The sequence below is a fragment of the Girardinichthys multiradiatus genome, chromosome 2, assembly GCF_021462225.1.
Source record: "Girardinichthys multiradiatus isolate DD_20200921_A chromosome 2, DD_fGirMul_XY1, whole genome shotgun sequence".
Classification (NCBI taxonomy): Eukaryota; Metazoa; Chordata; class Actinopteri; order Cyprinodontiformes; family Goodeidae; genus Girardinichthys; species Girardinichthys multiradiatus.
In genome coordinates, this window is record NC_061795.1 from 30430877 (window position 1) to 30485842 (window position 54966).

The window sequence follows — 54966 nt, forward strand, 5'->3', positions numbered from 1 at the left end:
CCCATTTGCTTGTTTCCCTTAATATTAGTTATTCTTTCCCAGCCTTGCTCTTTACTATTGTTCCATATCCAGATTTGGTTACTATATATTGTTTGTGTGCAAGTTTTAGTTAGTTAGTTCCTCGTGTCCCTGCTTTGTCCAGTTAATGTTCCTTCTAGATTTAGTTTTGTGTTTTATGTTAGGGATTATATTTATGTAGGTTTCCTTAGGTCTGTTTCCCATTAGTTTAGCTTCCCCCCATGCCCCTGGTTAGTTCGTTTACATTTCTAGTTTCATGTCTCCATGTTCCCAGCCTCCTGCTCTATTAGTCACCATAGCAACCTCCATTACCTCAGTTTCCTTCACCTGGCCAGCACACCTGTAAGCATTCATGTGATTACCTACTCCTCTCATTCCTATTGTCTTATCATTCACATTCACCTTTATTTAAGCTTACTGGTTCTCCTCGTTCCCCGTCGCCACATACTGCTGTTTACTATTTGTTCCTGCCTGCTCCTAGATCAGTCTTGTAATGTTTTAGTTTTGTTCCTTAGTTTCCTGGATTCAAGAGTTTCATTCGTTTGTATGTTGTTTTGCATTCATCTTTAAATTATTGCTTCATACACTGTTTGGATCCCGAGCGTCTTCCTGAATCCTGGTCCGACTCTTCAAACACACCTTATGAGAGTTTTGTGTTTTGCTTTATTTTGGTTTTTATATTCTGCTCCCTTGTCCCACGTGTATTCTATAAGCCATCTCTAAGATTTCCTCACTTCATTCAGTTACTTGCCATCGCTCACAGCTGCACCCAGTTTCTAATCAACCACTTGCTCCTTGTTCAGTAATCAGCTGCAGTCTAAAAATCTCTAAGTCAGCTCTTGGTCAGATCATCCTGTTAATCTCACCAGCCTCTATCCCTGTGTTGCTCTTGTGATGTATTATTTTGTATTCCCCCTTGGACCTTAGTTTTTTTTTTTTTTTTAAGGCTTTTTGAATTTTTTCTTCCTTAAAAAATGTGTTTTGTTCACAGCGATAATTGCTATTATTGCTGTGAAATGTGATCTTACATAAGATTGAGTCTGGGAGCTGAATACAAATACACATCATGCCTTTCAGATTCTTGTTTGTAAAATGCATAAAAAATGTTGCTTAAATTTTTGTACTATTTGCAATAATGCAACAAATTATGTTGGTCTATCACATAAAATCCTAAAAAAGACACAAACTATATTGATTGAACATGACAAAGTGGGAAAAATGTTTCTGTGTATGAATATTTCTGCAAAACACTGTAAAAGTATAGAAAAAATTTGTTTGGATAAAAACAAAATCCTAAAATTTGTACTTAAAATTGAATCAGATTTTTATTTTCGTATACCTTAAGCAGTAAAGAGATTACTGTGATTCCTTGGTAATAAAACATTTATGCGTAATGTGATGTTAACATAGCTCTGCAGTCCCTGAAATGAAGTATAGCTGTTTTGATTTAAAATTTCAGGAGTTGAAAATGAAAAATTATATTCAATAGTAACTTTTTTCTTTTTAATTAAATTACAATTAAATTACAAGGGTTTTCAAAAGATTTGCCTATCTCTAAAAGAATGATAGAACTTAATTTCACTATATCTTAACAAAATAATGTGCTGCACTGCTCTCTGGTGGTTATATTACAAAGCACACATTGCTGTATAAATTGACAAATGATTATTTATCATCTAATTCTCATTCACATTTTACACAGATTGTATAGTTAGATGTGCCTTTTTATGATTAGAAAATACCTTAGTTTACTTTTTTGTTACTGGTGCTCCCACTAACACCTCAAGACTAAGGTCAAAGGTCAGTCAGTGTATGAGTCACCAGGGATTTGTTCATGACCTCTTTGGGCCTTTCATTTACTGCTATAGGATCCCAGAGGTTTAAGTCCAAACAGCCGCAGATGACTCTTCAAAGGAAACATTGCTGGGAGGTTTTGGTGCTGCACATGTCTTCTTCTGCACAAAAAATGAGCTCACAAACCACGCACACCTAGTGAAAAAAATAAAAGTACAAGGTGGCAAACAATAGCAAGGTAAAATGTAAAACTAGACAGCACTACAAAATCTGAGAAATGCTTGATAAAAGAGCAGAAGCCCTCCAAACGAGCTAATCATATTTTTATAAAACAATATTCTACAGTTTGCAAATGTTAGCAGAATCTTTTATCAAAGTGATGATGTCTTTCACAAAGAAATGTGTAAACAGAAGTCAATGGCCATATCACAAGTATTGCAATGATAATTTTACCATAGAGCATCACTGCCCTCCTGTGGCTAAAGAGGCTTCTTTCTATAATTGTTTAGCTCCAACATGATGAGCCTGTTGCAAAATAGCAACTCCCTCTGACCCTAACCCAGGGTGTGGAGCATTTTGACACTCAGATGTAATGTGAAAAACAGATAAAGGGAACATATAGAGACAAATCAAAAACATTCCTTTTGCTACAGCTGTTTTGCAGTGTTTATTTTTTAACGCTGCTACAGGCTAGAGTTACCCTGGGCTATCTAACTGAATTCATTAGGAGTCAAAATATTTGACAGAATTCAAACAATCTAGACACAGAAACTGCAGAAAGCGTCATTGCTAATCGTTTATTTTTCCATCTCGAAAACTGATCTGGCCCCAGAAAGGTGGAGATGTCATCTGGTGTGCAGCTGACTGAATATGTAACATGTTAGGGCACAGACACACATTAGTCTCTTAAAAGTAATCTTTTACTACAACTGTGTTTACTGGAACAGTAGGAAAGAAGGATGAATGTGTATTCCCCCATCAGGAGGCTTTGGAAATGATGCAGAGATGCATTTATTTTACTTTAGTGACAGTACACAAGTGGGTTGATTTTTCTGTGACCCCAAAAACACGTAAAAACATGCATGGATCACAGGTGCATTCCAGCTGCTCTGTACTGCTTCACATTGGTTCATTAGAAATATTTAGGAAATTTTGAAAAGCAGAGAAAAGTTTTTATCCTGTTTGCCATAAAGGCTTATATAAAGTTTTTGCAGTTTTGTACTACAAAGCAAACTTCTCAATACGAACATATAATTTCCACAAATTGGACCATTTATTGCAGCAGTAAAATCTGAGGTGAACAGAAAGACACACAAGCAAAGACTGACAGGATAATTCCCATAAGTGTGACATTCCTCAGACCGTCATCAGTAAAGCCACACTACTTCTTTAGATTATTCATTGCATAATAAATTCCTCTCGGATTGAGACTTTCAACTTCTGTGTTTTTCTGTAACAAGTTGCCTCTTAAAATGTGGAAAACTTTGTTTTTGGCCTTGTTTTGTTCATTAAGTCAACACTGCTGAATGACAATGTGCATAAAGTTAAGTGGGTGGAGAAGGTTATGAAGTAATTTACTAAGATTTACTAAAATTTCTATGAACAAGGAGGGAGTTTGCTTTGCTAGAAAGACATCCTATGTGACTGAAATGTTATCCACTCTATCTTGATGAAAACAGCCATAACAGTCATGTAGCCAAAATGCAATTAAACTGCAACTAAACTGTAAATTTCCCAAGAGCCAAACCTACAGCAATGATTCATCCAAGTATAAATTGTACAGCTTTTTGACATGTGATGTCATTATTTTGCCTAACTTTACTTCCTGAAACCTTTCATGCAATGCACCCTGATGACATAGTGTGTTTACAACGATAGTACTGCATGTCAGCCATTCATCACGTGCCACGTGTTTGAATAGAACTCTTTTGCAGAAAGCAAAGAAAAAGTAAAAATGTTCAAGGTAACAAGCTGCCATTCATTATTTTGCTTGAATACTAAACAAAGCAAAATAAACATTTTCTTTTCACAAATTACCACAGATTAGCAAAGTGTATCAGTTCTGAGAGTTCAAATAGAAAGAAGATTCACCATTAACTAATCTGCCATTATTCTGAGTATAAACAAGTTTTAGTTTTTGTTTTAGGAAGCTATGTCCTTAGTAAGAAAATGTTCAGCGGAAAAGATGGTGACTGATTATCTGAAAAGACATCAACGTAAAATGCTTCTGGCAAAAACCAAAGTAAAAAGCAAGAGAAGGTAGAAAGAAAACACAAGCACCACAGTTGCTGAAAGGAACTGATGAGATAGGGATCAGACAATGGGCGAATGAGTCCTCTGGCTTGACCTCTGTTGATCCAGAGATGAGTCAGAGCAGCACCAAGGAGCAGAGGTCAATTCATCAAGAGAAATATGTTTGGGTGTCTTGACATTTACTTGACTGCTGACCGGCTGATCCCTTCCACACTTCTAATCTGTAATTGATTGAGATCTACTAAAGCAAGGTTTAACTGCAACCCCTGGAAGCCATCATCCAGTCGAAGGCTTACCTCTCCGTCAGCCTAAAACAAGCTAATAAATTATTTACAGTTCATACAGTAAAGTATGTTGCTCCAAATTGCAAAACAGAACTTCATTTTGTTTACAAACCACCATAAGTTTTCTTATTTCCTTTATTTGCACTTCAGTGATACCAAGTCTTTTTTCTTTTGTCAATAACATTTTTGCCATTGTATTGTCAAGCGCCATTGGGTTTGTTACACATTTAACATGCAGTCCTTTACTGATTTAACCCAAAATAAAAGGCGGAACTTCGTGTACATGAATTATTATAAATTTTAATTTAGTGAGAGTGCTACAATGTAGAAAAGTAGCATAAAAACTTGATCTGTATATATATATATATATATATATATATATATATATATATATATATATATATATATATATATATATATATATATATATATGTGTGTGTGTATATACAGGGTTTGGAGAATGAAACTGAAACACCTGTCATTTTAGTGTGGGAGTCTTCATAGCTAAATTGGACCAGCCTGGTAGCCAGTCTTCATTGATTGCACATTGCACCAGTAAGAGCAGAGTGGGAAGGTTCAATTAGCAGGGTAAGAGCACAGTTTTGCTCAAAATATTGAAATGCACACAACATTATAGGCGACATACCAGAGTTCAAAAGAAGACAAATTGTTGGTGCACGTCTTGCTGGCGCATCTGTGACCAAGACAGCAAGTCTTTGGGATGTATCAAGAGCCACGGTATCCAGGTTAATGTCAGCATACCACCAAGAAGGACGAACCACATCCAACAGGATTAACTGTGGACGCAAGAGGAAGCTGTCTGAAAGGGATGTTCGGGTGCTAACCCGGATTGTATCCAAAAAACATAAAACCACGGCTGCCCAACCCCTGTATATATGTATATATACAGTACAGACCAAAAGTTTGGACACACCTTCTCATTCAAAGAGTTTTCTTTATTTTCATGACTATGAATATTGTAGCTTCACATTGAAGGTATCAAAACTATGAATTAACACATGTGGAATTAGCTTCAAGAGGTAGTCACCTGAAATGGTTTTCACTTCACAGGTGTGCCCTGTCAGGTTTAATAAGTGGGATTTCAAGCCTTATAAATGGGGTTGGGACCATCAGTTGTGTTGTGCAGGAGGTGGATACAGTACACAGCTGATAGTCCTACTAAATAGACTGTTAGAAATTGTATAATGGCAAGAAAAAAGCAGCTAAGTAAAGAAAAACAAGTGGCCATCGTTACTTTAAGAAATGAAGGTCAGTCAGTCCGAACAATTGGGAAAACTTTGAAAGTGTCCCCAAGTGCAGTCGCAAAAACCATCAAGCGCTACAAAGAAACTGGCTCACATGAGGACCGCCCCAGGAAAGGAAGACCAAGAGTCACCTCTGCTGCGGACGATAAGCTCATCTGAGTCACCAGCCTCAGAAATCGCAGGTTAACAGCAGCTCAGATTAGAGAACAGGTCAATGCCACACAGAGTTCTAGCAGCAGACACATCTCTAGAACAACTGTTAAGAGGAGACTGTGTGAATCAGGCCTTCATGGTAAAATAGCTGCTAGGAAACCACTGCTGAGGACAGGCAACAAGCAGAAGAGACTTGTTTGGGCTAAAGAACACAAGGAATGGACATTAGATCAGTGGAAATCTGTGCTTTGGTCTGATGAGTCCAAATTTGAGATCTTTGGTTCCAACCACCGTGTCTGTGCGGCGCAGAAGAGGTGAACCGATGGACTCTACATGCCTGGTTCCCACCGTGAAGCATGGAGGAGGAGGTGTGATGGTGTGGGGGTGCTTTGCTGGTGACACCTTTGGGGATTTATTCAAAATTGAAGGCATACTGAACCAGCATGGCTACCACAGCATCTTGTAGCAGCATGCTATTCCATCCGGTTTGCGTTTAGTTGGACCATCATTTATTTTTCAACAGGACAATGACCCCAAACACACCTCCAGGCTGTGTAAGGGCTATTTGACCAAGAAGGAGAGTGATGGGGTGCTGCGCCAGATGACCTGGCCTCCACAGTCACCGGACCTGAACCCAATCGAGATGGTTTGGGGTGAGCTGGACCACAGAGTGAAGGCAAAAGTCCCAACAAGTGCTAAGCATCTCTGGGAACTCCTTCAAGACTGTTGGAAAACCATTTCAGGTGACTACTTCTTGAAGCTCATCAACAGAATGCCAAGAGTGTGTGGAGCAGTAATCAAAGCAAAAGGTGCCTACTTTGAAGAACCTAGAATATAAGACATATTTTCAGTTGTTTCACACTTTTTTGTTCAGTATATAATTCCACATGTGTTAATTCATAGTTTTGATTCCTTCAGTGTGAAGCTACAATATTCATAGTCATGAAAATAAAGAAAACTCTTTGAATGAGAAGGTGTGTCCAAACATTTGGTCTGTACTCTATATATATATATATAGAGAGAGAGAGATAGAGATATATATCTATATATATAGATATCTATATAAATCTATCTATCTATCTATCTATCTATCTATCTATCTATCTATCTATCTATCTATCTATCTATCTATCTATCTATCTATCTATCTATCTATCTATCTATCTATCTATCTATCTATCTATCTATCTATCTATCTATCTATCTATCTATCTATCTATCTATCTATCTATCTATCTATCTATCTATCTATCTATCTATCTATCTATCTATCTATCTAGATAGATAGATAGATAGATATATATATATACAGATTGGTGCGGCTGCCGCAGTAATGGGGGCGCTGTGCCGGTCCGTTGTGGTGAAGAAAGAGCTGAGCCCAAAAGCGAAGCTCTGGATTTACCGGTCGGTCTACGTTCCTACCCTCACCTATGGCCATGAACTTTGGGTCATGACCGAAAGAACGAGATCCTGGATACAACCGGCTGAAATGAGCTTCCTCCGTAGGGTGGCCGGGCACTCCCTTAGAGATAGAGGGAGGAGCTCGGCCATCCAGGAGGAGCTCAGAGTAGAGATGCTGCTCCTCCACATCGAGAGGAGCCAGTTGAGGTGGCTCGGGCATCTATACCAGATGCCTCCTGGACACCTTCCTCGGGAAGTGTTCCAGGCACGTCCCACAGGGAGGAGGCCCAGGGGAAGGCCCAGGACACGCTGGAGGGACTATGTCTCTTGGGTGGCCTGGGAGCGTCTTGGGCTGCCCCCAAAGGAGCTGGAGGAGATGTCTGGGAAGAGTTACGCCTGGGTGTCACTACTGAGTATGCCGCCCCCGCGACCCGGTCCTGGATAAGGCAGAAGACAATGAGAATATATATATATATATATATATTATAGTTTTACGCAGGTGTGAAAAAATGCTGTAAACAAAACAAAGAATGCTTTCAGAAATATAAATTATGATTTGATTTTTATCAATGCTGTTTATTCATTTACAAGTGTCAGACTGACACTTGTATGACAGGAAGGTCACACGTCTGTGTTGCTTTCTGTTTCATGCATCTGCAACCCCTGGCAGCTTTTATAGTTAGTCATTCAAGCCTCCATAATTACTGGACTTACAGTTCCATAAAAACCAGCAAAGATCCGTTTTGGCTCTGTAAGGAGAGCAGGAGGTAAACAGTGGGTTTTGTCACTGTCAGTAAAAATCAACACTCAGTGTCAACCAACAAACACTTTTCCTGAAACAAAACACAGTGGTTTTGAGTCACCTACTTTGATTTACCAGTAAATACTCATCAGGACAGTCTCACAAAACCTGATTGTACACTGAAAAAAAGACTGTGTGGTAGGGTGAACATTTTTATATACCCTTGACCTCTAATTGGATAATGTAGCAAGAGGACAAAACAGATGTGTTGTTTTCTATTTGTTCTCTGAGGCCTCTTGCGGGATTATGATTCCATTTTAGCTGGACTTTCCAGTAAATGTTTCCTCACATCCTGACAGCAATCAATAAGCCAGAACAATAAAAGAAACAAAACAATGCAGTCAATGTTATAGATGTACTGTGACAAAACCTGAAAAATTAATGCGGCATGACTACCTTTGCAAGGCATGGTGTGCCATGTTTTAGGCTAACAACACTTTGGAAATTAGGTAGTTAGCTCTAAAATACTATTTTAGGTCTCTCAAACAGCTTATTCTTGTTGTATCTTTGAGAAAGACTGGCAAGTTAAAGACAAAAATTACAATAAGAGTTTTGCTTACGTGTCTGTTAAATGTTTAGCAAACAGAAGAAGATTCCTCTGCAAATGTTGAGCTATTTTTTAGAAATTGAATGGACTTAATTTGAGATTAAAAGCAGCCAATGTCTAAATAATAAAAAAGAAATGATGGAGACTACTTTGAAGATTACAAGAAAGTCTGGCTCATTGGAAACATGATATACAGAAATGACTGAAGACGTTTTTATATCAAAGCATCAGTCCCTTTCTAGAACTATAAAATACATATACAGTACCGCATTCATAGAGATCCATAGCAAATTCAATTTAAAGAGTAATTATATTAAACATTTATAATATAATATTCAACAATGAATATGTAATGTTACAGTTTTCTTTATTTGCCAGCAATATTTAACAAGCTAAGCCTTGTCACACTTTGATGCTCTTGCAGCTACAGGTCCTTCTCAAAATATTAGCATATTGTGATAAAGTTCATTATTTTCCATAATGTCATGATGAAAATTTAACATTCATATATTTTAGATTCATTGCACACTAACTGAAATATTTCAGGTCTTTTATTGTCTTAATACGGATGATTTTGGCATACAGCTCATGAAAACCCAAAATTCCTATCTCACAAAATTAGCATATTTCATCCGACCAATAAAAGAAAAGTGTTTTTAATACAAAAAACGTCAACCTTCAAATAATCATGTACAGTTATGCACTCAATACTTGGTCGGGAATCCTTTTGCAGAAATGACTGCTTCAATGCGGCGTGGCATGGAGGCAATCAGCCTGTGGCACTGCTGAGGTCTTATGGAGGCCCAGGATGCTTCGATAGCGGCCTTTAGCTCATCCAGAGTGTTGGGTCTTGAGTCTCTCAACGTTCTCTTCACAATATCCCACAGATTCTCTATGGGGTTCAGGTCAGGAGAGTTGACAGGCCAATTGAGCACAGTGATACCATGGTCAGTAAACCATTTACCAGTGCTTTTGGCACTGTGAGCAGGTGCCAGGTCGTGCTGAAAAATGAAATTTTCATCTCCATAAAGCTTTTCAGCAGATGGAAGCATGAAGTGCTCCAGAATCTCCTGATAGCTAGCTGCATTGACCCTGCCCTTGATAAAAACACAGTGGACCAACACCAGCAGCTGACACAGCACCCCAGACCATCACTGACTGTGGGTACTTGACACTGGACCTCTGGCATTTTGGCATTTCCTTCTCCCCAGTCTGCCTCCACGGTGGCTCTGGATGTTTCTACTCCAGACTCAGTCCACTGCTTCCGCAGGTCCCCCAAGGTCTGGAATCGGCCCTTCTCCACAATCTTCCTCAGGGTCCGGTCACCTCTTCTCGTTGTGCAGCGTTTTCTGCCACACTTTTTCCTTCCCACAGACTTCCCACTGAGGTGCCTTGATACAGCACTCTGGGAACAGCCTATTCGTTCAGAAATTTCTTTCTGTGTTTTACCCTCTTGCTTGAGGGTGTCAGTAGTGGCCTTCTGGACAGCAGTCAGGTCGGCAGTCTTACCCATGATTGGGGTTTTGAGTGATGAACCAGGCTGGGAGTTTTAAAGGCCTCAGGAATTTTTTGCAGGTGTTTAGAGTTAACTCGTTGATTCAGATGATTAGGTTCATAGCTCGTTTAGAGACCCTTTTAAAGATATGCTAATTTTGTGAGATAGGAATTTTGGGTTTTTATGAACTGTATGCCAAAATCATCCGTATTAAGACAATAAAAGACCTGAAATATTTCAGTTAGTGTGCAATGAATCTAAAATATATGAATGTTAAATTTTCATCATGACATTATGGAAAATAATGAACTTTATCACAATATGCTAATATTTTGAGAAGGACCTGTACATGCATCACTTTGAAGTATCATGTATTTATTCCAGCTGGGGAAATATATGTTAATCATAATCCTGTTTTTTCAAGCTTGTTGTTCCTTCCTCTACATTCTTGTGTATACGCGAGCATTGTAGGTTTTCACAGATGCAGCCTGAGCCCGCTTGTGTTTTAGAAGCATCTGTAGAACGTCTCATTCCTATCTAAATAACCACTAGAAGCTATAAATTGGAGTTAGTAAGAAATGTAAACTTAGTGACATCTACAAATAGATGAACAGGAGGCTCTGACACAAGCAACTGATAATGTCTGTTAAAGCAGTAAGAGTGATATAGTGTAGGTTCACAGGTTAACTGATTAGTTTGAGCTCTTCCAGAAGGAGCAGCCGCTTTGGGATAAGCAGTTGGCCAATATCTGCCAACAAATTCTTGATTACCCTCCCTCATTCTTGGTTAGTTTTGTTAATGATAGGCACATTCTACCTATCACGGTGAGTTAAACTGAAGTGGTGAAACTTGTCAGGATTCAGGGGTCAGCTGAAACTCTCTGCTACTTTGATAACAGAAGAGCTTTGAGGAGTGCATGTATTTGTACAGGGCAAAAATGAAAGGTACACACTCAAATGCAATCAACTGAGATGTGATCGACCAAGAAAAATATTTAAGCCCAAAGATACACTCAAAAACAACACTCATTGTGTGACTCATAGTCCTAATTCACAGAGGAGAATCTAAGACATTTCTGTGGAATTGGTTTCAATTAAACTAATTCAGCTTTCAATTTTATCTGGTGGATATTTGCTTGTCAAATTGAAAAACAATTAATGTGTCAATTATTGGGTTTGTGTTTTGGCCTTCTCCTTGCTCCTTTATTGTATTCTTTAGGTCTTGCCTTGTTCATTTAATTTCCCTGTGCTTATTATTGTTAGTAAGTTGTTGCCTTTTTAGTTTATTCATTTGTGTCATGGTTATTATAGTTTTATTCCTTGTTTATTTAGAATTATATCTGTTAGATATCTGTTAGCAGTGTTTCTTCCCCCTGGGTTTTCTTGTATCTCCGTTCAGCTCTATATGTGTTAATTAGTTTCTCTGCCTCAGCTTCCTGGCCTTCCTTCTGCCACAGCTGCTTCAATCCTCCTCTGATTCCTCGTCTGGTTTGTTTATTTCTCCACCCCTGCCACTGCATTTAGACTCTCTGATTCTCATTGTTCCCCACTGGATTCTTCCTTTACTACGCCTGTTTTTCCTCATTGTTCAGTCCAGTTATCTGTTCATGCTCCATGCTCTGTTCTTTTTGTGCCTTTTAGTATATTTAAATCCTTTCTACTCACCATGCTGCTTCCACTGTCCTGGCTGTGCTTTGGTCCAGCTCCTATTTCAAAAGTCATGACATTGTCATAAAGCTTGATCCCAGAGGATTTTACGAATGAAAGCAACACTTCAGCATCAGTTTTCTCTTGATGGAAGGTTTCAGAAATGTTTAAACAAAGTTCTGTTAAAATGTTGTAAGCAGTTAAGACCTTGCCTGAGGTGGATAACTATTGTGGCATGTTTGTTAAGTATAAATCCAGATCAGCTGGTACTGGAGGTTGTAGCTAAGTGCTTTTCTGAGAGGGGCCAAGGTCAAAGCAGACTTAAATATAACTCAAATCTAAAAAAGTATAGCAAATAATTTAAAACTTTATATTAAAAACCTTTAAAGGTTCATAAAGCAAATGAACCTTAAGAGCTGTCTACTGCTTTACCTTTTTTATTGGACATTTACTTTGACTCAAAAGTCTGGTATGAGGATTTGTGACTAATTGTATTATTAATTTGACAAATAAGTATCCACAAGACAGAAAATAAAAACCAAAAAGGCTTAACTGAAAACAAATGCATTAAAAATGTTTATTTTCTTCTGTGATTTAGGGGTATGTGTCTCAAACCCTTAAAGATTCATTATCAAGATACATTAAAGATGGTGTATACAAAAACTGTCATAAAGACAGAAGCTGGTGATAATTTACTGTTAATAAAATGCAGGTTGGAGGCAGTGCACTGCCAATTGTCTTTTACTGTGAAATACCTAAATATGTAAATTATTTCTTCCCAGAGTAATATCTGATATTAAAATAATGTAGTGTAAAAAGCAAAGCTATTATTGCAGTTTTAGTGAGCAGTATATAACTGATTTTTATCCTGCTTTCAGTTTTCATCAGTTGGAAATGCTTTACATGTTTCATTGTCAGTATGTGTTTCATGCAGAAGATCACTGATGTACCACAACATGCAGGCCCTATTTTCAAGTAAATAGTCATGAGTTTATAAATAACTGCTCACAGCAAAAAAGATGATGGCTTGAATGTTAAAAAAAATAGTATTTGCATAAACCAAACCGGTTTCAGATTGGAGTTTCATAGGCCAGTACAAGAGTGCCTTTTTCTTGTCTATTTTCATAACAGTGGTTTACTCCAGCCTCCGGGACCAACTAATCTGGATCTCATAAAAGGTTGAAAGCAGTTAACATCCTTCCTCTGGTTGATTCTGAAGGCTTAAGTTGACATGGAATCCAGGAGGGGCAATGGTTAAATTTTATTTCTATGGAAGTGGAAAATATTACAGTGGTTTAATGAACACAATTTTATTTATTTATTTTTTCACCACTTGATCGTCTTTACTGCTTTACATGCTCCGCCAGGTTCTGGCATCAACCTCCTTTTACCGTGTAAAATATCATCATCTTCTTTGTAAATAATTGTGAAACCAACCATGATGATGGTTTAAAGGTTCATAAGATAGTGTTTGCAACAACCACTATAATGTTTTTGAGACTGAGGTGGTTTTAAGACAACTGAAGTTTGCTTTAGTCTTGGCCCCCCTCGGATTAGCTGTAAACTTCAGCCTCTCTGCGATCAATCTAACAACAATCTGGTTTTATAAAAAAACTCTAAAAGGGATAATCTATGGAAAGTATTGTCTAAAGCATAAACTTCAAATGAGCTTTTAACAGAACCTCACAAAAGTCTGAACATTTCCTTTAATTCTGCTCGTGTTAACACATGATACACATGGTATCTCTCTCTTTCTGTGTCTCTCTCTCACACACACACACACACACACACACACACACACACACACACACAAATGAATACCTTTTGTGTTTAATAAAAGTTTTTATCTAGTAAAACCCAGCATTTTGTTTGAATTGTTTCCCCAGATAGATCCCTCCTCCTCTGCTTTTCCACATCTCCATCATTGTGTTTTGCTATTAAAGGCTATGTTTGTGTGTGTGACATTTCAGTGGGATTATAAATTGTTAGGAAACATAGTGCAGTTGAGTGCAAGTTGGAGGCTGATGTTTAGTCTGCTTTATACCTCTTTTCTATGATTGTAACATCTATGTCTGTTTTGTCTGCCAGCAGTAATCACAGTGTGTTCAAGACAAGTGGAGGAAAGGCCTGTTTTTTCCATCTTAAACTTTTCAACTTAAACAGTGCAAGAGATGGGCAATGATAATACAATGTAAGATAAATGAGTACGTTAATGTGACAGCAGTGATATCTAAAACATGAATGCCTGTAAGCAAAAAACACATGCACTAACAAGTACACAAACTCCTGCACTTACCTGTAGCTTATTTGATGGTTAGCATTATGAATGCAACCAGATGGTAACATCCACATATCCTCTTCACCATCTGTGACAGCACTGAAGTGATCAGGCCTGGATTTCTAATTATTAACCACAGGAATCAAAAATATGATCTGAAGGCTGAATGAATGGAAGAAAAGAAAGCCAAACTAGTGTCTATTAACTTCTTAGCCGAACATTAAACTGAGCTTGGGAAACACTGGGCTCTCTGGTTTTATAAGTGGCAAAAAGAGAATGTGTTTAGCACACTCTGCTGCTGCTGACAGTCAACTGAGACAGACACAAGATGGCTGATAACATTAGGTGGCAAAATAAGTTTTACAGACATTTTCTTATTTTTCTACAAGCATGTAAAATGTTCTTACAATTTTAAGTTTTTATGGGTAAAGGTATGCAGTGTGGATTTTTCACTATGTTGGCACAACAAATTAGGACGTTGACCATAACACAATTGGCTTTAGAGTCAAAACAGCCCAATGCCTGTCATTCTCTCTGTTCAATCATCTGTGGCTCATCAGCTACCACTCCATCTCTCTGCGTTGTTACGGTGTCATGCACAGAGAAACGTGTGATCTGACTGCGAAGCTGCAGTGTTTGGAAAAAGGCAGAACATTTATCCACATTGAGGTTTTCTTATCTACATCCTCTAGTGCAATCAATGATCACATAAAAACAGCAATGCCTGAATTTTTCATGTTGTTTGGTGTCTGAGAAGAGTGTGTATGAATGCATATGTCCTAACTGGTCATATGACAGCCACCTGTGTAAACGCTTGGAGTATTTCATGGCTCTGAAACACTGGACCCTCAGAGTGCTGCTCTTGTTGCCGTGGGAGACCTGAGACGTGACCTCGCTTTCGCAGGGGAGAGCACAGCAGGTGGTCAGCAACAGACACAAAATACGCTAACACTCAGTTACTTCCGAGCACTAATATATTTATGCATGCTCAGTCATTTTCCTATATCCTGCTTTAAATCTTTATATTTCTTTGTTTCTCTCAAGCATACTGCAGTTCAATGCAGCTAGCTAGCCTGTATATGTATGGACATGTAAGCGTATCTTGGGGGCAGGAAGAGTTTGCGTTTCTCTCTCTGCGGGTCAAACAGGAGGTGAGAAAGGCCTCTGTTAAACAGGTTGAATATTGACACAGCAATACCATGAACAGAAATATTTTCTGTGTTCACCGAGCAGAAAAGGAAGGCTGCTAGACATTTGGACATGGCTTGTTCAAACAAACGCTAGTCTCCAGCACTCAATCAAACTCACATTCAGAAACCAAGGCTTCTGAAAAAACTGCAACTAAAGGAAGAGGGCTTTAAAATGTGGTCATGAATGTTTTGTCTGAAAATATTGGTACATTCAGAGGGCATAGAATATTGCAAACTCAGTATATCTGCAGTGCATTGCATCCAGAATAGGAATTCAAGGTATTAGTGGAATCCCAAGGACACGTGTAAAAGGACAGAATTTAAATAGATGCTGTAAAAAAAAGTGTGTGTATGTCTGCTGTTGTATTTATGAGTGGGAGTACTGCACCGGAGGGTCCTTGGTTCAAGCTGCAAACAGAATAGAAATGAAAGAAATAACAGGGGGCATAAAAAACTGAGCTGTTACTGTTTCTTATCTAAGGCATTGTTCTGACTGATGGCTACAAGTAAAATGGAGCAAACGAATTAGAGACGGAAATGCTGTACCCGCTGATCGATGTGCATTAGCAGCTTTAAATGGCTATTAATCTGGGGTTAGAGCTTAAGCTATCGCAAACAAGAATCTGACTGCGGATCTTTCTGCCAAATGTGGTCTTGTATTAGTAGCCTGGTTAAGACTGATGATCTGTGTGTCACAATCACTCTGATAGAAGCTGATGTGGAACAGTTGTCACCCTCGGTGACAGATGAGTCTATTATTACAACAGGCAATAGAAAACATATTGTATATGCTACAAGACCTTCATACACACAAAGTCCTTCTGTTCTTGAGGGGAACAGGTGGAGAGTGGGAGTTGCAGTCAGACATCAGATCTCATGGTGGTGCTGAGGTTTGGGGGGTGGATGGGGGGTGGTGGGGGGGGGGGTGAGTGCAGCTGCCACAGGGAAACACAATCATTTACAACTCCATAAACCTCATGTGTCTTAATTTACAAACTTGCTGTTTTTCCATAAGAAGTGATTTCCATTATGTTCTTATCTGTTTGTCTTTTAGCTGCATGTCTTCTTTCTAATTATTCTTTAATTTACTGTATTTACTTTTTTTTTTTATCTCTAATGATTGACAAGAATTCAATTAAAAATAAAGATGATCACTAGAAAATATTCCAAAGAAAGATACACCAGATTTCTTTTTTTGTGTTAAATGCGTGAATCTATATGAACCAATCTTGATGTCTAAACACACCCGCAGGAAATAGAAAAATACTGTGAAAAACAGATGGACTCCAAAGAGCTGCTTGGCAAACAGACGTAGCTCTACTCTTAAAAATGTTCCTCTTGGGGACATTATTGTGTGTAACCAGTGGTGGTACTTGCTTAAATACTTCTGGACCCACAATGTATTGGGTATGCAGAGATTTTAACTATATTTTAGAGAAAGCTATGGATATCCATTGTATTTTCATGAATATGTTTCAGATCTGTTTTCTGTAGAATGTCTCTAAATTGGGGTTTTCACCCCAATGTTTCTTTTTTGCCAGAAATAAATCAAAGGTTCCAGAAATTCCATAGTGTTTAAAAAAAAAAAAAAGGAATTACCTGCACTAGCGATGATCATATGCAAGTCATTTAATTTAAAAACAAATGGGAATCTTGAATGCTAACTTCAATATAATTAGCAAGCCACTTGCTATGGGCATCTTTTTATCCAACCCCCAATCCCCATTGACGGAGCATCACAAATGCAACAGAAAACCTTTTTTTCCCCATATGTTTGGTTCACTCCTTGACAGAATGGTGCCCTGAACAAACAGCAATATCGCCCACATCTGAAACCTAGTGTGACTGCATCTTCAACTTGTCTTTTGACAAGAGCTGCACCTTGTACTTTTTTTGTCTACCTTATGTGGAACTGCAAATGAAAGTTTGAAACTATTACATGCACCAGCAAACATTCATAAAAAAAGAAGAGAAATAAATGTCAATAAGACAGATTCCGGTGGCATGCAGATCGGAAACGGAAAACACAGAGCACGTGGGACACAGCAAACCAATAATCAGGTCCTAAAGAACTGACAAGGGTGAATGATGGGAAGGAAAATAAACAGAGGAAAATAACAAGCAGGGAGATGAAAATGTTAATCAAAGAAACCTTCCGCTTGAAAATCTGTGGAAACAATGTTAATAACTATCCACATGGAAACAAGCACAAAGAGGCATAATTGAAAGTGAAAGAAGTGCCAGTTAGTCTTGGCTGAGGTCCATGTTAGTGTGGCAGGAGCTGAAGAAAGGAAAAGGTAGTGACGGAGAAGAGCATTGGAGAAAAAGCAGGGGGTGGTCTGTGCACTGAAATAGGAAGTAGTGTTTTTTAGAGGAGGGAAAAGTCTCTCAGAATGGGAGAGGAACTCTAAGCACACAGTTGCCCTGGAGGGAGAAGGAGATCTCAAGACAGTCTCAAGGAAGATGGAGGAGTATTTTAGCCCTTCTGACTGATATAACCCCCCCACATTATCAGTTACTTTACTCCAGCAGGCTTTTCCCTACTCACACCATACTGTGGCAGGTGGCCTCAAATCAGTAGATGTGGTAGAAACCATCTTACCTGACTGACAGAGGTTTGGATCCTCCCTGATTATTTGAGCGTCAACAGAGTTAAGAGCTGAAGCTTCACTTTGCTGAGAGACTGCACGCCAGGCACGAGGCTCCCTACTCCTCCCCTCTACCACTCTGTTTTTTACTGGGCTCTTGTCCAGAGAATGACTGGCCCCAGCAGACCTGAGAAGAGGATCACACACTGAAGGCACAGAGCTGCAGTTCTTACTCTGCAGACTGGGATTTTACAAATTAGCAGCTCGAACACCTTTATGGGATTCATAGACTGGCTTCTAGATTTCCCTCTTTTTTACTTCATTAGATCAGAAACAGTGGAACAAACACTGCACTTGCTAACAGCTAAAAAAACAGACGAACTGACATATGGACAGAGAGCAGTGAGCACTGCGGCGTGAATGTAGCAACTGGACTTCTCTTCTCTCTGGTTGCTAAGACCAAACAAGGATAATAGCCAAAGCACTATCCTTTCCACCAAAGGTAGTGGGTGGATGCAGCTTTCAGCAGACTGCTATAGGGGAAAGCAGTCACTGCATAGAGGCTGCCTGTATAGCTGATCGACATTGTGGTGATTCTGAGAAAATGCTCGGCTAGCTTAAAGTAAATTCTTCTTGAATTTTGAGGACTATCTCCTGTGTTTAGTGGAAATATATAAAAATACCAGTATCAATATTTTCAGACTTTGCTGCTCTTGCTGCGTGGACTTAAAGCTTTTTAAACTAATGACTATAGAACGTTTATCCTAGAGATCATGGCAGGATGGATACGGTCATTAAATCTGTTGATAGTGATGCTGCTATGTTTTATTCTGCTGGGAATGGCTCACACTGCACACAGCATATACCCAAGGATACGGCTCTCCCACAAAGGTAAAAATACACATAACTGGTGTGTTTATGTTTTTTTTATTCACCTTAAACATCAGATAAGTATGTGGTAAAAATGTTTTTTATACTGCTTAAAAAATAAGAGTAACAGAATCTCTTAATTGAAATTGAGCATAATGTTTCCCCCCTCAGAATGCAAACTGAATGTGGAGCGGATGCCAACAAGCATCATTTTAAATAGGCCTCTGTTACTGACTAATACTGTATTCACATTTTAAATTAGATAGGATGATGAAGAAAGTGACATTTAAAAATATTATTAAATAATTTGTAGGTTACAATTAGTAACTATAAGGATTTTTTGCCAATTTGGTTTACCACCCAGGTTGCCCTTCAGTCGGGAGTAAAATAGGCACTAAAGAAAAAAATCTAATCTCTTAGTTGCATCCAAAAAGAGCTTTCTATTTGTTATTTTCATGACAACTTAATACTAATTGGGTGGTCCACCTGTGTTGTGTAGCATAACAACCTAGAGAAAACATGGTTGAACATTGCTGCTTTTTAGTACCTTTAAGTCAATAGCAATTATAAATATATATCTAGATATATACATATATCTAGCTATATATATCTATATATATAAACCTATATATATATATATATACATATATATATATATATATACACATATATATATATATATATATATATATATATATATATATATATATATATTTGGCTTTTGCTTTTTACCCACAACTGATGCTTCAGAAGCCTTCTTGCTGTTTGTTTTGGTCTCTCAGCTATGGTGGCTGGAAATCCACAATGTGGTTTTCCACAATGTGGTTTTTGTGATGAAATATATATTTTTTTTCTTTTTCAAATTGGAATGTGTCTGAGAGTAAGAGGCAAGTGTCTATGGGCTTGTGAGAGTTTATTTGTGTATGGGAGTGGATGATTTGGATGTGCATGTACTGGTATGTGGACTGATTGCAGTGTATCTATTTGACAATAATGAGGGTTTTCAATCTTTGTAGATAAAAACTCTTGAGTAAACACTGTATTTTTCACAGTTTCCTTTGATCTCTATAGCAACAGGAGGCAATAATTCCACATAATCCTGTTAGTCATGGTTGGAAATAGGTGTGGAATTTGGATGGTCTGTAAGTCATACATATGCACTCGGATAATTAATGAGAGTTGACGAGTCTTATCCATCAATGGGGAGTCATTTTGACCATGTAATTTGATGTATTGCAGACTTTTTTTTTTTTTCACATAACCAGCGCAATTATGAAATTACCTAAGGAATTCAACTATTAAATAAATACACTTTTGTTTTGCTTTTTTATGTTGAAATTCACAGTTCACGTATCAACAAAGGTAATTAGATAACTACCTACATACTTAATCAGTATTGCAAAATAAATATCAGGTGTGGTTGTAACTTTCGTATATCATTCTTACCCGAGGGCAGAGCTGCCATGATGATTCACACCCCTGCCCAGCCTGTGTCATGCCTCTCTGATACAGGTTCTGGCTAGCACAGAACACCAGGAAAAAGGTTGCACTTGGATCCTATCATTTTGGAATGATACACATCTATGTCCTAATAAATGCCTTATGGGCTCCACCAGTTATATTTGCACAAACCCGCCGATTCAAACTAACTCATACATACACACAGAGACAGACACCAGCACAGGTAGAATCATGTGAATTGTTTGCACATGGCCGAGTTGGATGCAGTTCAGTTCAGATGAAGAAGGATGTGGTTCTAAGAATTCATCCACAAGCTTGTGTGACTATTACCATAACATCTGGTACCAAAAGCAATGTGGAAAAGTATCTCCTTTGAATGAGAGTATTGTACATTTTGTAAGTGCTGAAATATTTTTAACTCGCTTATCGTCAGGAGGGCCTGCTATAGACTGGGATCAATAGTGAGGTTAATAAAATATGAGGTCAGCCTCCTCATAGTTTCTAAAATGACCTCACTATGCATCTTTGTCTGTTTTTGATGTGATCCACACTTTGCACATGTGCAAAATAGTAATATTATTTTTTTATTGTCTTTTTAATCCATTTCCCATGTTCTGTGTAGACTTTTGGACCATTGAATGTTATTTTATGGGCATTTTAAATCACTTTCATCTCACCCACCACTTTATTTGCTCACACTCCTAATTAACTCATGGCTGTTACCTTAATCACACACAGTATTGAATTACAAAACCCGAAACCATGCTGTCTTCAGAAATAATTGACCTTAAGCTTTGGCTGCACAACATCCAAAGACTTTAAACACATGCCTAAAGATGTTAATACAGCTCAACCACTTGGACATTTAGCCAATCAGACTTTTTAAATAATGGGTTATTATACTTTGAAATGCCCCTACAGGGAGACACGTTCACAGTCCAGCAGAGATAAAGAGACACTGTTTGCTTTGTATTATTTTTGTGCCGTTGGATACAACTCCGTGTGATTTTAATTTGCATCATTCAGGTCTGTTGGCAGCTTATTTGAGATTGCAGGGCTACAGGACTGAAATTAAATCTTGTTTTAGAACAGCCATCAATTTTGCTGCTGATGAAGCTGTTGCACAGCTAAGTTTGTGTCTGAGTGTCAGCAGGCTGCAGGTTGATGTTCAGGCTTGGATTTAATTTGCTGCCTCCAGTCCTGTGCTTAGCAACTAAGTGTGATATAGCAGTGTTGATGATCTAGAGATCTGAACTTTTTTTTCTCCATTTCAAACTATTATTTATCAGAACAGCACATAGTTACAGCAATAATTATTACCATACAATATTCAAACACTCAAATGAGTAAAGTATAAACTAAAATTAACCCACCCCTTCTCCTGCAACATTATTCTCAACACTTCTTATTCATCAAGAAACATACTTAATTTCATACAAAATTTGTAGTCCAAAACAACAAAAACAGTGACAAATATAAATAGGTGCATTCCACTAACCCTAAATAAAAATATGTATAGAGTTTAACATGGAGACAGTTGACTTAAAAAAGTGCTATGTACTTCATACAACCTATACCTGTAAGCTAGACGTTTTGTACCATATTCTTTATTCCTATCAGAGTCTAATATAAGCAGATGTGGTTTCATGACTCCAATAAGTAATATACCTGGAGCTTGCTTAGAGTTATTGTATTTTGATCAAGTTAGGTATGGCTGGTACGAAATTCTCATTATAAGAAACTTCAATAAAAATACTACAGCATCATTATTCTTACCACAACAATTTTGAAACAAAAAATATAATATGATCTAAAAGTTTTTTTTTAACCACATATATATTTAGTAGCATTTATATGTGTAACTGCCTATGGCACAGAATATTATAACCTGTCATTCTGAGGTAACTCAACTATAAAAAGCTAATATTGGCCAATTAGTCAGGCTATCTCATCACATAGCTAGCCCGCAGTAAAATGCTTTATGACATGTCACCCAAATTTTCTACCTGCAGTTTTAAGTGTTACTTTATTCAGAGTGGTAGATAGTGCTCCTGTATTTCCAATGTTGTGTCTGTTGAAACTTCCAAACATTCACTTTCTTGTAAGCTAAGAGAAGTGTTGCACCCTTCTTTTACCCGGTAACACAGTAACAGTTGCGGTAAGGTCGGTACTGCATTAAGCTGTGCTTCATTCAGCAAAAGTAAACTTTGTTTACAGCGACACATTTTCTAGTATACCATTAAAAGGACCCCTCCTTGAACCACCACCTTAACGTGGTGGAGGGGTTTGAGTGCTCAAATGATCCTAGAGGCTTTGTTGTCTGTGGCCTAAATGCCCCTGGTAGGGTCTCCCATGGCAAACAGGCTCTAGGTGATGGATCAGACAAAGAGTGGTTCAAGAATCCCTCATGAAGAATAAAATATCGAGGCACGTGACGTCGCCCGGTACGGCGGAGCCGGGGTCCCACCCTGGAGCCAAGCCTGGGGTCGGGACTCGTCGGAGAGCGCCTGGTGGCCGGGTTGCTCCTCGCGGGACCCGGCTGGGCCAAGCCCGAACGAGAGACGCGAGGCCATCCCCCAGTGGGCCCACCACCTGCAGGGGGAACCGTGAGGGACCGGTGCAAAGAGGATTGGGTGGCGGACGAAGGTGGAGACCTCAGCGGCCCGATCCCCGGATGCTTAGGCTGGCTCTAGGGACGTGGAATGTCACCTCGCTGGGGGGGAAGGAGCGTGAGCTTGTGCGGGATGTCGAGAGATATCGACTAGAAATAGTCGGGCTCGCCTCCACGCACAGCGTGGGCTCTGGAACCCATCTCCTTGAGAGGGGTTGGACTCTGTTTTTACTCTGGAGTGGCCCACGGGGAGAGGCGGCGGGCTGGTGTGGGTTTGCTTGTTGCCCCCCAGCTCAGCCGTCTCGTGTTGGGGTTTACCCCAGTGGATGAGAGGATCGTATCCCTGCGCCTTCGGGTTGGGGAGAGGTCTCTGACTATCATTTCAGCCTATGGGCCGAGTGGCAGTGCAGAGTACCCGGCCTTCTTGGCGTCCCTGTCGGGGGTGCTGGATAGTGCCCCTCCCGGGGACTCCATTATTCTGCTGGGGGACTTCAACGCCCACGTGGGGAACGACAGTGACACCTGGAGAGGCGTGATCGGGAGGAATGGCCTCCCCGATCTGAATCCGATGAAGAGAGGGGCTGAGCTGTCCACTGATCATCACCTGGTGGTGAGTTGGATCCGCTGGAGGAGGAGAAAGTCGGACAGACTTGGCAGGCCCAAGCGCATAGTGAGGGTCTGCTGGGAACGCCTGGCAGAGCCCTCGGCCAGGGATGTATTCAACTCCCACCTCCGGGAGAGCTTCGACCAGATCCCGGGGGATGTTGGAGACATAGAGTCCGAGTGGATCATGTTCTCCACATCTATTGTCGACGCTGCTGCCCGTAGCTGTGGCCGTTAGGTCTGCGGTGCCTGTCGTGGCGGCAATCCCAGAACCTGGTGGTGGACACCGGCAGTAAGGGATGCTGTTAAGCTGAAGAAGGAGTCCTATCGGCTATGGTTGGCTTGTGGGACTCCTGAGGCGGCTGACGGGTACCGTGAGGCCAAGACTGCTGCGGCCCGGGCTGTGGCAGAGGCAAAAACTCAGACCTGGGAGGAGTTTGGTGAGGCCATGGAGAAGGACTACCGGTTGGCCTCAAAGCGATTCTGGCAAACCGTCCGTCGCCTCAGGAGGGGGAAGCAGTGCTTCGCCAACACTGTTTATAGTGGGGGCGGGAGACTGCTGACCTCGACTGAGGACATTATCGGGCAGTGGAAGGAGTACTTCGAGGATCTCCTCAATCCTGCCATCACGCATTCCGTGGTGGAAACAGAGGCTGGGGACACAGGGTTGAACTCTTTCATCACCCAGGCTGAAGTCACCGAGGTGGTTAAAAAGCTCCACGGTGGCAAGGCTTCGGGGGTGGATGAGATCCGCCCTGAGTACCTCAAGTCTCTGGATGTTGTAGGGCTGTCATGGTTGACACGTCTCTTCAACATTGCGTGGCGGTCGGGGACAGTGCCTCTGGACTGGCAGACTGGGGTGGTGGTCCCCCTTTATAAGAAGGGGGACCGGAGGGTGTGTTCCAACTACAGGGGGATCACACTCCTCAGCCTCCCTGGTAAGGCCTACGCCAGGGTATTGGAGAGGAGAGTCTGACCGATAGTCGAACCTCAGCTTCAGGAGGAGCAGTGTGGTTTTCGTCCCGGCCGTGGAACACTGGACCAGCTCTATACCCTCTACAGGGTGCTCGAGGGTTCATGGGAGTTTGCCCAACCGGTTCACATGTGTTTTGTGGACCTGGAAAAAGCATTCAACTGTGTCCCTCGTGATGCCCTGTGGGGGGTGCTCCAGGAGTATGGAATCGGGGGCCCTTTACTAGGGCCATCCGGTCCCTGTACGAGCGGAGCAGGAGTTTGGTCCGCATTGCCGGCACTAAGTCGGACATGTTCCCAGTGCATGTTGGACTCCGGCAGGGCTGCCCTTTGTCACCGGTCCTGTTCATAACTTTTATGGACAGGATTTCTAGACGCAGCCAAGGGCCGGAGGGGGTCGGGTTTGGGGACCAGTGGATTTCGTCTCTTCTTTTTGCAGATGACATGGTCCTGCTGGCCCCCTCTAGCCAAGACCTACAATATGCGCTGTGGCGGTTCGCAGCCGAGTGTGAAGCGGCTGGGATGAGGATCAGCTCCTCCAAGTCCGAGGCCATGGTACTCGACCGGAAAAGGGTGGCTTGTCCTCTTCAGGTTGGAGGTGGAGTTCCTGCCTCAAGTGGAGGTGTTTAAGTATCTCGGGGTCTTGTTCACGAGTGAGGGAAGAATGGAGCGAGAGATCGACAGACGGATCGGTGCGGCTGCAACAGTAAAGGGGGCGCTGTGCCGGTCCGTTGTGGTGAAGAGAGAGCTGAGCCGAAAAGCAAAGCTCTCAATTTACTGGTCGGTCTACGTTCCTACCCTCACCTATGGCCATGAACTTTGGGTCATGACCGAAATAATGAGATCCCGGATACAAGCGGCTGAAATGAGTTTCCACCGTAGGGTGGCCGGGCACTCCCTTAGAGATAGGGTGAGGAGCTCGGCCATCCGGAAGGGGCTCGGAGTAGAGCCGCTGCTCCTCCACATCGAGAGGAGCCAGTTGAGGTGGCTCGAGCATCTATACCGGATGCCTCCTGGACGCCGTCCTCGGGAGGTGTTCCAGGCACGTCCCACCGGGAGGAGGCCCAGGGGACGGCCCAGGACACGCTGGAGGGACTATGTCTCTCGGCTGGCCTGGGAACGCCTTGGGCTCCCCCTGGAGGAACTGGAGGAGGTGTCTGGAGAGAGGGATGTCTGGGCGTCTCTGTTGAGTCTGCTGCCCCCGCGACCTGGTCCCGGATAAGCGGAAGACGACGAACGAACGAACGAACCATTAAAAGGATGCGATGACAAAATTTTACAGTAAGGTTTCACACAGCTGGTTTAAAATGCCTGGTCATGGCTCATATTTAATGATATTTCATCAGTCAACTTGCCCAAAAGAGGATCAGAACCAAAATTGATGCATATAGGGTGTACTACAAAGCTTTTAGAAAGTAATAAAAGGTAAAAGTAATTAAATTAAAATTTATTAATACATTAGATTTTAGTTTTGTTGCATGACTATCTATCTCCATAGTTGACCATGATGTTGAACTACTAAAGAAACTAAACTAGGCAATGGTAGGCAATGGTTTGAGTACATTGCTTTAAAATGGTTTGTTTAATGAGACAAAATAGAAGTAGGCGGTGATGAAATTGCAGCAAGTTGGTATGCAGTGGAGGTACGAAGTCTGAGAATGAATTGGCAAAGGGGTGGACTGATCCATAGCCATTTATTTAGTCAGTTAATTAATTCATTAATTAGTTTTTGTGAATACAACAATAAATCACCCAAAAAAAAATTTTGTGAAATTATGAAACCTCTGTTTATATACTGGAATTTCATCAAACATAACTGTTTAATGTATGCATTTTTAAAGTAACATCACCATTTTAAAAATTATTTTATCACCAATGCTCTTCCTCTGCTTTCTGTCAAAGACATCTTTTTTCCATGGTTATACATAAGCAATGTAAAATATAAATATCGTTTCTCCTACAGGCCCATACATGTATAACATCAGGCTGTGATGTTGAATGGCTGTGAAAGGGTTAACACTGTAATAAATGTATTCACTTATATAATATATAGATGCATTTGTGTTTATGCACCTGTTTAGACTTACATTTACTTCTTGGAAATTTTAGAATGTGGGTTAAGTTGGTTGAGGCTGAATCTACTCATACATGTACTGTATGAATTTGTATATTTTATTAGTACATGTTCTTCTTCTAAAATCAATAAACTGTGGTACAGCTACAAATATTAATCTGAATATGTTAGTAGAAAAACACTAAAGCAGTAGTTGAGAGTTTCTTGTTCTCAGCACTTTTGGTAAAACTGTGAGTTAGACAAAAAGACTCTAAGGTACATAAACACAGGGATTACTCAGGTGGCAATTACGGATGTCTGAAGCCTCCCTTTGAACTGTAATTTTAGACCTCCCTCTTCTGAGAAGAAAAAGCTGTCGCTATATATTTTTTACAACCTCCAGACCATGGAGCTGTAGGTAATTTGGGGAAAACCAGTATGCATGAAATACAATGAGGGTGGGGATTTCTGTTACTTATTTCTTCTAATGTGGCGGGAGAGGAGTCCCATTAACTGTCTCTTATTCATGTGAAGAGACTTGTGTTTAACGTGTATCATGTTGGATCATGGCCAAAACAAAGTGTTTGAGCAAACATCTACACCAAACAAGTGGAAAATGGAGGTTAGGCAAATTTTTAAGTAAATACCAACGTTTAAGACGGAGAAAGGAAAGACAGTAATTTTTTTAACCTCCTCCCCTATCTTCCCAGCTCATCTTTCTTTTCGTACTCATTTTGTGTGACTGCATCTTAATGTCACCCCCCCCCCCCCCCCCCATGTTATGTGTGTGCTCTGCGGTTAGTTAATGAGATGTCCAGAGGGGAAGGCAGCTGGTGAATGTCTAATATCTTTTCTGACCTTTTCTCTGTGTAGGGAACAGGGAGAGGAGTTAAATTTTTCACATGAGAAAAGAATGTATTGGGGTGGGGTATTTAAGCCTTCAGAGAGAAAGTTGAGTAATATACATTTGAAAGAGCATGAAAATGGATAAAGGAACATCAGGCATCAGGCAACAATCAACAGGCATCAGTTCTTCATTGTTGGATGGATGGATGGATGGATGGGTGATGGAATAATTATCCGATAACTTGGGGGCACTTATAGAGCATTGAAATTACTGCAAAAGTAATGTACTTGGTCTTGATGCAGTTGAACACCGTAAATCCCAAGCACATACTCATATGCGAAGTGCGTATATGTGCTTCAGGACAGGGATGCATCAAAAGCAACACACTTATTTCAAAGGCAAGACAGGACCTCACGTTTACATCTTGTAACTCCTGTTTTGCCATACACCAGCAAACATGGCATTATAGGAAACTGTGGCTTGTTTAAAATCTATAGTCACATCACATCAGATGCATTGTAGGAGAATATCCTTAAGATAAGTCTCCAAAAACTAAAATATCATCGTAGGACTTATTGTTGATGTGAAAGAGCATGCCTGTACAATCAGAAAGAGACTGCAAAAGTAACATTTTTTAAGGAAGCATGCCAGGCTAACACATTTGCTCTCTAAAAAAACGCGAACACATGTTTTCCACAGAGAATGCAGACAAACACCAACACCTCTAGAATAATGTTCTTTGCAGAGATGACTTTAAAACTGAATGTTTAGGACATCAGAATAAAGGGAATGTTTGTTTTAAACCAAATACATAATTCCAGGAAATCACATCTTACAAACTGGTTGGACCAGCCTCTGGTCCAACCAGCCTCTGCCAATTTCTACTGGTATTTTGACAATTTAATTATTATTATTGTTGATAATGAGAACCAAGTCTTTGGGGTTGGAAGGCTTTCTGGCCATAACCCTAATCTTTTTTTTTTATATAATTTTTTTTGTGGCACTAGAGGCCTTTATTTTTCATTTTTCGACAGTAGGTTGACAGGAAAGAGGACAAAGAGAAGGGGAGGCATTCGGCAAAGGTCGTCGGGTCTGGGACTCAAACCTTGGACAGCCGCATCGAGGACTATAGCCTCTACACATGGTTGCGCGCTTAAGCCCTACACCACCAGCACCACGCCCACCATAACTCTAATCTTTATTCTCTAACCAGGTCCACGTCAGGACTCTGGCTAGGCTGCTGCAAAACATTAACACTACTTCCTGTCAGAAGAAACATGTATTTAAAATTAAAATATTAATTTAAACCAAAATCTGCAAGTTGGTTTTGGCTTAACTGTAGCTCAAATGAAATCATAGAAGGCACTGAAACAGCCAGCGATCAGGAGGTGAGTTTAAATAGGGATTCCAATACTAACAATACCTGTATCAGTATAATACTGCTTTACACTGATGACTGAAGAATTTATAATTAGTGGAGGAATTATTCTAAGTCAGTAATATATAGGACACCATCTCAGCCTGAAAGCATGTAAAAAAAAACACTGTCATGTTTTATGTGTGAATACCCAAAATATTTGATAAAATAGTAAGGTAATTTTTAACAATTGTAGCACTATAGCATTTCTCTGATCCTCCATATGGCTTTCATTTTGCATTGTGACACCATCTCCCCTTCACCATAGAGAATGCATAAACAAAAGGCCATATGACAATTAGGCACAATGCCCCTAGTTCTCTAGCTACACCCTCATGAGTTTCACAGTTGCAATCAGACTTTTGCGGCAGAAGTCGAGGACAGCTTACCAATGTTTGTAACTTCAAACACTTCATTACCTCTCTCAATCTCTTGTGGTCCTGCATGAGCCAACACACTCAACAGGTAAGCATATCTGAAAGCGCATTTTGCTGGTGTGAGAACACCTAATCCAGGTTTTATTTTTGGCATCAGTTATGAACTAACCACACCCTAAAGGTGGAATTAAGATAGCAAATTTAACATGCTTTGGAATGTGTATGTGGAATGATAATCATGAAGGGAGGTGGAGTGGTTTGGTGGTTATAACAGTCCCCTTACAACAATTGTTTTACACGTGCACATATACTACTTCCCCATTGCAGCAAGACACTGTTTTGTTACATGGGTAAAAAGGAGATTTTTATTTTTATTTTACTCCAAGGGACTGTAGTAGATACTACGAAATCTACTCCATCATGTATCAGTGCTCTGCAGACAACTGCTGAAAGTGTCTTTCTTGAGGCATTCCCTTTTCTCTGTGATTTCCCTTTGAAATGGGATAAGATTGAGGCCATTTGCCTTCCTGGATCAGTGGCTGATGGGAAAATAAATGCCCTCCTCCTTTTCTTGGCTATTCAGCTCATGGCACAGGAGCCTTGGCTGGCTGCAGATTGTACAAATGACAGGAAATAGATCTGTAAGAATGGGGAAAATTGGAAATACCCTCTTTTTCTTATTCACTCAGATCAGTGGCTGCCTGGCATAATAACAGAGGAGAAAAATTGTAAATACTGCTCTGGACCATCTGTGAGTATAGCTGTGTAATTAAGAGATCTACCTATTGCATTTTAGTAAAAAAGATTACATATAATTATTATAATCAGCACATTTTCACTTTTTTATAGAAGGCACAACTATATTTTCTTAATTTCCTTCTTTCCTTGGCTGTGTGAAAGCATCCACACTAGTCAGCTACCACTCATTTTTACTTACAAAGACAAGCAACTGGAAAAACACATTTTACTTTTGTTCCGTTTACTTCAACACTTTAAATACTCATCTGTGTCCATCATTTGAATTCATGGAAGCAAATTCAATTTCCAATGAACAAGGAGGTGATTGTTTAAAGAGCTAAAGTTAAGAGCAGTGTCCTTGATACAAGTTCAGCTCATGTCAAAGAGGAACCAGAAAACAGAGACATCTGTGTGTGAGAGAGACAGAGAACTGTTCTGTGTGTGCCTGTTGAGACTGTGTGTGTGTGTGTGTGTGTGTTTGTGTGTGTGTGTGTGTGTGTGGATTCGATAATTACAGGAAGCGTCTCTGAGCCCTAGCAAAACACAACTGCCACAACCCCTCTGTCTATACCTCCTGACAACCTAAAACCTAATGCAACTCAAACAAACAGTTGCTAGTCTCCAACTTAGAAATCTTATTAACAACGAAATATACAGAGTTACCTTCTCGACTGTGGATACCTAATCCCATTCTAAACAAATAAACGTCTGTAGTTCATGTTGCTATGCATGATCTACAGAATTAGAATAAGTACTTTCTTCATCTATACCACAGATCATGTATCACTAAAAATATACAAATCCAAGAAAAACAAATCATGCAATTACACCTTTTAAACTTTCACAGCATGACATCAACCTCTTTTTTTAAAGGAGTAGATTAATTTTGCGTTATTCACATATGTATAGCTCACAGCTTTTTGTTTGCTTTAAAATTATTTTCTGAAACATCACATGAATCTCCTAAGTTCATGAAAGCAGGCCAAATTGAAGCAGCTGCAACTAACCTGTCCTATGTGCTTTAAAATGCCTGAGGTCTCACAGAAACGTCTAACACAAACCAGATTCCACTTTTTTCTTTTATGAGGGGACTGATCCAACCTGATCGTGTTGTAAGTAGTCTCAACCCAGAGGAGGTGCACACCACTTGTGGTTTAAGGCTTAGTTTATATCCTTCACCTATAACCTTTCAGAAGCTTAAAGAAAGTAGAGGATCAGTTTGCCAAATTTAGTAATGAAAAGAAAATGTGGAGTAGGTGTATGGTTGTGGCAATGGTACATTAGAATGTCTATTTGATCTGTTGTTGTTCTGATAAGTGTATGTGTGTATATTTAATGAGATGTCTCCAAAGGGCAACTGCTTCCATTTCAAAGTTGGAGTGGCAGTAGATCTAAACTAATGACTGAAAAAGAGACTCGTTCAGTTTCCTGTCTGATAAAAGGGCTTCCTCACAGTTAGAAAGAGCACAGGACAAGACCTGAGTAAATCAAATATACAACATCTTCCTAGAACGACGTCCTGCTGTTGCAGTGTCGTTTCTGACAAAGCCGTGGACACGGGTCCGTAATCATTCTTTCAGAAATTTATTGGTGCTCATAAGGTTTGCTTTGAACTTAGTGTGCTTTAACATGTAAGGATGAAAGCATAGCTGAATTCAGAAATATGAGACATTTGTGCAACATTCAAAGAGAAAGATTAAACAAAGATATTAAAGTCTGACATTCATTTGGAGTGGCTAGAAATAAAAAAACACCTATCTGTCTGTCAGTCCGTCTGCCTGTCAAGCACCATTTGTCAAGTGACATACCGGCCCTGGTCTGGCATAACTGAAATAATTGTCCCAAAAAAGTATTAATAATTAATATTTGAAGCGTGTCATTAATATGATAAGAAAATTAAATGAAAATTGTTCTTAGATGATTAAACTTCAGCTTAAAAATTGTTAATGCAAGAAATTGGAAAAATATAATAAATCTAAATAATTAAAAACGATGATGTCAGCTGTCACAGATTTTCACATTTTCAAAGGATGTAGAGTATTGCAATGTCAATTATGCCATTAAGCCATTTAATAAACTATTCATTCATTCATTTATTTAATTTAATATAAAATTTTGTTTGTTGATTGATTTAAAAAGCACAATTTTCAAGACTTGTTTATCATAAAAATGTACATTATTTTTAATATGGTATTAAATCCTCTTTTATCCAAGAAATGAATGTTCATGTATCTAAAATTAACATTTATATAAGACAATTAGTTTCAAGTATAATGTTATGAAATGTTAGTATGTGCATTTAAACATGAGTACATTTAAAGTTCTTCAATAATAAATAGGGACACACATTTTAAATCTAATGTTATTTATTAGCAATTTCTGAAAATTTAAAGCTGACTAATCATCTGAGCCTCAAGAGATGTTAAGTGTAGAATGTGAGGAGCTGATTGTGCAGCTCTTTAACTCTTTGGGTGCTTTTACAAAACTGTATTATTCACCTTTACAATGCTGCCCCATGTCTGCCAGGCCACGTGCAACACATTTAGAATAGATTTTAAAGTTTACTTGTTCTTTCCAAAAATATAATTATGCCAGTCATGCCCATATTTGTCTTGTGGCTTTTGTATCTGTTGCGTATGCAGGGGAAAGGGGGAATTACATATCCAGGACATATTCTGTTCCATATATATTTAAAATTGGTAACACTTAAGGAGGTGGACTGGCAGTACTTGTGAACAACAGATGGTGTAATCCAGGACATGTAACTGTGAAGTGTCATCTCTGCAGTCCAGATATTGAACTCTTGGCAGTAAGTTTCCAACCATATTATTTACCCAGAGAGTTCACCAGTGTTATTTTGGCAACAGTTTACGTTCCACCTTCCGCTGTTGCCGACACGGCATGTGATGCCATCAGCTTAATTGTTGCTAAGCTACAGACACAAAACCCCAATGCTTTTGTGGCAATATCTGGTGATTTTAACCATGCTTCACTCTCTGCTACACTTACAATGTTTCAACAGTTTGTCAGCTGCTCTACCAGAGAAAACAAAACATTGGATTTGTTTTATGCAAATGTCAAGGACTCATACATCTCTACAGCAAGACCTCCTCTGGCAAAGAAGAAGGTTCCGGTGTTGTGGAAGATCTCCTGTCTTGTTCCGGTACCAAAGAAAACTCACCCATCATTCCTCAATGACTACAGACCTGTTGCCCTGACATCCCACATCATGAAGGTCCTAGAGAGACTCCTGTTGGCCCACCTGAGTAAGCAAACAGTAAACCATCAGGACGCCCTTCAGTTTGCGTATCGCTGTGGAGTTGGAGTTGAAGATGCCATCATACACCTGCTTCAACAAACCCACTGTCATCTGGACAAAGCCAGCAGCACTGTGAGGATCATGTTCTTTGATTTCTCCAGTGCATTTAACACAATCCAACCTGATTTACTTTGTCAGAATCCCCAGAAGACTCAGGTGGAGGCCTCAACAATCTCCTGGATCAAAGACTACCTGACAAACAGACCACAGTTTGTGAGACTGAAGGGTTGTGAGTCTAACCAGGTAGTAAGCAGCAAAGGAGAACCACAGGGGACTGTACTCTCACCATTCCTCTTCACTCTGTACACCTCAGACTTCCAGTACAAGACAGACTCCTGTCATCTGCAGAAATACTCGGATGATTCAGCAGTCGTGGGGTGGATCAGAGATGGACAAGAAGCAGAGTTCAGGAAGGTGGTGGACTGCTTTGTGGTATGGTGTGGAAACAATCATCGCATCTTGAACGTGACTAAAACAAAGGAGATGATTGTAGATTTTAAGAGAAACAGGAATAAGTCAAAAGCTATTTCCATCATGCGAGAAGAGGTGGAAGTGGTGGAGGAGTATAAATACCTCGGTGTTCACCTGGACAACAGACTAGAGTGGAGATGCAACTGTGAAGCCATCTACAAGAAGGGACAGAGGAGACTGTACTTCTTGAGGAAGCTTAGGTTCTTTGGTGTTTGCAGCAAGATGCTGCATATCTTCTATAAGTCTGTTGTGGAGAGTGTGATCTTTTCTGCCATCATCTGCTGGGGAAGCAGCATCAGAGCCAGGGACTTAAAAAAGCTCAACAAGCTGCTAAAGAAGTCTGGCTCTGTTCTGGGGACTCCTCTGGAACCTCTGGAGATCATTGTGGAAAGAAGGATTCTTCATAAAATGAAGAACATTATGGAAAACCCTGAGCATCCTCTTCATGAGACTGTCCTACAACAACAGAGTGTCTTCAGTCAGAGGCTTCTTCAGATCTGCTGTAAGACGGAGCGCTACAGGAAATCCTTCCTGCCCACAGCCATCAGCGTCTACAACGGCTCTTTGAAGAAACCCTCACAATGAGCTACAACAACATTTAATTTCCCTTTGGGATTAATAAAGTATTTTTGAATTTTGAATTGAATTGAATTTTGAGTTTCTTGTTTTCATGCTTTTAATCAAAGTTGAGTAACAATGTGTGCCGTGACAACGCAATCCACAGCCTGATGTAAAATCTGTAAACTTGTTTTAGAAATCTGTAATCTGTAAGGATAGGGTGTTATTTATTAGCAACATAAATTGTCGTTGACTATTCCTTAGTATGCTGCACATTCACCCTCTTATGCAATGAAAAAAGGAACATGATGATTCCATATGTATGTCTTTGCAGAGCTTTGGCAGATGAACAGGACCTGGGTCTTCCAGGGACGTGGAGTACCTCTTCAGCCCCAGACCATGCTGCTGGATGAGGGCCACCAAAGGCTTTATGTTGGTGCCCAGAATGCTTTGTTCTCCCTTAACCTGGACATGGTTAGTGCTCACTATAGACAGGTAGGCTTTGCTTTATTCCATTCTTTTTGATAGGTTTCAACATTTTTAAATGGCAAATGGACTCAATTTATAGAGTGCTTTTCCAGTCACACTAACCGCTCAAAACGCTTTACACTATTGCCACATTCACCCAATTGCACTCATTAACATACACATATTCATACATTGATACACAGATGGGTAGGCAACTTTAGTTATTAAACCAAAACAGGACATACTTGTGTGTGTGAGGGAATTCTTAGGTTTGTGTTTAATATAAGCATTTAATTTACTTTTACAGAACTTGACATTTTGAAGGATTAATGTAGCTAGTAATATCTTATGCTTATAAAACATACAGAACATTTACAATTTGCAAGAATTTAAGATATTTGTTGAAGTATACTTGAAAAGCATAGCATTATATATTTTGTCTACAATGCTACTATTGGAAATATGTGGAAACTGCTTTTCTTTCAGATTACCTGGGGAAGTACTGAATTTCAGATAGAGGAGTGTATAATGAAGGGGAGGGAAAAGGTAAGAACTGTGTGTTGCCAAACAAAAATTATAGCTACATGTGTTTTTGTTTTGAACTTGGCATAACACCTGTGTTTAGCCATCAGCATGATTGAACACAAATTTGAAATTAATAAAATATTTTAACCTGCCTCTTGGAATCTATAAATGTACTGCCTGGGTTGCTGGATATTTTACATATATGTGCTATATATTAACAGTATGAGTAGATTTGCTTATGACTAAGTTCAACAATATATGTTGAACCTTAGTTATTGATTATAGTGATAATGCAATGAAATATGTCTTTTCCCATTAAAGTATTTTCACAGTATTACATTAATATCCCTCTCAACCCACACCTTACCCATGCCACAATGTTTACTCTGTGTTTCATGTCTCTCTCTCAACAGCCTGAATGTGCAAACTACATTAAAGTTTTGCAACAATACAACCAGACTCATTTGCTGGTCTGTGGAACAGGAGCTTTTAATCCCATATGTGCCTTGGTCAGAGTGGGACACAAAGGTCAGGTGAGTGATGAAATGGAAAAAAAAAAAAGTTTGATTTAAAGGGAAAACATTTCAAAAGACCCTTTTGCCCTGTGCATCCACACAACTTTGCTTTTATCTAATGTGGCTGACCAGTGAGGAACAGTTTGGGGTTAAGGATATTGCCCAAAGATACTTTTACATACAAACTGTGAATAGATGATTGTTCTGTCTGTTGATTTATTTATTCCAGGCATGAAAGGGACTGTTTGGAGTGAGGCTCCGTGAAGTTATTATAAGTTATACTCACCTCATCTGTACTAGACAGGAATATGAAAAATTCCACCACACACACTGGCTCTCTTATATATGAACCATTACTACAGAATCAATGCAACTGCAACTCAAATATTTGAGCTCAGTAATAAAATTCCTAATTGCATTCTATGCTATTCAGATGTTTCACCAACACTGGGATGCTGGATGCTTGAAACCCTAACCTATAGCAAGTGTATTTTCGGAATAATTCAGCTAATAATTACTGGCATGTCCAGGGTGTACCCCACTTCTTGGCTGGATGGATGGATGGATGGCTGGATGGATGGATGGAATACTTATTTGACAATTCGGGGGCACTTATAGAGCATGGAAATTACTGCAAAAGTAATGTACTTGGTCTTGATGCAGTTGAACACCGTGAATCCCAAGCACATAGTCATATGCGAAGTGCGTATGTGTGCTTGAGGACAGGGGTGCAACAAAAGCAACACACTTATTTCAAAGTCAGGACAGGACTTCACGTTTACATCCTGTTTTTCTTAACACCAGCAAACATAGCATGATAGAAAACTGGCTTGTTTAAAATCTGAATTACCCTTTTAAATATCTTCATTTTGCGCTTGCTTCTATAGCAAAATACTAACAGGTTAGCCATTTAAGAAAACGTTTAAGTTTTTTATTGTAAATGTAATCAACATTTTTAATTCTGTTGCTGTTGGATTCATGCACCTTGCACCAAGAAGTGCACTGAGTAAGTGCAGGAATTATGTCTTTTAAGGAGACAAACTGGAATTTGGATCAGATCCCTTGTTCATATTTTTAAAAAGCTGGCATCGCTCCTGCTCCTGTAAATAAGTAGATTAGCACAGGTACTACTCTCTGAAGGTGGGAGGAGGCTTCTTGCTCAAAAAAGATTAATGCATGTTTAATGCAGCATGTGGACTGAACTTGCTTATCTTTCATGCACTGTGGTGTACAACCAAAACTGGCTACATACATCAACACTAGCATGTATGGACACAGTGTGACATATTTTTCACATGTGAAACGTAGGACAGTTTAGGTATGTATCTGTGCTGTGTTTAGAAAGAGGAGAGGTAAAAAGCTTTCTACCTGGCACACTAACACTTTTACAAGAGGTCAACTAGGCCAGCCGCAGCTTTTAGACAGAAACAACACTGAGCCATCACTCGGTTCAGGAATGCTCATTGGTCAGCATAACTACATCAATGTGGCTGATTAATGGGAGTATAGAAAACCACTTAACCTAACTACCCTCCACAAATCTTACAAGTGGCATATGGCATTACATTTAGCCCACAGTAAGCATAAATACTGAGAAGAATGATATTTACATTACCATAAATTCCATCATGATAAACTGCTATTGATCATGTCAGACACTGCCAGATGAATTATATATGTATCCATCAGACATTGTAATTAAAGAAAAAATATTCCTACTTTTTAAATCATTTAAAATCAAAACAACATTTAGTTACCTTTATCTGCCAATTTTGCATTTTCTTTTGATAGATCACCTTCCATGATGGACGTGTTTATGATAAAAACTAACTTGTGTTGATGCCATATAGCCACAGAAGAGTTGGATTCTGTGGGTACTCATAAATAAAGACAGAATGTGACATTACAACCTTGAAATGCCAGTAACTGTCAAGATTTTTGTGGTGACCCACATAATATGACTTGTGGTTCTACATGGAGCTCATTTTGTAACTGTGCATGTGTGTGTGTGTGTGTGTGCGCGCGCACGCGTGCGTGTGTGAGTGCACTTCAGCTGCCTGCAGTGCAGATGAGTGGGAGTAAGGATTCCAAAACAATAAAAAGCAGAGCGAAGCTGTATATACACTTGTATGTGGCAGTCATTTATTCGGTCATCCCTCGCTTCATTTCTCATCTATCTTCTTTCCTTCTCTACCCATCACTTTATGATCCTTATTTGAATTCTTTTGTGTCACTTGTTCCCGACACCCTCCTCTGTGATTAGTCTCTCTTATGTTAGAGCCTCTGCTGTTCAGAGTGCAGCTGTGACATTTATGTTCAGGCAAATATGTGAGGAAATTATTATAAATTAATATTGTGTTTGTGTTTTGCCCCAAGGAAACAATGTTTGCTTTTGAAGAGGAGAGTGTTATGAGCGGGAAGGGACGCTGTCCGTACGACCCCAACAGTTCCTGCATGTCAACAATGTGCAGTAAGACATAACTAATCATTCAATTTCAAATTTCAGCATTAGCTGAGCTAAAAGTAGTCTTCATTTCAGTTCACTTTCAAGTAGAACTAATTCACTTCTTAAAAGTAAATACTGCCACCCTGTGGCCAATATCCTATCAGTACTTTGAATTTATTGAAAACGTTTGCATTCTTTCTCTTTCTTTCTGTGTTATTTAGGAGGAGAGCTCTATATTGGCCTGTACACTGACTACTGGGAGAATGATGGTGCTTTGTGTCGACTCAACAACAACACTTTCACACGCACAGAAAGAAACGACAGGCAGCAGCTCAATGGTTGGTTGACTTAAAAAGAACATTACATTTCTTCATGAATGCCATTAAATTATAATAAGTGATTCTGAGGGAGTCCAGTTTATCACACAAAACAGATTTGATCATTTTTGGCATGTAAAAACTATATCTGGGGTTTCCTGCAGACTTGCCAATATTTAGTATTTAGGGACTTTTATGGTCAGTCGCAGTCAGAGTTCTTATAAGCAATTTCTCACTGGTTTCAAAAGGCCTTACTGCTGTTATGACCTGGCTGATAGGGCTATGGATTAAGCAAAGCTTAGAAGAAGTTCAACAGAAGAGAAACTACTCATATGGGAACCTAAATCTGAAATTAATGGAAACACCAATAATCAGTTTGATTAATTTGAAGAACAGGATGCAAATGGAATACTGTCTCTACTTTGATACAAGATTCAAATGTTAAATACAGTGCCTCGCAAAAATATACAAATTTTAACTTTCCAAACTTTGTCACATCACAACCACATTTTTATGTGATAGATAGAAAGTAGTGCATATGTGTATATAAATGGCAGATTCATTTTTTTTAATCTGAAAAGTGTGGTGTGCATATATCTTTACTCCCCCTGAGTTATCTTTGCAAAACCACCCTTCGCTCCAATAACTATAGTTCTTTTTGAAGTTTGTTTCAAGTTTTTAACAGCTATTAACACAATTTTCCAGGATTTCAGTATTATCTTAACAGCTCTGATAGGTTTTAGTGTCCCCACTGAAGAACAGCATCCCTGCAGCTTGATGTTGCCATCACCACGTTTAACTGTGAGGATAGTGTGTTCAGGGTTTGCTGGTATGCTGAAAATATCAATTTAACTAGATTTTATTCTGGGATATCAGAGTTAATGGGCTGTATACAAATGCACACCAGACGTTAACATTTTGTTTAAATTTGAAAACAGTTTATCTTTTTTTCATTCACTTTACACTTATGTACCAATGTGTGTCTGTAACATGAACTCGTAATAAAACACACTGAAGTCTGTGGATGTAAAATAACAAAATGTGAAATGGTTCAAGGGGTATTTATACTTTAAATAAAAAAAAAACATAGTTAAGTCCTTACAACAATGAAAATGTTTTTCATTTTGTTTTTTTAACTTTTTTAATGAAACATTCTTCCTGTAGAACCTAAGTTTGTGGGTTCAGCAGTTATCCCCGACAACGATGACAGAGATGATGATAAAGTTTACTTCTTCTTCACTGAGCGGGAGACTGACGGGGAAGGAGTGAACCGGGGAGTCCTTACCCGCATTGGGCGAATGTGTGCGGTGAGAATGCCTATATCATTAAAAATGACTGTAAGCATAATTTGGTCAATTCTAAGAGGTAAAATCACAATCTGAACCGGTTTCATCTCTCAGAATGACCAAGGAGGACAGAGAATGCTGGTGAACAGATGGAGCTCTTTTCTGAAAACTCGCCTCATCTGCTCTGTGCCTGGACCAAATGGCATTGATACACACTTTGATGATCTTGGTAAGGATATAGCAATATGTTTTATCTGCCATCAAAGATCGAGCACACATAATTATCTATGAGGAATGGATATTAAGTTGCACAATATCAAAAGAATTGCCAAAACTTTTGTCTGTTTTGTTTTAGAGGATGTGTTTGTGCTCACCAAGAAAGATGAAAAGAACCCAGAGATTTTTGGCCTCTTTAGCACAACAAGGTGAGTGAAGGGTGCCTCCAAAATTACATATACAGTATATTCTTTATCCATTAAAATCATCATTAAACCTTCTCTTACAGTACCGTGTTTAAGGGCTATGCAGTGTGCATGTATCACATGGAAGACATAAGAGCAGGCTTCAATGGACCATTTGCCTACCGGGAAAGACTTGAGCATCACTGGACGCCCTATGAGGGCAGAGTCCCCTACCCTCGACCTGGATCTGTGAGCCTTTAATCTTTTATAAGATATAATAGACATAATTACCAGATTGCCCAACATTATTCTCTCTCAACGCTCTCCATTTCACCCAGTTTGTATCCACAATAGATGTCCTGTCAAGCAAACAATGTTGAAAGAATATTAGGCAGCTTTTCTGAATGCCCAAACAGTTGTAGCTGCTCAACAATTCACACCAGGGATAATCTGAATCTGACTAATGAATTTCTTTTTTCTTCATGCACTGCCAAGTGCTGATGAAGTAATTAGTATTCTTTTGTCTGCTGGTAAATCTCCCCATCTCTATTTATTTCTGATAACCCATCTTGTTAACAGTGTGCCAGTAAAGTGAATGGCGGAGGCTTCTCAAGCTCAAAGGAGTTTCCAGATGAGGTTTTGCGGTTTGTGCGCTCTCATCCTGTGATGTACCGTCCAGTCCTTCCACGTCACCACAGACCTATTCTCCTGCAGACAGAGCCAGGCAGAAGAAAGCTGACCCAAATCGCAGTAGACCGGGTCCAAGCACAAGATGGACACTACCATGTTCTTTACATTGGCACTGGTAAAACATAAAGTATCATGCTATACAAAAGTGTAAGATTTAGAAATTGTTAGTCTGAAATTAAAAGACTAAAGACTACAGATTTGCTATATTGTAAATTTACCAACAAGAGATTTTTCGATTTTTACAAACTGATTGCACAATATAGCAAGAGCATTAACATTTCATTGTCTATAAATCATTTAAAGGAGCAACAATGCAGCCTAACTGTTTTCCGTTGTTAGATGACTCTGTGGTTCTGAAAGTTATCACCATCTACAACAAAGACACAGACACTATAGAGGAGGTGTTGCTGGAGGAGCTGCAAATTTTCAAGGTACTTCGTATTTCATATAAAAATCTTTTCAGGCTGAACACATATAAACTGGACTTGGCTGTGGTATTTGCTTGGCTTACTGACATAGGAGGTATAACTCTTACTTCAGGGGCACAATGTGACAGGTTTGAGTGATGGAAGACAATTAAAAAGAAAATATTTAATTGTTATTTTATATGTGTGACTAGGTGTTTGTGTTACAAATCAAAAACTGGTTTTCTATTTTGTTTGCCACAAAGACTATAAATATAATGTAACTATGAAGTGATGAAAGCGCATACAAATTCAATTACATTCCTGGACAAGTTCAGCTATTAGAAAAACTCCTGAGGCACTTGTAACCTACAAGATGGAACAGGTTTTACATTGAAAAGAGACTCTGTGGTTTGAAAATCCACCTCTTCAACAAGCTTGGCTTACATGACAGGTTCACCTTAGCAAGAGAGCAACTGTTATTGGTGTCTGACTGCATGCATAACAGGAAAAAAATACTCTTGTCGTCTTCCGATTTATCTGGGACAGGGTCACAGGGGCGGCATACTTAGCAGAGACGCCCAGACTTCCCTCTCCCCAAACAACTCTGCCAGCTACTCTGGGGGGACCCAATCCTTGGCCAGCTGAGTGACATAGTCCCTCCAGCATTCCTGGGCCTTCCCTGGGCCTCCTCCTGGTGGGACGTGCTTGGAACACCATCCGGGGGAGGCGTCCAGGAGGCATCCAAGCCACCTCAGCTGACTCCTCTCGATAAGGAGGAACAGTGGCTCTACTCTGAGCCCCTCCTGGATGACCAAACTCCTGAACCTATCTCTAAGAGAGTGCCCGGCCACCTTACAGTAGAAGCTCATTTCAGCCGCTTGTATCTAGGATCTCGTCATGATCTCAGTCATGAACCAAAGTTCATGCCCATAGGTGAGGGTAGAAACATAGACTTATCGGTAAATCGAGAGCTTCGCTTTTCAACTTAGCTCTCTCTTCACCACAACGAACAAATGCAGCGTCCTTATTACTGCGGCAGCTGCACCGATCCATCTGTCGATCTCCCACTCCATTCTCCCCTCACTCATGAACAAGACCCAGAGATACTTGAGCTCCTCCACTTGAGGCAGGAGCTCCTCTCAAAACAGAAGATGGCAAGCCACCCTTTTCCCGTCGAGAACCATGGCAATGCTTAGAGGAGCTCATCCTCATCCCAGCCGCTTCACACTCGGCTGCGAACCGCCCCAGTGCATGCTGTAGGTCTTGGCTAGAGGGAGCAAAAAAAAGAAACGAAATCCACTGGTCCCCAAACCAGACCCCCTCCGGCCCTTGGTTGTGCCTAGAAACCCTGTCCATGAAAGTTATGAACAGGACCAGTGACAAAGGGCCGCCCTGCCGGAGTCCAGCATGCACCGGGAACAGGTCCAACATAGTGACGGCAATGTAGACCAAACTCCTGCTCTGCTTGTACAGAAACTGGATCGCCCCTAATAAAAGGCTCCTGACTCTGTACTCCTGGAGTGCTCCCCAAAGGGCACCACAAGGGACATGGTCGAATGCCTTCTACATGTCCACAAAAACACATGTGGACTGGTTGGGAAAACTCCCATGAACCATCGAGCACCCTGTAGAAGGTGTAGATCTGGTATAGTGTTCCATGGGTGGAACAAAAACCACACTGTTCCTCCTGAAGCAGAGATTCGACTATCAGCTGGACTGTCCTCTCCAATACTCTGGCAAAGGCCTTCCCAGAGAGGCTGAGGAGTGTGATCCCTCTGTAGTTGGAACACACCCTCCGGTCCCCCTTCTTGTGCATGAGGACCACAACCCTGCTCTGCCAGTTCAGAGACACTGCCCCCCGACTGCCATGCAATGTTGTTGAGGCGTGTAAATGGCCATGGCAGCCCCAGACCATCCATAGACTTGAGGTACTTAAGGCAGATCTCATCCACCCCCGAAGCCTTGCCACTGTGGGGAAAGAAACTCACCATAGGTAAATGTGTGTTGTGTGAAATGCATGAAATGGGTGATTACACTTCTCAAGTCCAATTAAAATTCTGGACAATTACCATCCAAGTAAATGCGGAGATTTATTGAAAACCCTTTTTTGGACTTTTGCATTTACCTGTTTTGAATTTAAAAGTTTTACCGTAATCAGTTATAATTAGTGGCTTCCAATGTTTTGCCTTGACCTTCAACATAACAGAAACTTTAACATATATGTTGCTAGGATTTTAGACCAAAATAAAGTAGTACATAAATGTGAAGTGTAAAGAAAAAAAGATACATAGATTTCAAAATAAACAAATCAAAATCTGAAAAAAACAGCATGCATTTCCTGGAGTTCTGCCCTTGAGTTTATGTGCAGTATGAAATGTCCTGGGCAGAAATAACATTATTCTTGTTCTTACCACCTCAAATATGAAAACACATACTACCGATCAAAAGTTGTAGATACACTTAATGGGTTTCCTTATTTTCATGACTATTTACATTGTAGATTCTCAAAAAAGACAACAAAACTATGAATGAACTCACATGGATTTATATAGTAAACAAAAGGTGTGAAATAACTGTAAACATTTTTATATTTTAGATTCTTCATAATAGCCACCATTTGCTTTTGTTACTGCTTTGCTCTCTTTGCATTTTTTCCATGAGCCTCATGAGGTGGTCACCTGAAATGGTTTTTCAAAGAGTCTTGAAAGAACTTCCCAGAGGTGCAATGAGAAATGGCAAAAGGTTATTATTTCAGCCATCACAGCAAAGGGTGGCTACTTTAAGTATTCTAAAATATAAAATATAATTAAAGTTCTTTCACAATTTTTCATTTACTAAATAATTTCATATGTGTTCATTCACAGTTTTGACGCCATCAGTGAGAATCTACAGGGGTTAGACAATGAAACTGAAACATCTGTCATTTTAGTGTGGGAGGTTTCATGGCTAAATTGGACCAGCCTGGTAGCCAGTCTTCATTGATTGCACATTGCACCAGTAAGAGCAGAGTGTGAAGGTTCAATTAGCAGGGTAAGAGCACAGTTTTGCTCAAAATATTGAAATGCACACAACATTATGGGTGACATACCAGAATTCAAAAGAGGACAAATTGTTGGTGCACAACTTGCTGGCGCATCTGTGACCAAGACAGCAAGTCTTTGTGATGTATCAAGAGCCACGGTATCCAGGGTAATGTCAGCATACCACCAAGAAGGATGAACCACATCCAACAGGATTAACTGTGGACGCAAGAGGAAGCTGTCTGAAAGGGATGTTCGGGTGCTAACCCGGATTGTATCCAAAAAACATAAAACCACGGCTGCCCAAATCACGGCAGAATTAAATGTGCACCTCAACTCTCCTGTTTCCACCAGAACTGTCCGTCGGGAGCTCCACAGGGTCAATATACACGGCCGGGCTGCTATAGCCAAACCTTTGGTCACCCATGCCAATGCCAAATGTCGGTTTCAGTGGTGCAAGGAGTGCAAATCTTGGGCTGTAGACAATGTGAAACATGTATTGTTCTCTGATGAGTCCACCTTTACTGTTTTCCCCACATCCGGGACAGTTACGGTGTAGAGAAGCCCCAAAGAAGCGTATCACCCAGACTGTTGCATGCCCAGAGTGAAGCATGGGGGTGGATCAGTGATGGTTTGGGCTGTCATATCATGGCATTCCCTTGGCCCAATACTTGTGCTAGATGGGCGTGTCACTGCCAAGGACTACCGAACCATTCTTGAGGACCATGTGCATCCAATGGTTCAAACATTGTATCTTGAAGGCGGTGCCGTGTATCAGGATGACAATGCACCAATACACACAACAAGACTGGTGAAAGATTGGTTTGATGAACATGAAAGTGAAGTTGAACATTTCTCATGGCCTGCACAGTCACCAGATCTAAATATTATTGAGCCACTTTGGGGTGTTTTGGAGGAGCGAGTCAGGAAACGTTTTCCTCCACCAGTATCACGTAGTGACCTGGCCACTATCCTGCAAGAAGAATGGCTTAAAATCCCTCTGACCACTGTGCAGGACTTGTATATGTCATTCCCAAGACAAATTGACGCTGTATTGGCCGCAAAAGGAGGCCCTACACCATACTAATAAATTATTGTGGTCTAAAACCAGGTGTTTCAGTTTAATTGTCCAACCCCTGTACATACAATGTAAATGGTTATGAAAAAAAACAAAACAATTAAATGAGAAAGTGTTTCTAAAACCTTTGATTGGTAGTATATTTCTCTGTTGTAAGATTAAAGGTTGCAGACCTTTAATCTTATAAATACAGCACTCTTGTAAATACCTAAGAAATTTGTTACAGAACATTAGTGAACAAACAGCACCATGACGAATAAGAAACAAATATGACAGGTATGGATAATTGGGGAAGTTAAAATAGAATAGAAAATTGGCAGAAAGCCTTAACTGAAATAATATTCTAGAAATGCCAGCTCTGTTTATTTATACTATATCATGGTGATCCTATTCAGTTTTTATTTTTGAATCCAAAAACTGCATTTTCTTTACAGGTACCAGCTCCAATCAGAGAGATCATAATATCACCAAAAAGGGTAAGATAATCTTAAAATATTTCTTAAGTATCTACAGAATATGCAGTTTCACAGTTCTGCCACAAGATGACAACAGTGGAACAATTTATGAAACAAGACAGTGACACATTTATATGCACTCTAGCCTAGTTGAGCATTTAGTTCTATTTTTGGTTAAGTGTCTCAGTTGTATGAGAACTAGACAGAGTTTCCAGAGAAACTAATTAGATGATGATCTATATCTTTGGCTCCACAGCAACAGCTGTATGTTGGGTCAGAAGTGGGTGTTGCTCAGGTCAGACTACATCAGTGTGACCTCTATGGTTCAGCATGTGCTGACTGTTGCCTGGCAAGAGATCCATACTGTGCCTGGGATGGTCTCACCTGCTCCAGATATTACCCTGCTGGAGTTTACACCAAGAGGTAACAGCACACACACTTGCACAGCAGATGACATAAACTGCTCACACCATTATCAGTGAATCTTCCTGCCCTAAGAGTCACAAGGCTGCGATCTTGGTTTACCAAATCATTATCACTCACAGATATGACAGTCAGGAGTTATGTAAGACCTATAACTATGCATCTGATCCCCTGTCCCTTCCTTTCTTCTTTCCCTTCTTCCCTCTCCCACCTGTAATTTTTGTCTTTCAGTGTCTTTCATCTAGTGCTCATTTATTACATGTTAAAATGATTCCATCTTTGGGTTTCTTTTTGCAGCAGACGATTCAGACGACAGGATGTTCGCCATGGCAACGCCGTACAGCTGTGCAATGGACTGTCAATTGATGGTTAGTATATAAAATGACTGAAATGTGTTGTATGTATATGTGTGTATCAGTATCAAAACAAACTATGGGGCAAAAAGAATCTCTTCATGTGGCATTTTGGTTGGAGGTTACTGTAAGGTCAGCGTGCAATTGTACCCACACAAGCACACATGCGCACATACACACGCACACATGCGCACACACACACCCCCTAATACACACACACACACACAAAATAAAGGACTGAGTGGTAGGACTGATAGCAATGGACTGCAGTGACCTTTCGTTATGTGGCTAATGTAAAGCTGATGGTTTTTTCTGCAATGGTGTGTGTGTGTAGATGAACAATGGCAGAGGGCTGAGGAGAGGCTAATATACAGCATTGAGAGCAACACCACTTTACTGGAATGTGTCCCTCGATCACTTCAAGCCAAGGTCCTCTGGTTCTTAGAGAAAGAAGGGGAAAAACATGAGGTATGTTAAAATTCCTATTATCATTTCCACTTATATTTTTGTATAATAACAGCTCTATAACAATAGATTTGTACAACTTGTTTTTCTATCAGTGCAGTGGAATTTTGGAGCTGAATTTTATGTAATGCATACAGGGAGGGGCATGTCTGAAAAAGTTAATTTCAGGATTAAAAATGAATTACATATGTAAATGTTTTATACACACAATGATGTATTTCAAGTGTTTATTTCTGGTAACTTTGAAGATTTTGTCTTACAGCCAATGGAAATCCAAAATTCAGTGTTTCAGAAAGAAATAAAAATTCTCTAAAATGCTAAATTTAGTTTCTGCTGGAAAGAGGTTTTTTTTTTTCGTACTGTGCAACAGTCAAGTCCTTTTTCTCCTTTCTGATGTTGTCTCTGGTTCCAGCGTGGCTTAACACTGTCATTCATTTTGGTCGGATACACCGACTGGGTTGCACAGTTCAACATGCGCAGCTCTGATGTCACCCAGGATTATAGAACCCATGGAAACCAAACTTTAATTGCCATTTTCAGCGTGTCTCACGAGACAATGCAACAGAGGCGCATATCTGGAGCGACAGAAACTTGCAGGCGAGTTACTTTTTTCCTCCACACGGCCATTCCCAGAAGAGCTTGAAAGCTGGAATTCTGTTTGATACAAGAAGGTCAAGAGATTCATATACCGATCGAAGACCCCGCTGACACTCCAGCGCAGATGAAAACCCACAGAGGTTTGTTTCCAAGGAGATGAGTTTCCTCCTTTTTGATTCAGTCGACTGCAACGGTTCCTCATATTTTCCCATTTTGGATGGATGAGAAGTTTACCATTTTTGAGTTGATCACAGATGCGTATCACTCTGGTCCCCTCCCTCTAGTTTTTTTTTTTTTCAGACCTACCCATCCTCAACCGGTGAAGGGAAGAAATCAACGTCAAAGTAATCTAGTTCATTTTTTTCATATTAAATTGGATAGGTGTATGTAGAGGTCTGGGCAGAGTGGAGTATAGTTTAAGGTGATTTAGAATCACCAGTAGTTAGTCCAAGGTATCAACTTGTTGCATGGAATACTGATTGAAGTGTTTTATGCTGAGATTTTGATTTGCTGTGCAAGTGAAGTTTGATCGTGGAGCGTGGATGCGATCAGCAAGGTGCGTGTGTTATTTCCCGGCTGATCCCAAATGAGCCAGGAGTTAGAAGTTGGACTTCTAAAGTGTTTCATTCAAAGCAGCTGTGGTCTGATCCTTGTGGCCTGACCACTCCTTTGTCCTAGTTTTATTACTGCAGTTTTTCCACTGAGTTCCCGCCTCAGAGTTTTATGACCCTTTGTTCGAGATTTGGGGCATCTACCAACTGATCGCCGAAAATCAAGACATCAGCACACCAGGAGGGCTTCTCTTTTCAAGTTAACCCAAATTGCACATTTTGTTTATAAAGCTGCTGGTTTGATCTTCATAGACCCTCAATGCGAATATATTTTATTTTATCATTATTATTAGGTAGTCATTTTATCCCCTTTGTGTAGAATTGTGCTTTGAGTTAGTTAGGTGAAGGTTTTTTTGGACTAGAGTAGTAATTATATCAGGGCTATAAGGTTTCAATACATTTTCACATATATATGAGTGAAGCGTTTGTGTTTATTTAGTGCAAGAGTGATTTATCTGTCAAAATAAGGTCAAAGTTCCCCCACTGACTGGTGAAGCGGCTGATTAAACAGTGACATTGAGCGTGGTTTTGGTTAATAATTTCAGTTATTAATAATGAACTAATTGTAATTATTAAGTGCACTGAGCCCATAATCACAACACTAGAGGACATCTCTGATTTCTATTCGTAAGCAATGATTTTTGTTTGAGAAAACTATTTTCCTGAATTACAATTTTCAATTATAAATTTTGATAAATGTTCATTAACCAATAATCATAATCCTTACAACACAAGAAATGTGACATATGTATGTTCATTGCCCATTCCCTGGTTACATCTGTGTGTGTTGGCTCCTAAAGCACTGACTTTTGCCACAATCCACAACTTGTGTATCACCCCTAAACCTTTATATGGCCTTTACTTCTGTTCTCTTAAGGATGCAGTATCCCTGTTGCTAGTGCATCTTTTTTACAAAAATCTTTCCTCCACTAAACGTTCCAAAAATGTGTCTGGATAACATGGCTGCATTGAGTCTGCGCCCAGGATATGTTCTTATACAGGAAAAGGGTCCGGATGTACCACTTACACTTTGGAAAATAAAACGTCAGACAATTTTAGTCTCACATTTCTGACTTTATAATGTAAGAGGATAACCTAGTTTCATAATTGTACATTTATGCCTTTAATCGTGGAAAATATAATTTGTTTTCTTGCAAATGCATTTTGAGTGCAGAGAATGTTTTTCCCATAAATATGTGAAAACTAATCTTTCCGAGTTTTTTGTTAGAATTTTTTTCTTTTATCTTTATTGGTCATAATACTCATAAAGTGCACTAGTCATTGGTTTGAATAAGCTAAAAGTGCCAGCCCTCCTTGAGTCTAAATGTAAAATTGATTTTTCAATTATGATTCTCCCTAAGAGATGTGCTAGTGCAGCAGTGATGCCATTTATTCCTAAATGCCCTTACTTAAATAACATTTCTTTGCCTTTGTATAGGTTCAAGGTGATGAATGGGTCATCATGACATCTCACGGGCTGCTGTTCTTACACGTGAGAAGCTCTGATGCTGGCGTGTATGTGTGTCAGACTGTGGAACATGGATATGTACACACATTGCTACGGATTAACCTCCATGTGCTCCAAGCGGAGAGGCTGGAGTCGGCAATGCGCAAGGCTAACGACGAAGAGCGAGATGGAGTTTCGGCTCAATGCCACTCCATCCTAGTCCCTCCATCTGCACCAAGCGTCAGCCCCCGATCTCTGCAACCACCCTCAATCCCAGCCCCTAACTCTAGGCTCTGGTACAAGGAGTTCCTTCAACTAATTGGTTACGGCGATGCTCAGAAAGTGGAAGAATATTGCGAGAGAGTGTGGTGCTCTGATAAGAAACGCAAAAAGACCAAAAGGAAGTATGTTTCTTTGGGTGGTGAGAAGAGAGGAAAAGGAAGGGGAGAGGAGAACTCCCACAGAGCTCCCAGGCACACCTTTGACACCTGATGATAACAAAGACTCACTGCACATATGCACACGCATACATACACTGTCTAAAGCTCATACTCCCTCGGTGTTCACACCATGTAAGAGGTATTCGTTTTATTTTCAACAAGAGCTGCAAGAGAAAAACAGTAGCAGATTGCCTTACAATCGTAGCTACATTTACCACTGAGGTCTTTTCTGCTTACTCTGTCACATCTTGTCTTTTTCTGTGTGATCTACACCTATCATTTGCTGCAGATCTTGGAGGAACACCACAAGCATCACTGTTAATACAGAAAAGAGACTGTCATGGGACGAGATGGACAAGATTGTGTAAAGTTTCCTCCGATCAGAAAGACGCCATGTAAGCGGATCAATTCAAACCCTGCAAGACTTCTTTAAAGCTCTGCCTTTCTCCACCCTTCACTGAGTGGCGGGAAATGACATTTTCTGTAAGATATAAGAAAAAAAAACAATGGTGTTAAACAAAATTTTTAGAAGCATGGTAAATTATTTCCCCTGTTTTTACTTTGAGGTATTTTAAGTAACATTGTCAAAAACTTGAAGATAGATGGTTGTTCTGTTTGTCAGAAGGGTATGAGGTAATTGAATGAGATTGCAACGATAGCTGCAGTATGTGTGGTTAGAATGGCCACTAGAATGTAGAGTTGAAACAAGATGCTTACATACACAGTATAACAAGGTACACAAAGCTTTTAACTTTATTTTCTCACTGTCTGGCATTAAATCAGTTTAAACCTTTTTTGTTTTAGGTCAGTTAGGATTATCAAAGGTATTTATATTTGCTAAATGTTAGAATAAAGAAGAGGTGATTTTCTTAGGGAATTCATATTGCTTTCTTTAAATTCAGAAGTTCACACAAATGTCCTTAGTATTAGGTAGCATTACCCTTAAACTACATGACCTCGGTCAAATGTTTTAGGTATCCTTCCACAAGCTTTTCTCTATAGTTTTCTGAAATGTATTGCCCATTCCTCCTCAAAGAACTGGTAATGTTTTTAGGCAGCCTTGCTTACACTCTACATCAAATTTTCTAAGGGTCTGAGATCAGGGCTTTGTGATGACCATTTCAAGACATCTGACTTTGTTGTCCTTAAGCCATTTACTCTAATTTATTGGTATGTTTGGGGTCATTGTCCATTTGGAAAACCCATCTGCATCCAAGCTTTAACTTTATAGCCGATGTCCTGAGTTTTTACCTAAATACTTCCACATAAAGTTCTTTTTGCATGGTCCCATCTATTTTGTTGAGGACACCAGTCCCTCATGCAGCAAATGACCCCTACAGTTGAGAAGGTGTTGTCATACTTGCAAGCTTCCAAATTTTTCCTTCAAATATAAAGATGGTCATTATGGCTAAACACTCAAATTTTTGTTTCATCAGATCAGACATTGTATCTTCAAAAAAAGAGGTCTCTGTCTGTGAGTGCATCTGCAAACTGTAATCTGCTTTTTTATGTTGGTTTTAGAATAATGGCTTCTTGTTTGCTGAGTGGAATTTTACTCCATGTTAGTGCAGGACTCGTCTCGCTCTCTAATCAGTTTCAGCCAGCATCTTTAAAAGGTCTCTTCCTTTTGTTCTGGTGTTGATGCACACATTTTGAACCAAAAATAAATTAATCTCTGAGACTCAGAACCTCTTCTCTTTAGGTATGATGGTTGGACATTTTCATGCTGTTTGTATCTTCGTATAAGTCGTTGAAGAAAACACCGTCAGGCATGTGGTGATTGCACCCAAGGGTTAATCAAAATTTCAGAGGTCCAGAATTCTTTTCCAGATGTGCCTGATTTATTTATTTTTTTGTTACAATGATATCACATAAGGAAGCAGTAATGCCTTAAAATGCATCCACAGGTGTATCTCCAGTTAACTCAAACGTTATGAATTAACGTACCAGAATCGTAAAATACATTAAATCATCACCTGGACTAAAATGTCCTATAACTTCTGAATATGAAGAAAGTAATAAGAAGTGCTTAAAAACTCTCTCTCTCTTTTATCATTCTTGCATATAGCAGCTAGAACTACTTTTGGCAATCCTAAGTAAGCAGCAAACATTTATTCTAATTCAATATAACATTAATTTAACAGAGTGAGAAAAGAAATGTAATGTGTCCTTTGTACAGTGTATGTATTTATTTGGTTTCAAATGTAAGTTGCAATACCACTGTCATGGGTATTTTGAGGCATGTTTCAACTGTAACACCCCTGTCCCCCGTAAAGAAAATGCAAATACTGTTTATGCACTTGTAAAAGCTGAAACAATAGATGATAAATTGTCTTACCAGTGGATATTACTTGTTTTGTACTTATCTATTCTTACCACTGTTACAGCTGAACGTTTAATCAAGCGACACAGTTGTGCGTATTGTGTTTTGTATTTGTCTTAAAGATCTGGTTGTATCTGGTTACATCCGTATACTCAATTTGTAATTTTTTTCCTCCTCCTGTGACTTTTTGTATTCCAGACATCACCTTCTTTACAGTTGACAAACCTCCATCTGATCTTGCAGATGTGATGCATAATTATCATGAACAGTAAAATACAACATCCCATTTTTTGGGGGAAAATAAGAGACAAATAAATGTTAAAGCAGCCAATCTGGCATGTCTTTAGCAAGAGTTATGAATATTCATTCGGATCTGAGATGATAGAATTAAAGTCATGTTTTGGTTAAATGACTGTACTAGTTGTGCTAATTTCTGTACTCAGTAAGGTCATGTATGCTTTTTTTCCATTTGTGCATTATTTATTCATTTCTACCTTGATTGTTTTGACTGCATCTAAGACACATTCATACTGTGTTAAGACGTCTGTTGTATCTCCATCAAGAAATACAATCATTATAATCCTTAAATATTTCAAAGGTAAAACCTCAGTATTGTGAAAATTCTGTATATTTTACCCTTAACATGCCTGCAATTAAAACAGAACTACTTTCCTTTTTTGCTGTCACCTCTGTGGCTTAGAGAAAGAAATGATAAATGATATTCTGAGCTCACACACACATGTAAACTGGTAAAGATGCACACTGGTAAAAAAGAACATAAAGTTTGGCATGTTTTATTGCAGCACCACAATCTCACTGTGAAACATTTAGAAAATGTAAGCCCTTAATTTAAGAATACTTGATACCATGGGCGAATAGAATTCCAGGGTAAGAAATATATAGTTTTAACATAAGGGCGGCAGATTTGTGGCACAAATGTTTTACAAACCCTGTTTGTGGGCAGTACATATGAAGAAAGGGATCTTTGCACAACCTCTTGAGTCCTGGGACATCTCTAATACTCTCGTCTTTTCACCTCACACCACAATGTTCTGTAGGAATTAGGTCTGAGGACTGATATCCACGAAAGAAGGTTGATTTTGGCATCTGGCAAACCATTTCTGTGTTTAATTGGCCAAATGTTTTGGAGCATTATCCTGTTGAAATACCTACTGGTAACTTATGTCCAACTTTCTGGCAGATTTCTGACAGGTAATGTCTTCCAGAGATAGTCTAAGTGTTTACCAGTCCTTACCAGAATGGGATATGAACATTACCACCTAAAGCAGTTCTGGTTGATCTGTGGCTGTTCTATAATTTACTAACATAATCTCAAAAAGGTGAAGCAGTTCATTCAAACATTCACTGAAAAATACACAAAAAGGAGTATCAATATTATATTTAATAAACTGAAAAACAATAAAAAGTCATTTTACCATACATTTACAAACAAGGGAGAAGCTTTTGTCATCAAAAACAGCTGAAGTTCCTGTTCATGTTTTAGCTATAGCAATAATTCACCAGCATCGATAGCCTTAATGTATACATAGTGTTTGTTGAGTTTCAATTTGAAAGTTTCTCCTTTTTTGTCTGTAGGAATTTCTAGTTTTACTAAGGTTCAGATGTCTCCGTGTTAGGTGAGCTGCTAATCCTGAATTGACTCAAGGCAAAGGAGTAAGAATGCACACTTTCTGTCAAGTTTGTCTCTGTGTTGGCTCTGTTATGGTCTAATCACCTGCTGACAACTTGGAGACTTTTTAGTCCCCTGGCAAAGCTGAATAGGAAACTGAATTGGTGTAAATAAGTTTAATCCATGTTTAAAGGAATTGACGTAGGGTTATAATAAAAGAAAGAAGAGAAAATATGAACAGCCAACAACTAGTTTGAATTCTTCTTCCCTCCCTTACTAGGACTCCATAACTCATTCAAATTCTGTCTTTGTCCACCTGAGTCGGCGGGGTGCTGAAGGCGTCTGTGAATGGAATTCATGCTACTGATATATTCCACATGGCTACCATAGCAACAGGCTCTGAACCAGTTCAACTACCTTCCTCCTCAAAGCTCTCTCTTTTCTCTCTATCAAGTATAAATACTGTTAGTTTGATGCCTAGGTCTTTGGAGCCAGCTGTCAATGTAGTCACTGAATATGCATGTTCTAATGTGCACAAGCAGACTTATTATTTTGGATAGGCTCAAGTTGGCATTTGCCTTCTTGGAGGATGTTCTGATCCTGTACAGCTATGCCAGATGGCCTGCTTTTCAAACTAATAAAAGGCCATTTTGAATGTCTAAGAGTAACTACATATTTCAGGCAATTTAAGGAATACTGGGTCAGTATGCAAGCAAGATGTGATGAAATGCTATTAACCTTTTAACTGAACTACGAGATTAAAACATCAAATGTCATTTTATTGCCTAGTCTTTACACTTTTCTTCATCTCTGTGAAGATTATTCCTTTGTAACTGAAGGCCAAATTATCCCCCCTCTCAGAGCTGTTTCTGAGATTGTGTACCAGAACACTATATTTCAAGAGAAAATGTCACAAAGGAAGGAAGATGAAATTAGAAGTGGTAGAACATGAACAAAAATACGCGATCTATAAATGCTAAAGGCAGTACGTTCATACTTGCTTGCAACACCATTGCCAAATTTATCCCAACATCATGTCAAAATTAAACAGAGCAGCA

The 54966-nt window shown here is 39.6% G+C and overlaps 1 protein-coding gene across 2 annotated transcripts; it reads left to right on the plus strand.

Annotated features, from left to right (window-relative positions):
* The first annotated feature begins 17638 nt into the window (after positions 1-17638).
* On the plus strand, positions 17639-52950 carry sema3e (sema domain, immunoglobulin domain (Ig), short basic domain, secreted, (semaphorin) 3E). Of its 2 annotated transcripts, none has more exons than XM_047350343.1 (17): positions 17639-18605; positions 34346-34506; positions 34966-35025; positions 35418-35537; positions 37896-37989; positions 38187-38303; positions 39447-39589; positions 39683-39797; positions 39924-39993; positions 40074-40218; positions 40549-40774; positions 40999-41090; positions 45599-45640; positions 45876-46042; positions 46343-46410; positions 46730-46863; positions 49507-52950. In XM_047350343.1, the coding sequence occupies exons 1-17, from the start codon at positions 18488-18490 to the stop codon at positions 50005-50007; spliced, it is 2373 nt and encodes a 790-aa protein (XP_047206299.1). In that variant the 5' UTR covers positions 17639-18487; the 3' UTR covers positions 50008-52950. The 2 variants fall into 2 exon arrangements, with proteins under 2 accessions (XP_047206299.1, XP_047206292.1); XM_047350336.1 differs by having other exon boundaries at positions 17643-18605; positions 46340-46410.
* The last annotated feature ends 2016 nt before the right edge of the window (positions 52951-54966 follow it).

Coding starts and splice junctions, on each gene's coding strand:
- sema3e (XM_047350336.1), top strand. CDS start 18,488: ATGGCAGGATGGATACGGTCATTAAATCTGTTGATAGTGATGCTGCTA. Junction 38,304..39,446: donor CGACAGGCAGCAGCTCAATG/GTTGGTTGACTT, acceptor TTCTTCCTGTAG/AACCTAAGTTTGTGGGTTCA. Junction 39,798..39,923: donor TACACACTTTGATGATCTTG/GTAAGGATATAG, acceptor GTTTTGTTTTAG/AGGATGTGTTTGTGCTCACC.